Raw genomic sequence first — 51,334 nt, forward strand, 5'->3', positions numbered from 1 at the left:
TTCATCTGCGTTGCCTTAATCACCTTTACATCGACCCCATGTTCCCTCAATATAATTATCTTCCTGATTTTATGTGAGCAAACTGGGTTTCAGAAAAGTTAAGACAGTAGCTTAAGATGACCAGCTCTAGTTGCAGGCTTTCTATCATTATCCTTTGCTAATGTTTTCGGACTGGGGAAGGTAGTATTTTCCCTCCAGGGCCCTCCCAAGAAGGGTCGGGCCCCCAACTACTCATTCCTCCCAGGACAGTCAGCTCCCAGGTGGCCTGAGACTCAGACTCTTTTGTTCCCAACCCTCCGCCTTGAAATGGCTGCTCTCTGGAGCTGCTCAAAGGAGGCACTGGCGGGAAAGGGGAGGGGGACAGAGGACAGCATATCGCTGGGCCTAATCTTTGGGCAACGGAGAACCAGACAACTGACCTTCTGGAGGTCAGGACAAAGGGCAGGGATGGGGTGGCCAGGGCCCAGCTGCGCCTCCTCCTTCCTCCCCTCTGTCAATCCCTGCAGCACCATCATCGATCCACCTTCCCAGCAAGCTCCCAGCTCTCTGCTCAAGCTGGGCCTGACTCGGCTTGAGGCCCCACCTCAGCTGGCACTAGCAAGGGGATTGGGGGATCGATTCCCCAGGCCTGGGAAATAGGACTACTTTGGGGGAGGGGAGTCAGAAGGGACTTATTGCCTCCTTCCACAGGACACAGGGGAGAAAAATCCTTTCGGAGAACCTGGAGGGGTCCTCTGATGGGGCTGGGGGTGGTTCAGAGCCTGGACCACCCAGTTTGGAGCCGGGAGAGACCCAGAAGATTAGAGACTTGGGTAAAGCAGTGGTGCAGGTCTGTAATTACCCCAGAGGAGCAGGGAAGACACCAACTGTGGGATGATGGAGGAAGGGCAGGCGTAAAGGTTCCCGGGCCTCTCCCCACCCCAGCCATCACCGGGGGAGAGAAAGCATAGCCCTTTTAGGGAGCTTCTTGTGACCCTCCTTCAGGTCTCCCCACGTTCCCAGGTGAATTTATTGGAGGTGGGCTTGGGAGAGAATGTAGACTGGAAGCTGCCGCTGAGATCCCCAGAACCGGAGCTCCCAGGCTCCAGGGTGGGATTGGGGGTTCCCATCCCGGCTCCCCCCTACTCCCCTCAGTCCCAGCGGCGGGTGAGTCACCAAAGCGCTCCCTACATAGTCGGCTCACGCTGCGGCGCATACCAACGCGCGGCCGCGGGGGAGGCAGCTGGACGGGCGTTCTCCGGGTGTCGTGGCGTCCCCTCCACCGCAGCCCGCATTAGAGGCGTCCCCAGGCTCGAGGTCCCGCGCCCCAGGACGGGGGCGGGGCGCGCGCGCGGCCGCTCAGTGCTCCGGCGCTGCGGGGGCGGCTCTCCCCGCGTCGCACTTGGTACGCGCCGGCGGGGAGGCCAGGCCCAGCCCGGGCGGTACAATAGGGTTGGGCCGCGGCCGGGACTGGGCCGGCGACTGGCAAGGAGCAGAATCGCGGCCGGAGCCGGCAGACACTGGGCGGCCGGCGAGTCCGAGCCCGCAGGCCACCAGCCGAGTCAGCCTCGACCTTCTCCGGAGCTCCCTCCACCTCCGAATCGTTGCCCGCCGGGCCGGGCCGGGCGTGATGCGCCGCGGGACCCCTATCTTGGCCGCCGGCCGCCGCCGCCGTCGCCGCTGAGACCCCCGAGATACCCCCCCAGCCGTAACGCCGCAGCCATGGAGAGCGGCTCGCGTTCGGAGCCGGGTGCCGGCGCACCCCCAGGTATGCCAGAGGATAGATGGGAGAGGGGCATCTAGGGGCCTCGGGAAGGCCGAGGATGAGGCCGGCCCGCTCAGCGGGGACCCCTCCCTCGCCGCGCCCTCTGACCACTTGGAAGTTTAAAAATAAAGGCTGTGGCGGCGTCGGCGGCTCTGGGCCACAGACGCATCTTCTGACAGCTGCCCCCTCCCCCACCCCGGGCGCTGGGAAGGCCTGAGCGGCGGGGTCCGCCGGGACCCTGCTGTGGAGTTGCTGGTGACCCTTCTGCCCCCGTCCAGTGTCACCTCAGCTTCCCTGCCTCTACCCACCTTCCCAGTCCACCCCAGGCCTTGAAGATCTTCTTCTCCCGAGTGGGGCGTCTGTCCCCCTCCCCATCCCTGATGGGCACGTGTGACCCCTGCCTGGATGTGTGTGTCGGGGGTCCAGATTTTCAGGCCGGAAGCCTTGCATACCGAAGCCTAGGCCCTGGCGCCCCCCACGCCCAGGCCCTGGCCCAGACCTCGCCCCCACCCCATCCCTCCAGCTGCCGCGCAAAGGGCCTGTTGCTGCAGAGGGCTGGCCGGGAGGGGAGGCGAGGGGGAGGTCTCTAGCGGCGGCTGCCAAGTAACCCGCCGGATAAAGGCGAGGGGGAGGGGGAAGCGGCATTGTTTGGGGCGAGGGCGGGAGCTGGGGAGTGGGCTGATTCCCCTGCAGCCTGGCCTACTCTGGAGCCCACCCAGTCCGATTTGGGGAGGAGGGGGCCAGAAGTAAATCTGTCCATCCTGTCGTCCTCCTTTTCAGCCTCTCTGGGTCTGAGGCTTTCCCTGGAGAATGTACGAGGCCGGCACTCCAGGGACCTGCCACATCATTCCTCAGCCTGAGGCCTCAGATACCTACCTTCTTTTGACACACACACACACACACACACACACACACACACACACTCCCCCCCCCCCCCCCTTCAAAGCTCTCCTCTCTCCTCCCCTCACCCCACCAACCACCAGTGCCGGGACTTCTGCAAATCCCATTCGGATCTGGGAGCAGCTGATGAGGGGGTGGGGACAGGTTTCTGGTTGGGCCTGGGGTTGGAGGGAGGGATTTCTCTTTCTCTTTCTTCCTGGAAAGGGAGGGAAGAGCATGATTACTGAGGACCCGAGTTCTGTTCCCACTGACTCAGGGGGGAGGTGGCCCCAACCCCACACCTCCAGAGAGTCCTAGAGCCTAATCCCTGTCACCTCCCTGCCCCCTGGGGTGTAGGCCCAGGATGAAACAGTGTCTATGGGTGCGGAGAGCCCAGGACAAGGTGGAGCCGCTTGGCTGTGGGTGGGCTCCTCCCCATGCCAGTGTGGGTGCTTCAGGGGGACCCTGTGGGTATGGGAGCTGACGGACGCAGAGGGGAGCTTATCAGACTGGTGTAGTTTGGGAGGTTTGGAGGCTGTGCTGGAACAATGGCACTTGGGTCTGTTTTGGCCCTGCTGAGCCTGAGAGGGGACATTCAGGGAGGCCTAGCCTGGGCCCCTTCCATCTGCTTTTTGGCCCTCTGCAGCTGAGGGTCCCTGGCACTGTGTGTACATCGGGGCCCGAATGGAGGTGATTACTGGGCCATAGATGACGGCTGGGGTAGGTGGCTGGTCTACAAGTAGGGCATATAAGTCGGATATTGGGGCTGAATATGAGGGCACGGGTGGAATACTTGAGGGGCCTGGGTGGGTCCTGCATACGGGGTCCTGGATTGGGCGGACTCTTCTATACACAGGGGCCAGAATGGACTTACGTGAGAATCTGGGTCAGATGGTGGCCGTCCCTATACAGAAGTCGAAGGTGACAAGGGGCCCTATGAGTCAAGGGCTTCCTGGGAGTAAAGACAGTATCCCTTGTATGTGCCCTGTGAGAGTGGGGGGCATGGGTCTGAGACGCTGAGCACACATGACAGGATCCTTGCTCTCTTTGAGTTCCCTTTGCATGGAGCGTTAACAGGAGGCCGCATGGAGTCGGGGATGAGTGTGGACTGGAGCAAGTGACTTACCTTCTCCGGCCACAGTTTCTACAAGGAGCATTTTGGGTTAATGTGAGGGTTAGAGATGATGGAGCTACAGGAGTCTGGCACACAGAAGCCCGCAGTACGGTGTTGTCACCATTATTGTGGTCAGGCTCACTGGAACTGGTGCCAGCAGGAAGGTACAAAATGTGGGGGAGGCAGGGGCAGGAATTGGGTGTCAGTTTGCTTAAGAGTGTAGACTCTGGAATCAAACAGTTTCAATCTCCCTTCATAACTTGCACTGTGTGACCTTAGTTAAATTTTCCCATCGATAATATGACAGTAATGTTGGAAATTATACACATAGAGACATAGAGACATTGGGATCATTAAATTAGAGGAACACATAATACACTCAGGAGAGGCCCTGATACATAGTTAATGCTCAATAAAGGCTATTTATTTTTATTGTTATTATTTTTAATTCCTTTAGAGGCCTGAGGAGGTGGTATGGATTAATTAGAACTTCAAGAGGTAGGAGTTCCCTTGTGGCACAATGGGTTAAGGATCCAGCATTGTCTTGCAGTGGCTTGGATCACTGCTGTAGTGTGAGTTTAATCCCTGGCCATGAACTTTCGTGTGCTGCAGGTGCGGCCAAAAAAAATAATAATTAAAAAAAAGAACTTCGAGAGGTGAATGTAGGCCAGAGAGCAAGGGGGAGGTGGGTTCTAGACAAACATGAGCCGAGATGTATCTGGGAACAGAGGGCCCCTTTACTTGGAGTGGCACTGTGGGAGTGGGAGAGAGACCCATGGGATGGGTGCCACTATCCAGCACACCCATACTTATACCCACCTTGTGCCAGCTGGCTGTGCCATCGGCAGAGAAGTGAATCAGAGCTCCTCAGGGAGCTCTGGACCCAGTGGGGAAAGCAGATGTGTCCACTGCTGGGAGGCACAGGTGGCATGGTGATACAGCAGTCAGTGGGCTCTGCCTGGGGAAGACCTCACCCAGGAGGCATTTGAGGTAGACCTGAACGGATGAGGAGATGTTGGTGAGGCTGGCACGATGGGCCATGTCTCTCCATACAGCAGCCAGCCTGGCTGGCAGCTCCCACCGACAGCTTCTGTCCCTTCTTAGGCTGGTGGGCCCAGTAATGAGGCCCTTAATGAGCCCCTAATGTGCAGTCACGCATATGCAAATGAGGAGGAAGGGGCACCAGGCCAGTTCACCACCCCACTCCCAGGGATGGGCATCAGCTGGTGGTGGGCCAGGCTGAGGGAGCAGGGAAAGAACTCAAAGCAGAGCCCAGGCTGGGGTGGTGGCGCCTGAGGGCATAGGGCAGGTCTCAGGTCTGACCAAGGCTGAGAAGGGAGTTTGGTCACAGGCATCTGGGAACCATGTCCTTGGGTCCCCACTGGGCCTTGGGACCAGTGAGGCAGCCAACAAGCCAGGCCCAGATAATGCAGCTTTGTTGGTGGTGGCAGCTCTGCCTGGCACTCCGGGGCACAGCCTTCAGTGTCTCCTCCTTCACCCCTCAGCTGCAGCTCTGCCCCAAGAGGAGGTGAGAGAGCATGGTAGGGTTAAGAGAACCTGGTATTGAGTGCTCTTCACCAGTTGTAAGAGGAGATTTGAGCCAAGCATAGACCCCCCTGGGTGAACCTGCTTATCTCCCACTCCTATTTATTAAGGACCTTCTCTGTGCCAGGCATAGTGCTTAGCATGTCCTGTGCATTGTTTCATTTGATTCTCAAAACTGTCCCATGTAGGGACTAGTATGACCCTGATCTTATAGATGAGGCTCAGAGAGGGACATAACTCAAAGTAAAACACAGCCAGGTAGTGGCAGAGGCAGGATTCCAACCCAGGTCCAGCCTTATGCACCAAAGCCAGCTAGTGACAGAGTCTGGCCCACTCTGCTTGCATGACTAGTCTTCTGTGGACGTCTTGGGCTTAGGGACCCTGTGATCTTTTCTCGGGCCGGCAGAGGTAGAGCCAGCAGAGCCCTGGGTCCCCAGTGCATCCTGAAGGGTTCGTATCTGAGTAAGTCGGACCGGAAGGAGGCCCTGGACTCAAGCAGCGGTGATAATTCAGCCAGTGGGCCGTCCTCAGGCCTTGGCCTAAGGCTGGGCCTCTGATCTCAGCTTCTAGGCCCCAGTGTGGGCAGCCCTGCTGGGGCTGAGGGAGGGCCCAGGCTGCGGGATGGGGTCATTTCCTGCCGCCTAAAATAACAGGAAGTGGGTGCTCCTGATTGGAGGCTGGGAACAATGGCCGCCAGCCGGGCCAGAGTGCTCCTCAGATCTGCAGTCTCAGATGGGATCCCGGCCTTATCACCCACAGAGGCCCATGGCCTCGCCCCCACACCCTGCTGCAGAGGGCCTGTGGCCCAGGTTCAGAGGACCGCTGGAGCACGCAGCCCCTCTCCTAGTTCACTCCCTCTCAGCGCCGGCCCAGCTCTGGTCAGACCCCGAGCGATGCTGCCCACTAAGGGTCCCCTCTGTCCAGCCCCACAACCAGGCATCTCCCAGACTTGTCCTTCCTGCCCACCCCCATCCTCCCAGCCCAGATCTGTCCGGGAGAGGAAGCCCAGGAGGCTGCCCCCTTTGGGTAGCAAAGGGAAGGTACAGACTGTCCCCCTGATTCAGGTCCTGAACCCAGCTTTGCTGCTCACCGGCTGTGTGACTTAAGCAAGTGTCTTAGTCTCTCTGAATCTATTTCCTCATTTGTCAAGTGGGGTAACGATATCTCCCTCACACGATTGTGGCAAAGATGAAAAGGGCTAAAGTGTTAAGGCGTTTAGCTGTGCCTGACCCAGCATTAGCTGTTGCTGCTGTTAACTGGACTTTCTCTGGACCCAGGGAAAGGAGTGCCCAGAGGGGCGGGCCCGAAGTGACCTGGGTGAGGCTGTATAAATACATGGGGACATGGTGTCTCTGAGTGCTGTATGAATCTCTGAGGCTTTGTCTGTGCCCGAGGGGGGGTGGGCCTGGCTCTGTGTGTGTGTGTCTAGATTTCTGAATCCCAGTAAGTCAGCTTCCTGTATGTAACAGGGGAGAGAGGAAAGAATGTGTCTTGTCCCTGGCCATTGTCTCTCTGTCCACATTGTCTGGGTGTCACTGTCTGTCTGCAGTGTGTACTCTGTGTGTGTGTGTGTGTTTGCCCCTGTGTCGGCCTCCCTGTCTCCATTTGTCTGGTCCAGTGCTGCCCCCTAAAGAGCTGCTGCAAGAGCCAGGAGGGCCCTGGCTGGAGGTGCTGACCTCTGCCTCCCCATGCTCCCCCGTCTGTCACCCCCTCTCCTGGGCACTCCCTTTCTCTGCCCCCTGGAGGAGGGCCACTTGCCCCCACCCAGGCTCAGGTGCCCCACTTCTTACCTCCTGGTGGCCAGCCAGGGCAGGAGCCTACCTTCCCTGCATTCCTGCCCTCTGAGCTCAGGACCTGCCTGCCCCACCTGTACCCTTCACCTTCACGGGGGAAACCTCCCTGGGGGCACCACTGAATCACTTCCTTCTTCAGGGAACAGACAGGCGCCGTGGGGAGGGCTGATGTGACACCCACCAGAAACAGTGTGACATAAGGGTTTTGTCATCAGACAGGCTTGGGCCCAATCCTACCTCTGACACTGACGTGAGCAGTTCATTTAACCTGTTGAGTAAGTGTTCTCACCTGGGGAATGGGGCCCTCCACGGCACTTTCCTTTTGGGGCTGTAACAAGAACCAGACGAGATAAGGGAGAGTGCCTGGAGTTCTGTGGGGCTTCAGTAAGTTAGTTTTGTTTCCCTTCCTGGGCTTAGGAGCTGGCAGAGCACACACAAAGCTCTGATACGGTGAAGACATTTGGGGTGAGAGAGGCCAGGCTTTGGAGCAACGTGGGGTTTTACTAGGTTGCCCACAGTGCATCTGTCCATCCATCTACCCATCCATCCAGATATTCATTAAACAGACAGAGTTCCTATTCTTTGCTGGGCAGGTCTTATATAAGGCTTTGGGCTGCAAGAAGGATTAGGACCCAGTGTCTTGGGATTTCCCATCATGGCTCAGCGGAAGTGAATCCAACTAGTATCCATGAGAACATGGGTTTGACCCCTGGCCTCCCTCAGTGGATCAGGGATCCGGTGTTGCCGCGAGCTGTGGTGTAGATCGCAGATGGGGCTCAGATCCCGTGTTGCTGTGGCTGTGGTGTAGGCTGGCAGCTGCAGCTCCAATTTGACCCCTAGCCTGAGAACCTCCATATGCCTCTGGTGCCCCCCCCCCGAAAAAAAGTAAAAGCGAATAAAGACCCAGTCTCTTCTCTCCACCAGCTCTCCACTGCCAGGGGCAAGGGCAGCAGGCAGCCAAAAAAGGCAGACTGAGTTATCAGTGTTGTGAGAGGAGTTGTTGGGGTGGGAGGAGGAAGGGATAAGAGGAGAAGCCTGCCAGCTCCCGGAGGGTGGAGATGAGGAGTAAGCACCCTGAGACATGTGACAGGCCCTCAGAGAGACTTGGCCCTGATCTTTCTGCAGTCCCTCTTGGGGCTTTTGGGAAGATAGGACTTACTGACCTTACAGCTGGCTCCTGCACCTTTGCCCTGCTAATGCTTTTTGTGCCAAGAAATAAATACAAACTATCTGTCTCTTATCCAGTTCTTAACAAATACTTCTGGTAGATTAAAAAACCTCACAATTTGACACGGACAAAAATAAACTAAAATGAAGCAGCTGAAGTCCCCATCGTGACGCAGCGGGGTCGGCAGTGTCTCTGCAGCACCAGAGCCCAGTTTTGATCCCTGGCCTGGTACAGTGGGTTTAAGGATCCAGCATTGCCACAGTTGCAGCGTAGGAGGCTGCAACTGTGGCTCGGCTCTGATCCCTGGCCCAGGAACTCTATATGCTGCTGGGTGGCCAAAAAAGAAAAAAACAGAGTGAGGTGGCTGAAAGATCACATCTGATGATTGAATTGGGGATAACCAGATATTGGTTTAATCATGCCAGATAGATAATTAACCAAAGAAACAATTCGGCATAACATAATTAGTCCGAATAATACTGTCCCAATGACATTTCATCAGGGTTGGCATGATTCTGGGGAAAATATTTGTATTCAGGGTCAGTAGTCCGCCAGCTCAGGAGAAGCATTCCAAACTCATGCTGCTTGCCGCTTGAGTTTTTCTTGTTGAACTGCCGGAGTCAACGCTCATTTATTACTTTTATTAACTTCTACCTGAGTACCTTCGTCCAGGAAGCTGCCAGATGCAGTTGACATGGAGTTGTGTTGCCTCCCTTCAAGGGTTTATCCCTTTGCAATAAATTGCCACACGGATTTACTCTTTATTAGAGTAAAAAAAATCTCCTTCTCTGTGCACCTGCTTTAGGCGAGGGTGGCTTCCTTCTACAGCACTTTATTCTCATTCAGCAGTGACTTGTGACTGTCTCCTTGTACTGGGCACCATGGGAGCTGCTGGCGATGCAGTGGCGAGCAGAGCAGGCGTGGCCCAGCCCTTGTAGGGCTTCCTCAGTCTAGGGCGAGGCTGACAGTAACAAAAGAACCACACAAGGAAGTTTAAAATTGTAACAGTCACAATGCTCCAAACAAGAGGCAAATGAAGCCACGACTATACATAAGGAAGGAATTTATCCTGCTCCAAGAAGGCTTCCCCAAGGAAATGATGCCTAAGCTAAGATCTGAAGGGTAAATGGGAGTTACTAAAGAAAAGAGGGAGAGGAGAGAGCATGTGCAAGGGCCCTGCGGCAGAGGGAGCACTCATGGCTATCAGAATTAAAAGGTCAGTATGGCTGGAGTGTAGACAGCAAGTGGGGAGCAGGGGAGCAGAGGAGTGGCTCCAAGAGGAATAGGGGAGGGAGACAGGGACTGCAGCCTATGCCAGCCACATTTGCATTTGGAAACAATTCCTTTGGCTGCTCTGTAGACCAGTGTGGAAATACATAGAGCACTGCGGCGAGGGGGGGGGGCTTTGCAGTCATCCAGGGAAGAGAGATGCTGATGATATCTGCCAGGGGTTCAGTGGTTTATTCATTCAGCAAATAGCAGTGGAGCACCTATGTGCCAGGCTCTGTTGGCCTCAGACAGAACAGCTAACAAAGTAGACAAAAACTTGTACCCTCATGGAAATTATTTTCCGGCAGTGGGAGACAGTGCTAAAATGGTGCCGATGCTTACAGAGAAAAATAGAGTTGGAAGGAAAAAGAGTACAGTTTGGAAAGAGGAGAGAAACTTCAGCTGCAGTTGGTGGTTTTAAATGGAGGAGGTCAGGGGAGGCTTGACTGAGAAGTGACCTTCAGGTAAAGACCTGGAAGAGGTGAGGAAGTGAGACATGCAGGACCCGGGGGCAGAGAATTCTGGCAGAGGGAACAGCAAGGGCAAAGCCCCGAGTCAGGAGTGTGCCTGGCACAAATAAGGGACAGTGGCCGGAAGAGACAGAGCAGGGGGAGAAGGGGAGGAGGAGAGGAGGCCCAAGACTCAATGGGCCGACGATCAAGGGTCCCAAAGGGCCTTGGAGGTCACTGTGATGCCTTTGGTTTGTCCTCCCCATGAGATGGAACATCTTGGGAGGATTTTGTCAGAGGAGCGACTTGACCTGACTTATCATTATTATTATTATTATTTTTATTTTGGCTTTTTAGGGTCGCATCTGTGACATATGGAAGTTCCCAGGCTAGGGGTGGAATTGGAGCTGTAGCTGCCAGCCTGTGCCACAGCCACAGCAATGCCAGATCCGAGCCACATCTGCAACCTACACCACAGCTCATGGCAATGCCGGGTCCTTAACCCACTGATCAAGGCCTGGGATCGAACCCACATCCTCATGGACACTAGTCAGGTGTGTTACCACTGAGCCACAATGGGAATTCCTGACTTATTCTTGAACAGAATCATTCTGGTGCTGTGGTGAGAAAAGACCAAAGGGGGACAAAGAATGGCAGCAGGAAGTCTTTTTATGAGATGATAGTGGCTGGACCAAGATAGTGGAAGTGGAGATAGGAGGGATTGAATTCAGAATATATTTTGCCAATGGAGCCAAAAAGATTTACTGAGAGATTAGATGGGAGGCATGAGATAAACGATTCTAAAATGACTCCAAGACTTTGGGCCCAAGAAACTGGAAGGACTGGGTTGCCAATGACTGAGATGGGAGAACTGGAGAAGGAGTAGGGTTTGGGGGGGAGAGAGCAGGAGCTCAGTTTTGGAGGGTGAATTTGGGGCATCACTAAGACCTGCAGGGGTGTTAAGTAGGGAGTTGCATGATCGAAACTGGCACTCAAGGGAGAGGCCTGGGCTAGAGATACAAATTTGGTCGTCATCAGCAGAGCAGTGGTATTTAAAGCCGTGAGTCTGGATGAGGTCACCAAGGGAGTATGTGTAGACAGAAAAGAGATGAGGTCTGCCCCTGAGCCCTGGGGCGCTCTGGTGCTAAGACGTTAGGGAATTAAGGAGGGACCAGCAAAGAAGCCTGAGGAGTGACAGCCAGCAAGCTGAAGGAAGACCAGGAGAGTGTGTTGTCTTCAGAGCCAATTGAAGAAAGCGTTCAAGGGGCATTGAGGGAAGGACCGTGTCGAGTGCAGGACGAGGACCAGGAAGTGGCTGCTGACTTAGCACCGTGGAAGTCATTTGTGACCTTGAGAAGAGCAGTGTCATGGAGCAGTGGGGGTGACGTGGACTGATTCTTTCTGGCAGGTGCTGCTTATGGAACTCTTGCCAGGTGCCAGAAACGAGGTACCTACTCACCATAGGTCCCAGCAACTCGGTGAGAAAACTGGGGCTCAGACAGGTTCAGGGCTTGCCCAGGGTCCCTCAGCAGAGCTGACTGACATCCCCCACTCAGGCCTGTCTGACTCTGAAACCTAAGATCTTTCCACCCGGCTGCATCAGAGGCCCAGGTGCAGATCCTTCCAGGCCTCCTCCCTCTGCTTCCTCTCAGGCTTCCTTCACATGGCTAGTTGGGAGCTAGCTGGAGATTCACCGTCTTGCCTGGTGGGTGTGATTTACCTCGGTGTAGACAAACATCCGCCTACCAGTTTTCCTTGCAACACCTGTAGCACGCACAGGTGCTAGGAGAATGGCAGTAAACAGGCCTCACCCTCAGCCTTCAAGCTTTGTGCTCACACTTCTAGGCCTTTTAGTCCCAGACAGTCCTGGGTTCAAATCCTGCCTCTGCCATGTGCTGGTTCTATGACCCTGGGCAGATCACTTAGCGGGGTCAACTTTGATTGTCCCATCTGACCAATGGGGATGAGAATCTCTGCCTCTCGGAGCTCATTTGAAGGTTCAGGGCGCGGACACCGAGGGCCCGGTTTAGCTCTTGTTCCATAGTGAGTATTCTCTAAATGGTTGCCACTAGTTTTCCTGTCCACTGGAACTGGGAAGTAGACTAGCCGTGACCAGGCAGCCTTCTGGACCTGGTATGGGGAGAGCTGGGTGAATTGTCCTGAGCCTAGAGGCTGGCAGAGTGGGAGGGACCACTGGGGACATAGGTTCTTAGCTGGGGCTCCACCTTGGAGCCCCAGGCAACTGGAAGGGAAGGAATGCGGGGGAAATAGTGTGAGCCTCAGACAATTTCATTGTGTAACACAAATTACCTAATACTGCCTTAAACAGAGGCAGGAGGGTGTGAGGGGTAAGAGCATAGGCTCTGGGGACCAACACTGGGTTCGAGTCGAGGCTTCTTCACTTACCAGCTGAGTGACCTCAAGTTACTTTAACCTCTTTTTGCTTTACCTTCCTCCTCTATCTGGAAGAGATATTTATATGCCTCTTTCATAGGTAGTGTAGTAAGGATTACAACTAAGGTGTGTAAAAAAAATTTTTTTGGCTGCACCCACGGCATATACAAATTCCCAGGCCAGGGAATCCGAGCTGTGATCTGTGCCACAGATGTGGCAATGCCAGATCCTTAACCTGCTGTGCCACAGTGGGAACTCCTAATATGTGTAAAATGCTTTCAACATAGGAAGCTCTCAAGAAATATGTACGTGTTAGTGGTAAATGTTGTCACTAACACTCATCATAATCCCATGAAATAGGTGCTATTTGCATTTTATGGAAGAGGAGCTGTGGCACAGAGAAGGTCTGTAACTAGCCCAAGTTCACACAGTGGGGAGGCCAGATATTCAAATAGTCTGCCTTCAGAGCCTATATTCAACTACTGGACACCTGTCTCCTTGAAAAAGGTGCCCAGAGTTCCAAAGCCAACTGCTGGGGCATGTTCTCTCCCTGTATACATGCTGTCACCCATAGGGATGGGGAATTTGTCACCTCCTGAGAGTGTCAGGGTTCCTGTGTGGTGGAGGCACCTGGTGAGAGTAAAAATTGCCTCCTTAGATTGACCTTTCTGTGGACCCTGGCCCTGATCTCTTAGTCCAGGTCAGTGGCTGTGTCCCCAGTGGTCCCCTCAGTGCCCAGAGGGTAGCAGCAGACGGCACCAAGGCTCAGCATGCAGAGGCTTCTCTTTGGCAGCTTCATAAGACCCACAGGAAAAGAGAAGGAAGTGAGGTTTCTGACACATACTCTTTCAGGCGCTTCACTGACATCCTTGCCGGCTTGGGCTCATAGACCCCATTTTACAGAGATGAAAACTGAGGCTTAGAGAGGTTGAACAGCTTGCCCTAAGGTGACCTGCCCTGGAATAGGCCCTCTCGTCCTGTCTTGGGTGGTGAGGTCAGAATCAGGCCTTCATCCGGCTGACTCCAAAGCCTGTCTTTCAGTTGCCCTGTGGTACATTCGTGCTCGCAGTGTGGACATGGATACACCCAATCACGCGCTTCCTTACTCTGCACTCTGGTGGCTTTTACACGAACTCTGAAATAATACTTTTTTTTTTTTTTTAATGATCACACTTGTGGCATATGGAAGTTCCTGGGCCAGGGACTGAATCCAAGCCAAGCTGTGGCAATACAGGATCCTTTCCACTACTCCAGGCCAGGGACTGAACCTGTGGCTTTGCAGCTACCTGAGTCATTGCAGTCAGGTACTTAACCCACTGTGCCAAAATATTAATGTCTAAAAGAAAAAGTCGGGGAGTTCCTGTCATGGCTCAGTGGTTAATGAACCTGACTAGCATCCATGAGAACACAGGTTCAGTGCATCCCGGCCTCGCTCAGTGGGTCAAGGATCAGGCGTTGCTGTGAGCTGTGGTGTAGGTCGCCGACGCGGCTCGGATCCTGCATTGCTGTGGCTCTGGTATAGGCTGGCAGCCACAGCTCCGATTGGACCCTTAGCCTGGGAACCTCCATATGCTGCAAGTGTGGCCCTAAAAAGACAAAAGGCCAAAAAAAAAAAAAAGAGAGAGAGAAAAGTCTGACGGTGGTTGGGAAAGACAAAAGATGAGGAGGGGGGTGTGGCCAGTCGCCTACTCACTGTTGGGGGCACCAGTGCTTATGTCCCTCCCCCTGCCCAGTCCCATGTGCAGTGGCACTGCCTGAGCACCAGGCCTTGGGTTGGGCCCTGCAACCCCAAGGTAAAGCCAAAAGGTGAGGGAGGCAGACATGGAAACCAATCATTACCATTTGGTGCTCTAATAACTACTATAAACTTCTCCTTAGTTTTTCTGATATACCCTGCTCCCTTCTGCCCCTTGGCAAATGCTCCTCGCTTAGCAGAATGCTCTCCTGCTTGGTTTGCCATCTCCAGCACATCCTGGATCTCAGCGTGGAAGCCCCTCAAATACAGGTTGACCATCTCTGCCATGCTACCCAAGACGTGGTACTTAGGCTGTACTATAATTGCCCAGCTACTTGTCTTCTCTGTCCTACTAGAGTGTGGGCTCCACACAGGCAGGGGCTATGGCCAATTTCTCACCATTACATCATTAATACCTGGATCAGGGCCTGGCACATAGTAGGAACTTGATAAACATGTTTGAATTAATGAAAATCAGCTGGGAGTTCCCGTCATGGCTCAGTGGTTAACTAACCGTACTGGCATCCATGAGGATACAGGTTCGATCCCTGGCCTCACTCAGTGGGTTAAGGATCCAGCATTGCCGTGATTTGTGCTATAGGTCACAGACATGGCTTAGCTCCCAAGTTGCTGTGCCTATGGTGTAAACCAGAGGCTACAGCTCGGATTGGACCCCTAGCCTGGGAACCTCCATATGCCACAGGTGCAGCCCTAAAAACAAAAAAAAAGAAGAAGAAAATCAGCTGGACAAGGGAGAGAGCTACCTGTTGAACTGATGGCACAGATGTTCTACTTGACTTTCTTCTCTTGTGTTGGTTTCCCAGCTGTGGCAGCCAGGACCCCGCCAGAGCCAAGACCTTCTCCAGAAGGTGATCCTTCCCCCCCACCACCGCCACCACCGATGTCAGCCCTGGTGCCCGACACTCCCCCAGACACCCCCCCTGCCATGAAGAATGTTGCTAGCCCTAAGCAGCTCCCGCTGGAACCAGAGAGCCCCCCCGGGCTGGTTGGGCCTAAACCAGCCTCCCAGCAAGAAGAGCCCCCTCTCTCAGAAGTGAAGAGCAGGGGACCGACCCCTCCAGCCACAGGCCCACGGGATGCCAGGCCTCCTCGAAGGAGCAGCCAGCCATCGCCAACGGCAGTGCCAGCCTCCGACAGCACCCCCACCAAGCAAGGTATGTGTTGCTGTCCCTAGTCCTGGACCCAGATCCAGCTCTGGATAAGGCCACCAGAGGGAGTCTCCTTGGCCCTGGAGGAGGTGGGAAAAGGCATGGGGATGAGGCATGGGGGGAGGGCCCTGAGTTTGACTCCCCCTTGCAGGGGCAGCCTCCTGACCTAGATCTATCCCTTCTTATTCTCTCTATTAAGATGTAAAGAAGGCAGGGGAGAGACACAAACTGGCAAAGGAGCGGCGGGAAGAACGGGCCAAGTACCTGGGTAAGTGTGTGGGAAGAGCAGCAATGGCATTTTTTTTTTTTTTTTTGTCATCTTTTTGCCTTTTCTAGGGCTGCTCCCAAGGCACATGGAGGTTCCCAGGCTAGGGGTCTAGTCAGAGCTGTAGCTCCCGCCCTACACCACAGCCACAGCAACACGGGATCTGAGCAGAGTCTGCAACCTACACCACAGCTCATGGCAACGCCACATCCTTAACCCACTGAGCAAGACCAGGGATCGAACCTGCAACCCCACGGTTTCTAGTTGGATTCGTTAACCACTGAGCCACGATGGGAACTCCCAAGCAATGGCATCTTTAGCATCAATACCATCAGTATCCTATTGAAACATGAACTCTTCTGGAACATTTAGCATGGGCACTGTGCTAAGAGGAGCACTACATTATCACACTTAACCCTCTCTCTACCCATTTGGGTTTTTGTTGTTGTTGTTGTTGTTGTTCTTTTGCTTTGTTTTGTTTTGTTTTAGGGCTGCACCTGCGGCATATGGAGGTTCCCAGGCTAGGGGTCAAACCGGAGCTACAGCTGCTGGCCTACGCCACAGCCACAGCAACACGGGATCTGAGCCTCGTCTGTGACCTACACTGCAGCTCACAGTGGATCCCCGACCTATTGAGTGGGGCCAGGGATCAAACCCACATCCTCATGGATACTAGTCAGATTCGTTTTCGCTGCACCACAATGGGAACTCCCCCTCTACCCATTTTGAAGATGGGGAAACAGAGGCTCAGAAAGACGAAATCTTTTGCCTGAGCCACACAGCTAGGGGAGGAGCTGATTCAGACTCAGAAGGCTCATCTACCCTGAATCATGGTACTTGGAAATCTGTCCTGGAGGCCCTGAAGTCGGACAGGGACCTGGCGCTCAAGAGTTTGTATACCAAAAAACAACAACAAAAAAAGTTTGTCTCTCCTTGCGCGCCCAGAGACTGTGAAGCCAAAGAGGGAAAAACAGGCCTCCCTTGAAGGAATCCCTCATCCTGAGCCCGAGCCCATCCTCAGGATGCCCTTCAATTTGGAGGGGGCGGAGTCTGAGAGCAGAGGCCCCTCCCCACCAGGCAGGCGGAAGACCCGCCTAGGAGGGAGGAACAGGCCGGGCTCGGGAGGAGACTCCTGCCGGGCTGGGCGCGGCAGGACCCCTCACACCCCCTGGGACTCCTTTCCCTACAGCGGCCAAGAAGGCGGTGTGGCTGGAGAAGGAGGAAAAGGCCAAGGCGCTGCGGGAGAAGCAGCTCCAGGAGCGCCGGCGGCGTCTGGAGGAGCAGCGGCTCAAAGCCGAGCAACGCCGGGCAGCCCTGGAGGAGCGGCAGCGGCAGAAGCTGGAGAAAAACAAGGTGCGCTTGTGCCGCTTTCCGACCAGGCACGTGTGGCTCTGTGTGCGTGTGTGTGCACACTTCTGCACGCTGACTCAGTGGGCATGCACATCTGGGTTCATGTGTGCAGCTGTGTCCTGTGGGGACTGCAGACCGTTTGGTTCTGTATGTGCCTGGGTGGGCACCTGTAACCAAGTGCTGTGAGTGTGTGTGTGCCTGTGAGTAGGTGTGCAGAGATGTGTCTGTGTGAGTGTGCTGAGTGAGCTCCTAGTCAGAGCTAGGACAGCCTTGGCTAGAGCACCATGAAGAAAAAGGAAGAAAAACGCAGCCTGGCCCTGCCTGGGGCCTCGGGCTGAAAGCAAACACAGCCCCAAGATCAGGACCCTCAGTGCCAGTGGCTCAGTGCCAGTGGCATCCCAGGCCGGGAGAGTCCCACCCCCACCCCGTCCTCAGAGAAACAGCTCATACACTCAGGAAATGAGTCAAGAACAGTGAAAAGCTCCCCAAGAACGAGTTGAAAGGGATCTGTTGCAAACTGTCTTTAATCATAGTGAGGACTCCGTAACCTTGGTTACTTGTCGTGAGTCAGGGAAACCTTCTCCCGGATGGGGAGGCACCGTTCCCAGAGAGGGGGGAGTCGTTCTCCCAGGTAGGAAGAGCAGTGCTGAGCCCAGACCTCTCCCCCACCCCTCCCCACCAGGAGCGCTATGAAGCAGCCATCCAGCGGTCAGTGAAAAAGACGTGGGCTGAAATCCGGCAGCAGCGCTGGTCCTGGGCAGGGGCCCTGCACCACAGCTCCCCAGGACGTAAGACCAGTGAGTGGGCTGGAGGGGTTGTGGGGTGGGAGGGGGCGGCTGGGGCCTGAGAGGTAGGGGAAGGGAGCAGCTTCAGTGCTAGGAGCTGACCGCTCCCTGCTGCAGGTATGCCTTGCTTCATGTGACTTTCGTCTTCTGGAATGATCTGTAAACCCAAGCCTGTAAAATCAAGTCCTTCCCAAGGATTTCCACTGTCAAGTCAGAGGTGGACTCTCTTCATTTGGTTTGCTCTTCAAACCTCTCATTGGAGTTCCCTTCGTGGCTCAGCAGAAACAAATCATAACTAGCACCCATAAGGATGCAGTTTTGATCCCTGGCCTCAATCAGTGGTTTAAGTTAAGGATCCGGTGTTGCCGTGAGCTGTGGTATAGGTCGCAGACACTGCTCGGATCTGGCGTTGCTGTTGCTGTGGCGTAGGCCAGTGGCTACAGCTCTGATTTGACAACCCCTAGCCTGGGAACCTCCATCTGCCGCGGGGGCGACCCTAAAAAGCAAGAAAAAAAAAAACTTCTCATTTTATTTATTTTTATTTTTTGCTGCACTCACAGTGTGTAGAAGTTCCTAGGCCAGGGATCAAACCTGCACCACAGCAGTGATCCAAGCCGCTGCAGTGACAACACTGGGTCCTTAACCCACTGAGCCGCAAGGGAACTCCCAAACATCTGTCATTTTCGATTAGCCTTCTTTGCTCATGTCAATTACTATTAGCCGATGACACATAAAAGAGGACTTTAACGCCCTACATACACTGGATATTTAAAGAACCTATCACCTCCTTATTTACCTGTCTTGGAAGGTAGATTTTTGTCTCTGAGCTTTGCTCACATAGGGCCAGCCCAAATTTTGGTCTGACTTTTAACTGGCATGTATGTACTGCTGTGTTTGGATGTCTTTATGTAATGGCAAGAGTCAGTATTTCTCCTTGTGTATCTTTTGGTGTATATGCTCATGGATCTGTGCGTTGTGTGTCTTAACATGTGTTTGCCTTGGTGCGTCTGTGGCCTTGTGTACCTCCGTGAGAACTCCGACGTTAGTCAGAATCCGGTCAGGATCCCTGCTCTGGCATTTGCACTGTGACCTCTGACTTCTCGCTTTCTCACTTTCTTCGTCTGCAAAGTGGGGGGAACAGTGGTACTTGCCTCTGAGGTTGTAGGTAGAGGTTTGGGAGGATCAAGTGAGGTAACGTGCGTAGTGCCCAGCACAGTGCCTGGTACATGGTAAGCATCCAACAAACGCTAGCTCTTACAAATACGATGAAGTTGCTTCAATGTGTTTGTGTCTGTGTGCATCTTTTTCTGTTGGTGTTTTTGTTTCTATATCTGTGCATGTCTGCACACACGTATGCATGTACCTGTCACTCTGTATGCCCGTGCCTGCATGTATATGTATGTCCCTGTGAATATATGGATTTGTGTGAGTTGACTTTGACCGTGGGTTCTTCTGCTTGGGAACGTCTCTGCATTTGTCCCAGTATGTGGGTGTTGCAGCCATAGCGCCTTGGCTGGGCAGTGTCAGCAGGTGCCAACGCGGGGTCGTTGTGGGGGAGGGGTCGCAGCGCCGAGCCCTAGGGAATGACTTCCTGGCCAGGAAGGCTGTAGTTTCTCTAGTTTTACTCCATCTCCTTCCTCTGTTCCTTTTCCATCGGCTCCCCCAACCCAGATTATCTCTGGTTACCTACCTCCCCACCCCCTCCCAGAGCCAAGTCTGCCCCCTCCTCCCCTTCCTAGCCTGCCCACTCCTCCCTCTCCCACCCTACCGGCGGAGCATACTGCATGGAAGGCCTCAGTGCCCCCCCTGGCTCCCGTCCGGCCCGGCCCTAATGCCGTGTCTTTTCCCCTCCAGGTGGGAGCAGGTGCTCCGTGTCGGCAGTAAACCTGCCCAAACACGTGGACTCTATAATCAACAAGCGGCTCTCAAAGTCCTCTGCCACGCTCTGGAACTCCCCCAGTAGAAGTAAGAGAAGGCCCAGCCCTCCTCCCTCCAGAGCTCCTTGTAGCCCCTACCAGGCCTCCTCCAGAGCGCAGCAAGAACCCCAGGTCCCAGGAGCCCTCACAGACCCCAGGTCTCCATCCCTACTCTATCCTTCCCGGGGCCCTGCACCCCTCTGGGGAGCCGGCATTTGGGTCTGGGCCCTGGGAACAGAGGGGTGCCCTGTAGGGAAGGAAAACAGAGACAAAGGGCAGTGTCCCAGCAGGCAGAGAGCCTGTCTGGGGCCTCAAGAGCAGGTGTGCAGGTGGGGAGAGGGGTTGGAGGGTGGGAATGGGCAGGCAGTCTCATCCCCAGTCTTGGCCAGCAGGCCTAGACCAGCCTTAGGCAGGTGGCCTTGCCCCTGAGTACCAGACTAGTCCGGGTGCTGTGTGTGGAGGGGCCCTCTTACTCTGATGCAGCCCTGCCTTCTCTGCCTTTAGGGCCCCCAGTCATGGCCTTGGCTGGTTCCAGAGCTGTGGCTAACCAGGGTGGCACAGCCCCTGCATTCCCACCATGCCCTGGTGCTCACATGTGAAGGGGCCATGGTAGGAGTTATTTATAAGTTTCTCCTGCTTTTATTTGGTTGCTCCGTTGCCTGGCAACCAAATCAGCTGCTGCACCAACCCCACCTGACTGAAGCCTAAAAATAACCCAGCAGCTGAGGGGACAAAGCAGGGTGGCCCAGGGCAGCCACGCCCCCTAGCAGCCTCTCCTGGCATGAGCCGCCCCAAAGCTGGGCTTCTCAGTCAGAGGAGTACAAGGACCCTCACTGTCCCAAACTCCTGGGGGCATGCCTCGCCAGGCCAGCCCTCTGAGAGTAGGAGGAGCAGGGCCCTACAGTGGGCATTGGGTCAGCCACCATGCCTGGGTGGCTCTTATGGATACTCACGGTGCACAGCCCTGTCACCTGGGAAGAGCGGTAGTCCCCTGAAGCCATGCAGGACGTTGCCCTGGGAAGTGTCTTGTTGCCTGGGTCTGCAGCAGCGGTCAGACCCCAGGGTGGAGAAGTGTAGCCCCTGTGCTTGGGGGCGAGTCCTCCTGGGGTAGGCTCCTTGGGCTCGGCGTGGGGATGGTACCTGCCCGGTCCCATGCCTCTGCCTGCCCACTGCAGCCCTGCGGTAACCCCCACTCCCGGGCATTCTCTTTCTAGATCGCAGCCTGCAGCTGAGCGCATGGGAGAGCAGCATCGTGGACCGTCTGATGACGCCCACCCTCTCCTTCCTGGCACGGAGTCGCAGTGCAGTCACACTGCCCCGAAACGGCCGGGACCAGGGTAGGGGCGGCAGCCCTGGGAGAGCCCCCGCGAGGGGCGGGGCAGGGGCCAGCCTGGCGAATGGGCCACGCCCCGACCGCACTCATCCCTCCGCAGCCGTGCCCGTGTGCCCACGCTCAGCCTCCGCCAGCCCCCTGACACCTCTGTGCAGCGCCCCCCGAAGCGGGCACCGCTGCGTCCCTGCGGGGGAGCGAGGGGAGCGCCGCAAGGCCAGCGCCGGGGGCAGTCCCGCCCCAGGCCGCCTGAGGCCAGAGACCTCACTGGTGAGTAGCCACACAAGTGGGGACAGGGAGCCCAGCCCAGGGAGCGTCGGCACCATTGACCTCTGGTCTCCTTCTTCGCTCTCCTTTCCCTGCCTCACCAGGTGCAGAAAAAGGAGAAAAAAGACAAGGAACGAGAAAACGAGAAGGAGAAGAGTGCCCTGGCCCGGGAGCGCAGCCTCAAGAAGCGCCAGTCACTGCCTGCCTCTCCCCGCCTGCGACCTCGCCTTTCTGCCGGCAACGCCGACGTCAGGTGGGTCCAGACAGTTGGATGGGGCCTGATGATGGCCAGGCCAGACAGCCACCTATCCGTCCACTCATAAATATGCCTTGGGCACCACACCTCTAGAATGAAAGCCCCTTGAGGGCAGATTTTTTTTTTTTTTTTAGGGCCATATCTGCAGCATATGGAAATTCCCAGGCTAGGGGTTGAATCAGAGCTGCAGCTGCTGGCCTACATCACAGCCACAGCAACACCAGATCTGAGCTGCATCTTCGATCTACACCAGAGCTTGTGGCAACACCAGGTCCTTAACCCACTGAGCGAGGCCAGGGAACAAACCCGCATCCTCATGGATACTAGGCGGGGTCTTAACCCACTGAGCCACAATGGGAACTCTGGAGTGTTTTGATTACTGAAGTATCCTAACACCTAGAATGGTGTCTGGCATCTGGTAAGCACTCAACATACACCTGCTGGACCACAGTGGGTGGTCCTTCCAAGCACTATTCTGGGTTCTGAGGACACTTCCGTGAGCCAAATCAGGCCTGTACTTACTCATTAATCTTACTGGCTATTGGGGAAACACATTAATCAAAGCATCATACTTGAATATGTGATTATGAACTAGGATATATGCTTTGAAAGGAGATTATATGGTTCTTTGAGAGCATATAAGGTGGGGATGCTGACCTAGCCTGGGGAGGACACTTCCCTGGGGAATTGACATGCTCAGAGTGTGTACATCTGTGTGTGGACACTCTGTGCCCTCAAGGTCTAACTCTTCCCTTTTCTCTCAGTCCCAAATCCAAGGCCCGGCCATCCTCTCCCTCCACATCCTGGCACAGGCCTGCCTCTCCCTGCCTCAGCCCAGGGCCAGGTCATGCTCTGCCCCCAAAACCACCATCCCCCCGAGGCACCACTGCATCACCCAAGGGGCGGGTTCGGAGGAAGGATGAGGCAAAGGAGAGCCCCAGTGTGGTGGGGCCCGAGGATAAGAACCAGAACAAAGGCAAGGCCAGTGACGAGAAGGAGCCTGCAGCCCCAGCCTCACCAGCACCCTCGCCTGTGCCCTCACCCACCCCAGCCCAACCCCAGAAGGAGCAGCCCACAGCGGAGATCCCTGCAGGTGGGCATGGAGAGAGGAGGCCAAAAGGTGGGCAGGGTGGAGAAGCCCACTTTTCCTGTGAGGGGGAGGTGGACAGGGTGTGGGCAGCAGAGATCCCACGCCTGGGATCGCGTGTTGGGAGACAGCAAGAGGAGGCTTCTGCTAGAGAGAAGGACCTCACTACTCAGAGTCCATGGCAGAAGTTGGGTGGGTGGGGCTCCTGCCTTAAAGTTCAGGAGGCACGGAGCATGCCGGGGTGATGGAGATGCTTGTGACTGGTGTGTCTGATTACTGGTCCTGGATCCCACTCCAGATACCGCTGTCTTGACCTCACCCCCAGCCCCTGCTCCCCCGGTGACCCCTAGCAAACCCATGGCTGGCACCACAGACCGCGAAGAGGCCACTCGGCTCCTGGCTGAGAAGCGGCGCCAGGCCCGGGAGCAGCGGGAGCGCGAGGAACAGGAGCGGAGACTGCAGGCGGAAAGGGACAAGTGAGCACGCCCTCGGGACTGAGGGGGCCTTTACAGGGGCTGGAGAAGAAGGTGGGGATCAGCCTGAGTACCCTCTGTCCTCCAGACGATTGCGAGAGGAGCAGCTGGCTCGGGAGGCCGAGGCCCGGGCAGAGCGGGAAGCGGAGGCCCGGAGGCGGGAGGAGCAGGAGGCCCGGGAGAAGGCGCAAGCCGAGCAGGAGGAGCAGGAGCGACTGCAGAAGCAGGTGCCCCACGGGGCGGGGCGCGGGCGCCTCCTGGTGGCGGGTCGGGGGCTGGCCCGGAGAGATCGCAAGCCTCATGCCTAGAGCTCACTCGCGGGTCTTTGGCAGAAAGAGGAGGCCGAAGCTCGATCCCGAGAGGAAGCGGAGCGGCAGCGTCTGGAGCGGGAGAAGCACTTCCAGCGGGAGGAGCAAGAGCGGCAAGAGCGCAAAAAGGTTTGCTGAACTGCAGGCGGCGCAGGGTGGGCGCTGGTGGGCGGGACCACCTTCTGGGTGGGTCCCTGCTTAGTTAGTGGAGTTAAGGTTAGGGCCTCGCCATGGACTTGTAGAGGGCAGAACCAGAAGGGGTTGGGTCGAGGTCTGGTTCCTGGGCCTGGAAAGGGTTGGTGTGAGCTGGAAGACCCTGAGACTTGGGACCGGGGCTGGCTGGTGGGAGATCTAACTGCTGTGGGTCTACACACAGCGCCTGGAGGAGATCATGAAGAGGACTCGAAAGTCAGAAGCTGCTGAAACCAAGGTCAGGATGCCCCTAAGAGCAGTGTTGGGAGTGGAGGTCGGGTGAGGAAAGGAGGTTGGGGGAGGGCGTAGGCGTGGAGGAAGGAGGCCATCAGAGGGGCCTGCTGGGAGGCTGCTCAGGGTCTGGGTTGGGAAGAGAAGAATTTTGCAGCTCATTGGGGTGGGGCCAGATAGCCCCTTGAGCCTGACTGCTCTTCCTCTTTAAAGCAGAAGCAGGACAGAAAGGAGGCCAAGACCAACAATTCCAGCCCAGGTAAAGGCCCGCTTCCCTTGTCTCCCTCCCCTTTGCTCCTCATTCTCTCACCAGCGCCTAACTGATGGCTCTTTCTTCCCAGTGATAGACCCTGTGAAAGCCATGGAGGCTCGACCCTCAGGGCTGCAGAAGGAGGCTGTACAGAAAGAGGAGCTGGTCCCCCAGGAGCCTCAGTGGAGGTACCAGCTCCCAACCCCAGGGGCCCTGAGCAGGGAGGCAGGGTCAACCTGGAGCTGTGGGGGGCCTGTCCTGTCCTGGAAGGTGCCTGAACGTTGGCCCCTGCATCCACAGCCTGCCAAACAAGGAGTCGCCAGGGTCCCTGGTGAACGGCCTGCAGCCTCTCCCAGCGCACCAGGAGAATGGCTTCTCCCCTAAGGGGCCCTCTGGGGACAAGAGTCTGGGCCGAACGCCAGAGGCTCTCCTGCCCTTCCCAGAGGCAGAGGCCTTCCTCAAGAAAGCAGTGGTGCAGCCTCCCCAGGTCACAGGTAGGGCTCCCTGTCTCCTGGACCCACGTCCGTACCTCCCAGCAGCCCTCCCCGGCCTCCTCAGTCCTGTCCTCTCTTCTCCTAGCTCTGCCAGAGGCCCTCTCACACTGGGCTTGGGGCATGGCTTCCCCTGACTCTTTCCCCTCCTGCTTTCTCTCCAGAAGTCCTTTAAGGGGTTGCCTTGGATCCAGGCACAGCTATGAGGGCTCCTCTGCATCATCTGCCAGGATGTCTGGAAGAGAAAGAGACAGAACAAAGCCGGAAGTGGCCTGGGCCCCTGGGGGTTGGGTCCTCTCTGTTATTTTTAATCTGCACCTTATAGACTGATGTCTCTTTGGCTGGAGCCAGACCCTGCCCCTCAGTGCATTCGTGTGCTCACACGCGCGGACACCCGCATACACACACATACACTCACAGCCTCTCTGGCCTCCTCCCATGGGGAAGGGCCACCTGTAGTATTTGCCTTGGTTTGGGCGGGGTACAGTGGATGTGAATACTGTAAATAGCTCGTGCTCAGACTCCTCTGCGTGGAGGGGGCGGGTGCAGGAGGCAGACCCTCCCAAGACTCCCTGGGGAGATCTTCCTCCCTCTATTTAACTGTATCTGAGGGGGAACCCAGGTCTGGGGATGGGGGCACCTTGGGCCACAGGATACTGGTTGCTTTAGGGGTACCCGTGCCCCCTGCCCTCGCCTGGAATCAGTGTTATTGCATCCGATCAAATTTCTCCAGAAATAAAGTGAGAATAATTCTGCCAGTCCTGTCTATCCCTGGGGCTGGTTGGGGACAGTGGCCTCTTGAGTTCCCAGAAGAACTTGAGGAGCCAGGACCTAGGGATAACCATCCATAGCTGGTACCAGCCCTAGACATCCTGCCTGTGCTTTTCCATTTTGTCATTCATTCATGTGTTCATTTAACAGAAATAGTTACATCCGCTCTGTACCAGGCAGGGAGCTCTGTGCTGGGGATCCAGTAGTAAGAAAAAGACACAGTCTCTGTTCTCCTGGAGTTGACAGTCTAGCAGGTGAGCATCATAAGCACTGAGATGCCCCTTCTTCATCCCATACAGAATCCTGATTCTGTTCAGGTGGCTTTCTTCCTCCTGGACCCCACCCTGTGCTTCAGCAGAGGTGGATCCTAAGTCCAGGGGTGAATCATGATTATAATGAACCCAAAATGATGGTCCCATGTCCCTTGCAAGTGATTGGTTTAGGTGTGGGTACATAATATACTTGCAGCCAGCAGATACAAAGAAAGGCTTCCTGGGGTTCCCATCGTAGCTCAGCAGAAATGAATCTGACTAGTATCCATGAGGACGCAGCTTCGATCCCTGGCCTCCCTCAGTGGGTTAAAGATCCAGCATTGCTCTGAGCTGTGGCGTAGGTCAAAGACGAGGCTTGGATCTGGCATTGCTGTGGCTGTGGTGTAGGCCAGTGGCTGCAACTCCAGTTCATCCCCTAGCCTGGGAACCTTCATATGCTGTGGGTGTGGCTCTAAAAAGAAAAGAAAAAAAAAAAAAATCAAAGAAAAACTTCCTGTGGTTTCTCTGAAAGGCTCCTTCACTACTGAAAGAAAAATATCACGTGGGAGCCAGCCTCTAAGATGACCCCAAGTGTCCACCTTGTAGTGCTCACACCCTGTGTAGTCCCTTCCCATGCTGGACCAGGGCGTGGCATGGCTGAGATTACTTCCTAAAAGGTCACTGAAAGCTTCTGATTTGGTTGCTCTCTTGCTCTGGAAGAAGACAGCACAACATTAGGGACAGCCTTCGGAGAGGCCCACATATGGAGAGACTGAAGCCTCCTGCCAACAGCCACGTGAAGAAGCTGGGGAGTGGGTCTTCTGGCTGCAGTTGAGCCTTTGGGTGACTTCAGCCTGAGTCAACAGTTTGACAATAACCTCATGAGAAATCTGCCAGAACCAACCTGCTAAGCCACTCCAGTTAAAATGTCATTTTAGGGAGTTCTCATGGTTCAGCAGTTGCGAACTCGGCTGGTGTCCATGGGGATGTGTGTTCAATCCCTGGCCTCACCCAGTGGGTTGAGGATCCAGCGTTGCCATGATCGTGGATCCCGAGTTGCTGTGGCTGTGGTGTAGGCTGGCAGCTGCAGTTCCAATTCCACCCCTAGCCCAGGAACTTCAATATGCCCCAGGTGTGGTCCTAAAAACCAAAAAAGAGAAGCCATTTTCAACTACTAAGTTTTCTGATAATTTGTTATACAGCGATTGTTAAGACACATCATGAGAAAACCCTGCTCATGTGGTATGAAGTCCAACTGTGATGCCTGGGATTGCTGTATCTCTCCTGCTAGCCTGAGGACAAAGACAACCTCAAGGAGACAGAGCAGCGAGATGGGAGAACTTAGGTCCTTGAGAACATCACTGAATTAACCAACCTTAGAACCAGTGCTACCACTGGACAACTTCCTTGTTGCTTCAGCCAATGGAGTTGGGTTTTCTGTTATTGTGGTCAAAAGCTTCTAACTCATCTAAGGACAGAGATGATAAATATGTAAATGCATTTCTGTGTGAGCTGCAATGAAATGAACTAGATGAAAGGATGGGCAATAACAGGTAGACTTACTCGGAGAACGTGTTCTCTGAAGATGCAGCATTTCAACTTGACCTGAAGGACGAGGAGGAGCCCCATCCTTAGTTGAGAGCTCCCTTGACATCCCTCCCAGGCCCCAGCTCATATTCCCACTGAGGCAGAGGTGCCATTTCCCTGAAGGCAGTACCCTCTGAACAGTGCTGCAGGGAAATGCTTTATCCATTTATTGATTCAATGCCTTGCAGAGCACCAGCTAAGCGCCAGGGCAATACAATGGTAAGCGAAACCAGACTTAGAAGCTGTTGGCGCTTCCTAATGGGGAAGGTGGGTATTAACCAAATAACCACACAAACAAATGTGAAAATGGAAATGTGGTTAAGTGCTATGAAGGCAGAATATCCAATAAGAGCATCTAACAAGGGGACCTTGGCTGGAGTCCGATAAGATATCCCTGAACTGGAGTTCCCATCGTGGCTCAGCGGTTAACGAATCTGACTAGCATCCATGAGGACACAGGTTCAATCCCTGGCCTCCTTCAGTGGGTTAAGGATCCATTGTTGCTGCGAGCTGTGGTGTAGGCCAGCAGCTACAGCTCCAATTCAATCCCTAGCCTGGGATAACTCAATAAGCGTTGCTTAATCTGAGGTCTGATGGATGGTAGGTGTTGACTGGGCAAAGTCAGGAATGGAGAAATGAGAGGGAAGCATTTTCTAGCCAAGGGGGGTGGGGGAGGATGGTAAACAGATCTGAAGAAGTCTGTTTCTACTCATCACTGAGTCCCAAGTGTCTGGTACAATAGATGCTCAATATTTGTTGAATTAAGAAAGATCCATTGATAGAGATTATCATACTAAGTGAAGTCAGACAGCGAAAGATAAATATATGATATCACTTACATATGGAATCTTAAAAAATGAAGTTCCCTTCGTGGCTCAGTGGTTAACGAACCTGATTAGGATCCATGAGGATGCGGGTTCGAGCCCTGGCAGACGAGGGCTTGGATTCTTCATTGCTGTGGTTGTGGTATAGGGCTGTGGCTGTAGCTCTGATTCCACCCCTAGCCTGGAAACTTGCATATGCTGCAGCCCTGAAAAACAAAGCAAAAAAAAAAAAAAAAAAAAAAAAGATACAAATGGACTTATTTACAAAACAGAAAGAAACCAAAAAAAAAAAAAATACAAATGAACTTATTTATAAAACAGAAAACGAACTTGTGGTTACCAAAGGGGAAAGGGGTGGGCAGTGATAAATTAGAAGTTTGGGATAAGCAGATACAAATGACTATATATGAAAGAAATAAACAACAAGGTCCTGAATAGCACAGGGAACTATATTCAATATGTTGTAATACACTATAATGGAAAAGAATCTTAAAAAGGAATATATAGAATCACTTTGCTGTATACCAGAAACTAACACAAGGTTGTAAATCAACTGTGTCTCAATTTCTTTTTTCTTTTTTTTTTTTTTGGCCACACCTGCAGCATGTGGAAGTTTCCCGGTCAGAAGTCCAGTGCACACCACAGTTGTGACTTGTGCCACAGTTGCAGCAATCTTTAACCCGCTCCACAGCAAGGGAACTTCCTATGTTTCAATTCTTATTAAAAAAAAAGGAAAAGGAGTTCCCAACATGGCTTAGCGGAAATGAATCTGACTAGTATCCATAAGGACTCAGGTTCAATCCCTGGCATCGCTCAGTGGGTTAAAGATCTGGTGTGGCTGTGGCTGTGGCATAGCCCAGCGGCTGCAGCTCTGATTCATCCCCTAGCCTGGGAACCTCCATATGCTGTCGGTGTGGCCCTAAAAAGACTAAAGTAAAATTAAAAACAATAAAAAGAAGGAAAAAAAGCCTGTCGAGGAGGTGGAGTTTGGCACAAGGTGAGCCAGACCATGCAAGGCCTTGTAAGGCTGTGTCAGGAGTTCGGGTTTTATTCCAAGTCCATGCATGGGAAGTCACTGAGGGCTATTAAACAGGGTGAGAAGGGTGACATGGTCAGATTGGCGTTTTTATTAGACTACTCTGGCTGTTGGGTAGGAAACCAGTAGGGACTTGAAGGTAAACTGGGAGACCTGTTAAGCAGTGATTGCTAAGATCCAGACAGGAGATTAAGATAGGGACTTAGGCTCAGGAAACAGAGATGGAAAGAAGTGTGGACCAGACCACTCAGGACCAATGGGCCATGCTAAGAGTTTGTTGTTGTTGTTTTGCCTCGTTCACCTAATGCAGAAATTCCCAGGTCAGGGATCAAACCCACGCCACCGCCGTGGCCCAAGCCACAGCAATGACAATGCCAGATCCTGAACCCACTGAGCCGTAAGGGGTCTCCTGAGAGTTTAGTCTTTATTGCAAGAGCACTGGGAAGCTATTGCGAGATTTTAGCAGGTGGGTGACACGGTCAGACTGATTTGAAAAGAATATCAGGAGTTCCCGTTGTGGCTCAGTGGTTAATGAACCCAGCTAGCATCCCTGAGGATGTGGGTTCTATCCCGGGCCGTGTTCAGTGGGTTAAGGATCTGGCGTTGCCCTGAGCTGTGGTGTAGGTGGCAGACGCAGCTCAGATCCTGCATTGCTGTGGCTCCAGCATAGGCCGGTGGCTACAGCTCAGATTCGACCCCTGGTCTGGGAACCTCCATATGCCACTGGTGCAGCCCTAAAAGACAAGAAAAGAAAAAAGAAAAGGAAAAGATTATCAGAGCTACCACCTGGAGAAGGGACTGAGAGGGAAGGAGGAAAGGAGCAAGAGTCAGGTGTCCAGACACCAGCTCCAGTTCTGGTGAAAGATGATGTGCATGCACTTGGTCCAGTGAGCGGTGGAAACTGAGAGGTAGACAGAGGAGGTGCAAAAACGGGGAATGAAAAAGAACGATGTCAAGGATGACTCTAAGTTTTCCGGCTCAAATAACCAGATGGATAAAAGTTCGGGTCACTGAGAGAAAAAACTCTGGAAGAGTCAGCTTGAGGGGGACCCTGGAAATTGCTGGTGGATAACAATTTCTTGGACAGCTCTGGGGCTCAGGAAATGGATCTGAGCCCATAATCTGGGAAGGAGGGGCCGGGAGGAAAGTTCTAGAAGGGTGCAGCTCCAGGAGCCTGAGGTCCACAGCTCTAAAGCAGCGACGGGGGGGGGGGTGCTTTGGAAGAAATGGCCAATCTGCAGAGAGGCTGGTCTCCTGGTCTATTTGCTGGTTTCCTGCCGGAGCTTTAGGAATGTCCGGTCTGTTCCTGAGCAAGACTGAGCAGACTGGAGGCGGGGGCAGGAGCCAGTGCTCTGGAAAGCCCTCCCTTTCTCCAGCTCTGCCCTTTCCCCAGCAGGGCCAGGCAAGAAGGCAGGGCCAGATGCCTTTCCCTCCTGCTCCTCCCTCCAGCCCAGCCGCCACCGCTCTTGAGTTTCAGCGGCCAGCCGTACCCCGCCCCGTCTTTACCCTCTCCAAGGGCATCGGTCTCTTTGGTCCTCCCTCGAAGGAGCCTGGGTCCGGCTACTCCACGAACGGGCCTCTGGCGCCCCCTCGTGGTTACACGAGCGCAATTGGCGAGCTAGTATGTTGACTGGGAGTCGACTTTGCATTGGTGCATAGTTCAGAGCTGCGGGGACCCGAGGCAGGGCTGTGGCCAGGGTCCTGGCTGAGAGGTCAGGAAGTGTGTGTCCAAGCCTGGCCAGTGACTCACTCTGTAACTCTGGGCTATTCCCCTGACCCCTGTGAGCTTAGATTTCCTCACTTGCAAATTAGGGCTAGTGATCTGGGTGAGCATTCTTTGAGCTGACACAAAGAACAAAAGAGTTTTGTTAAATGCAAGACCCCCTCCCTAACTTGAGGGGCCTGGACATCCTGGGGCAGCTTAACAACACCTCCTGTGTACTACCAGCCCTTTCCCCAAACACTCCACTTTGGATTGCCACATTAGACATATGCGGCCAGAACGTTTGTTTTTTTTTTTTTGTTTTGTTTTTGTCTTTTGTCTTTTTTTGTTGTTGCTGTTGTTGTTGTTGTTGTTGTTGTTGCTATTTCTTGGGCCGCTCCCGAGGCATATGGAGGTTCCCAGGCTAGGGGTTGAATCGGAGCTGTAGCCACAGGCCTACGCCAGAGCCACAGCAACGCGGGATCCGAGCCGCGTCTGCAACCTACACCACAGCTCACAGCAACGCCGGATCGTTAACCCACTGAGCAAGGGCAGGGACCGAACCCGCAACCTCATGGTTCCTAGTCGGATTCGTTAACCACTTCACCACGATGGGAACTCCGGCCAGAACGTTTTGATCCATGGGGCCAGGTCCTTATTTTACAGGTGTTCAGGTTAGAAGCAGAAGGGGACATAGAATGCAATCTAAGAGGTTAGTAAAGAACCAGGTGCAGGATGCTGTGGGAATATAAATGAGAAATATTTGATCAGCTCAGGGGTGGCTACCCCTAGGAGATAACACCCTAGAAGCTCCTTTAAATTACTGATTGAGAACTTTATGCCTCCAAAGAACAGCCCCTGGCACTCAGCTTTGGTCCACAAATGCCAGGTGGAATTGGATCCCAGCATTGCTGGCAACAACAAGAATAGAATGATGGATGGGTCTGCAAAGGATTGGAGTTCCCTTTGTGGCTCAGTGGGTTAAGAACCTGACTAGCATATGAGAGGATGCAGGTCCAATCCCTGGCCTTGCTCATTGGGTTAAGGATCTGGTGTTGCCGAAAGCTGCCGACGTAGGTCGAAGATGCTGCTTGGATCTGGCATTGCTGTGGCTGTGTGGACCCATAGCCCAGGAACTTCTACATGCTGCAGGTGTGGCCCTAAAGAGACAAAAAGAAAGAAGGAAAGTAAAAAAGAAGCCTTTAAAAAAAAAAAAGTGGGAGTTCCCGTCGTGGCGCAGTGGTTAACGAATCCGACTAGGAACCATGAGGTTGCGGGTTCGGTCCCTGCGCTTGCTCAGTGGGTTAACGATCCGGCGTTGCCGTGAACTGTGGTGTAGGTTGCGGACGAAGCTTGGATCCCGTGTTGCTGTGGCTCTGGTGTAGGCCGGTGGCTACACCTCTGATTGGACCCCTAGCCTGGGAACCTCCACGTGCCGTGGGAGCGGCCCAAGAAATAGCAAAAAGACAAAAAGAAAAAAAAAAAGTCAAAGAACTTAAGAACCATAATAAATATAACTAAAATTGCCCTGCTTTTTATCACCACTATCCACGGGCAATTTCGAACAACGTCAGTCAGTTACAAACCGCTTCTCTCTGGGAAAAAAAAAAAATTATCGGTCAAAGTTCTAAATAGTTGCCACAGTTAACTGTTGAGTTTTGATAATATGTATGTAAGGTTCAATTTAGCACAAATTTATTACTTTTTTTTGTCTTTTTAGGGCTGCACCTGTGGCATATGGGGGTTCCCTGGGTAGGAGTCAAATCGGAGCTACAGCTGCTGGCCTACATCACACCCATAGCAACGCAGGATCCAAGCTGCGTCTGCAACCTACACCACAGCTCACAGCAGCACGGGATCTTTAACCCACCGAGCTAGGCCAGGGATCGAATCTGTGTCCTCATGGATGCTAGTCAGATTTGTTTCCGCTGAGCCCTAATGGGAACTCCTATTACTTACTTTTTAATAAACATGCATTCTGCCTGGGAGCTTATTAGGAGAGACCCCCTTGAATAATTAGCTTCTTGAGACACAGACTCAGATACACATGTTCATTTTCAAAGTAATTTCAACACTTTTGAATCACTTAAGTTTCCTCTGGGCTCAGTTGGTGCCTCCAACTCTTAAATTCTACATATTCCTGAATTTAAACAGCAGTTTCAGAAAAAGCTATGACAAGTTTCCTGGTGGGTTGGGACTCTGGTGTTATTGCTGCTGTGGTACAGTTTTGATCTCTGGCCAGGAACTTCTGTATGCCATGGGTGCAGCCAAAAAAAGAAAAAAAAAAAAAAAAGAAAAAAGAAAAAAGGAGTTCCCCCTGTGGCTCAGTGGGTTAAGAACCTGACTAGTATCCATGAGGATGAGCATGTGGGTTTGATCCCTGGCCTCCATCAGTGGGTTAAGGATCCGGCGTTGCCCTGAGCTGTGGTGTAGGTCGAAGATGTGGTTCATACCTGGCGTTGCTGTGGCTGTGGCATAGGCTGGCAGCTGTAGCTCCAATTCAACCCCTAGCCTGGGAACTTCTGCACTGAGGGTGAGGCCCTAAAAAGACTAATACTAATAATACTACTACTAATAATAAATGGTGACATTGTAAAGATGAAGAAATAAGTTACTTCAATTCTATCATTCTCTGTGAACATTTGTGCTAATAAAACATATATTATTAAAACCCAACAGTAACTAGAATTTAGTGTTTAAAATTTAAAACAGTGGAGGACTGCAATTATAAAATTTTTCTTTGCAAAGTGCAAATGTTAATTAAAACAAATTTAAAATTTTTAAAAATTAAAACAGGAGTTCCCGTCGTGGCGCAGTGGTTAACAAATCCGACTAGGAACCATGAGGTTGCGGGTTTGGTCCCTGCCCTTGCTCAGTGGGTTAACGATCCGGCGTTGCTGTGAGCTGTGGTGTAGGTTGCAGACGCGGCTCGGATCCAGCGTTGCTGTGGCTTTGGCGCAGGCCGGTGGCTGCAGCTCTGATTCAATCCCTAGCCTGGGTACCTCCATATGCCATGGGAGCGGCCCAAGAAATAGCAAAAAAGACAATAAATAAATAAATAAATAAAAGGAATAAAATGCCTGAGACATTTAAAAAAAAATTAAAACAAATTTAACTATATTTAAAAGCTAAAGTTATTCTTTTTGTTTTTCCAATATTTTACTGTTGTAAGATATACATATCATAAAATGTGCCATTTTCGCCATTTTTAAAGAGTTTAGTTTTGTGGCATTAAGTACTTTCAAATTGTTGCGCAACCATCACCACCACCCATCTCTAGAAATTTCCGTCTTCCCAAACTGAAAATTTGTGCTCATTAAACTCTAATTCCCTATTCCCCCCCTCTACCCAGGCAACCACCATTCTTTCTTTTCTTTTTCTTTCTTTCTTTTTTTTTTTTTTTGGCTGTCCCTGTGGCATCTGGAATTTCTTGGGCCAGGAATCATACCCATGCCACAGCTGGACCTGAGCCACAGCAGTGACAATGCTGGATCCTTAACCTGCTGAGCCACCAGGGAACTCTTCTTTCTTTTTTTTTAATGATAGTCATCCTCAGAATGTGTGAAATGGTATCTCATTGTGGTTTGGATCTGTATTTCCCTAACACTTAGTGATATTGAGCATCATTTTTATGTGTTTACGGGCCATTTGTATATCTTCTTTGGAAAAACATCTATTCAAATATTTTGCATATTTATTCATAGGGTTATTTGCTTTACCATTATTGAGTTTTAGGAGTGTTTTATATAGTCTGGATATTAATTGCTTGTCAGATAAGTGATTTACAACTCTTTTCTCCCATTCTATGGGCTGCCTTTTCAGTCTGCTGATAGTATCTGAGCCACAAAAGCATTTAATTTTGATGAAGTCCTATTATTTCTCTTTTTGTTGCCCATGCTTTTGGTGTCATATCCAAGAAATTATTGTCAAATCCAATATCATAAAGCTTTTTTTTTTTCTTTTTTGGCTGTGCCCACAGCATGAAGAAGTTTCCTGGGCTGGAGAGTAAACCCATACCACAGCAGTGACCTAAGCTGCTGAGTGACTATGTCAGATCCTTAACCCATTGAGCCACAAGGGAACTCATGAAGCTTTTCAAGCCCTATGCTTTTTTTTCCCAAGACCTTTATAGTTTTAGCTCTTAGGTTAGACCTGTGATGCATTTCAAGTTGGCTTTCGTATGGCTATTTATTTATTTATTTACTGTCTTTTTGCCTTTTCTAGGGCTGCATCCGCGGCATGTGAAGGTTCCCAGGCTAGGGGTCTAATAGGAGCTATAGCCGCTGGCCTTCGCCAGAGCCAGAGCAACGTGGGATCCGAGCCGCGTCTGTGACCTACACCACAGCTCAAGGCAATGCCAGATCCTTAACCCACTGAGCAAGGCCAGGGATCGAACCCGCAACCTCATGGTTCCTAGTCAGATTCGTTAGCCACTGAGCCACAACGGGAACTCCTGTATGGCAATTTAAAAAGATTAAAACACTAGCACTTCAGAGAAAGCTTATCTAAGAGCAGGATTCAGACCCTGGGCTTTAGATGCTAGTGTTCCTCAGGGCTAACCATCCGCCCTTCTCACATTTCTTAAGTTGATCTCATCCACTTCTGGTGCTTAAACTACTGTCTAGGTGAGAGGCTGTACGGTGTGGCTAAGAGCATGGATCCTCAGAGTTCCCGTTGTGGCACAGTGGTTAACGAGTCGGACTAGGAACCATGAGGTTGCAGGTTCAATCCCTGGCTTTGCTCAGTGAGCTAAGGATTCGGCGTTGCCATGAGCTGTGGTGTAGGTCGCATATGCAGCTCAGATCCCGCGTTGCTGTGGCTGTGGTGTAGGCTGGTGGCTACAGCTCCGATTCGACCCCTAGCCTGGGAACCTCCATATGCCGTGGGTGGGGCCCTAGAAAAGACCAAAAAAAAAAAAAAAAAAAAAAAGAGCATGGATCCTGGAGCTAGACTTCTGTGGTTTGAATCCTGGCTCCATCTCTTAGTTGGGTAATCTTGGTTTAGATACTTAACTTCCCCCCCCATCTGTAAAATGGCAAGAGTGAGGTCACATACCTCATAGGGTTGTTGTCAGGAATCTAAGTTAATTGTATGTGAGAACATTGGAAGACGTGTCCAGTGCTTGGTCAGTGCCAGATAACTTTTTTTTGTTTGTTTTTTTGGTCATGCCCACAGCATGTGAATGTTCTCAGGCCAAGGATGGAACCTGTGCCACAGCAGCGACCTGGGCCACTGCAGAAACAATGCCAGATCCTTAACCCATTGTGCCACAAGGGAACTCCCAGATAACATTTTTATTGTTAACTTTATGCTGATGACACCCGAACAAACATCTCCAGTCCATCCTCTTTCCTGAGGTTGACAGCTGTGTACATGCTTGCTGGAGGCCTTGGCTTGGACCTCTTGCAGCACCACCAATGCAAGTCCAAACCTGGTCTCAGAAAATATCACCAGAGACCATCATCGGGATCCACCAGTCTCTCAAGCCACATCCCTGGGAAGTCACCCCTCCCACAGCCTCAGCTCTGCAATGTCTCTGACTCTGTCCCCAGGCCCTCATGCTGGCCCAGGCTGCTGTCATTTCTGCCATCCTAGAAAGAGCAGCAAAGTTGTCTCTTCCCACCTAGTCTCTTCAGAACAGCCACAGATCTGCCCACACACTCCCCTGTGTAAGTCTCTCCCAGGCCTCCTCATTGCCCTCAGGATAAAACGCACACTCTGGGAGCTCCTATTGTGGCTCAGCGGTAATGAACCCAACTAGTGTCCATGAGGACGCGGGTTTGATCTCTGGCGCTCTGCAGATTAAGGATCTGGTGTTCCTGTGAGCTGTGGTATAGATCTCAGATGAGGCTCAAATTCTGTGTTGCTCTGGCTGTGGTGTAGGTCGGCAGCTGCAGCTCTGATTCGACCCCTAGCCTCAGAGTTTCCATATGCCATGGGTGTGGCCCTAAAAATATATATATAAAAAAACCCACACCAGGTGACCTCCTGGCAGCTGCTCGCCCTCTTTTTTCACCCCAACTCTCCATATGTCTCAGGGCCTTTGCATGAACGGTTTCCTGGCCTGGGCCTCTCTCCCCTGCCTGCCCTCCCAACACATGGTTGCCTGGTGACTGTTCAATTCTTAAACACCTCTTCTCCCAGGAGATCTTCTTTGACCTCTGAGCTCTGGACCCACCCCAGCACAACAAATACTCTATGGCAATGATTTGTCTATTAAATGCTCCTCTGCCAGAACCTGAGTCCCAAGAGCATGGACACTACAAGTTTTGTTGTCTACCTTGTCCTTTGTGGCCCCCAGTGCCTGGCACACTATCGAGCTGTCTGTGTGCAATAAACATCTGACAGAAAAACGTGAACAAGAGCATGGAAGCTGGAAGAGCTGGGGGAGGGAGGGTAAGCGGCAGGGTGTGTGAGACCTGCAGGTTTTGCCAAGCATCCTGGAAGCTGGATGGGAATCAGGCCCTGAGCGCCTTGTATCCTAATTAGCTGGGAAGCTTGTTCTTTGTCTCATGGCATAGGAAACCATAGCAGTGCTGCAGGTGTGGCCCTAAAAAGACAAAACAAACAAACACACAAAAAACCACAGCAGGCTTTTAAGTTGGGAGTTTACAGGACTGGAGACAGAACACCAGCCGGCCACAGTATGGAGGCAGGTTGGACAGGCTGGAGGCCAGGACGATGATCTGACTGTGGCAACAAGATGTCTCTGGAAGGAAACACAGACAAGTGGGGAAGGGAACTGGGTGGCAAAGAGGCAGGAGCAGAAGCGATATTTCATCCCATGTTCTTTTGTCCCTATGGATTTTTTTTTTTTTTTTTTGGTCTTTTGTCTTTTTAGGGCTGCACCAGCAACATGTGGAGGCTAGGGGTTGAATTGGAGCTGTAGCCACCAGCCTATGCCAGAGTCACAGCAATGTGGGATCTGATCCAAGTCTTCGACCTACACCATAGCTCATGGCAACGCCAGATCCTTAACCTACAGATTGAGGCCAGGGATCAAACCCGCAACCTCATGGTTCCTAATTGGATTTGATTCCTCTGTGCCATGACAGGCACTCCAAAATGTCTTTGTTTTTACCTGAATTCAAATTTACCTGGGCATCCTCTGTTTTATCTGACCTTTGCCCTCCCTCTGACTGCTGGAGGGAGAAAGGACTGCTGGTCCTTTCTCTAATTTTTATTTTATTTATTTTTTTGTTTTTTGGCTGCACCTGCAGCATGTAGAAGTTCGCAGCAGTGACAACAGCAGATGTTTAACCCACTGAGCCACATGGGAACTTCCTCTAATTTTTAGTTCAAATCTTCATTTAAGTGACTTTAGGAGTTCCTGTCCTGGCTCAGTGCAAACAGATCTAACTGGCATCCATGAGGACACAGGTTCGATGCCTGGCATCACTCAGTGGGTTGGGGATCTGGTGTTGCTGTGAGCTGTGGTGTAGGTCACAGACGCGGCTTAGATCCCAAGATGCTGCAGCCGCAGCTCCAATTCAACCCCTAGCCTGGGAGCTTCCCTGTGCCGCAGATGTGGCTCTAAAAAGTTAAAAAAAAAAAAAAAAAAAAACTTTTACTTCACTTTTATTTCATTTTTTAAATTTTATTTATTTTTTATTTTCCCAATATATATTTTTTTCCTACTGCACAGCATGGTGACCCAGTTACCCATACACAAATACATTCTTTTTTCTCACATTAAAAGTCACTCCAATTTGTTTTGAAACTTGCCAGTAGAGTCCTCTGCAGGGTCCCTGGCCTCACATAGTGCCCACCATGGGCTCTGATGGCCCAGCACACAGCAGCCTTGGCCCCAGGAGTCTGCCAGGGGAGGTTAGTGAGGGGCAGGGCAGACAACTCTGGCACCAGGCACTGAGGGCTGAGTCTTTGGCCCTGGGTCCTGGTGATGGGCACTGGTAATCGAGCCTGGATGCTGAGCACTGGGTTCCAAGCAAAGGGTACCATGTCCTGGGTCTGAGCTTTGGGCTCTGGGTCCTAGAAACCAGGACTGGAGCAGAGACCACAAGTGACTTGTCGCTTGGCAGGAGTTCCTGGGCTCAGTAGCAGTGAGCCTGGTGTCACTTACCGCCTTGGGCAGGACCACGAGGGAGGAGCTGCCTAGCTCCCCGTTGTTTTTGTGACAGCTGCTGGACTAGGCTAGAGGAGAAATTTAAGGAGCTGGGGGTGGGGTGGGGAAGAAGGGGTCAGCGGGGAGGGCAAGGCCGCTTGCACAGGCTCACTTCAGCCCCAGGCCCAGGGGACAGCACTTGGAGCTCCAGGCCTCACGGAGGCAGGCAGGAGGGCCCTTGGGGCAAAGGTAAGACGGGTGGTGTGAAGAGTGGTGGGGAACTTTGGGTCCCCTATCTCTGTACCCTCCCCCTCCGTCAACCTCCTGGCCAGGCTCCCAGGCCGAGGCAGCTGGAGTGATTAGTCTAAGCCGAGGGAGTACGAATGCCAAAGGCTTGTCTCATGTCTCAGAACACAAGAATCCAGCCAGGGCAGATGGCATAGCTGAGAGTGAGAAAAAGAGACCAAGAGATAAACAAACAAGGGCATCACCAGAGAGGGACTAGAGAAACAGGACAAGACCCAGAAGAGACTGAATGGCTACACACAGAAACAGGTGTTGCGGGGGGGGGGGGGGGGAAGGGGCCCGTAGCACACAGGCCAGGAGAGATTTTGGTTTTTTTTTTAATCTCTTCCTAGACCTTGCCCTGTCTGAATTTCTCCCCACTGTATCTCCTATCCCAGGGCTTCTCAAGCTCAGCACTACTGGTGTTTGGGGCAGGATCATTCTCTGATGGGGAACTGGGGTGGCTGTCCTGTGCATTGTAGGATGTTTGGTGGCATCCCTGGCCTCTGCCCACCAGATGCCAGTAGCACCCTTCCCCTTAAGTGTGACAACCAAAAATGTCTCTAGACATTGCCAAATGTTTTCTGGGGAGGAAATGCCCCTGACGGATGAGTTTTCCTGCTCCCAAGTAGATCCATGTTCTTGAGAGGCAACTCCTGGTTTCCTGCTCATTCTGATTCTCCTCTCGGGAACCAGTCCTCGTGTATACCTGCCCTCATCCCCAGTGTGGCTTCAGCTGCTTTGACTCTGAAGCCAGGAAAACTGGGAGAACTGCTGAGACTGAGAAGGGGTCTGAAGGTCTGCTGAAGTAGCTGTGAACAGGAGTTCCCGTTGTGGCTCAGGGGTAACAATCCTGACTAGTATCCAAACAGAAGCAGGTTTAAACCCTGGCCTCACTCAGTGGGTTAAGGATCCAGCGTTGCTGCGAGCTATGGTGTAGGTTGCAGACATGGCTCAGACATGGCGTTGCTGTGGCTGTGGCTAAGGCCAGGTGCTCCAGCTCCTGATTTGACTCCTAGTCTGGGAACTTCCGTATGTCGCAAGTAAAATGCTAAAGAAGCAAAAAGAGGAGTTCCTGTCTGGCGCAGCAGAAACGAATCTGACTAGGAACCATGAGGTTTCAGGTTCGATCCCTGGCCTTGCTCAGTGGATTTAGGATCCGGTGTTGCCGAGAGCTGTGGTGTAGGGTGCAGACACAGCTCTAAAAAGCAAAAAAAAAAAAAAAAAAAAAAAAAAAAAAAAAAAAATCCACAAAGCAGCTGTGAACAAAGTCCCTGCCCCCTACCCCCTGCCCTCATGGATTATGGCATTTCTGGTCTTATTCCATCCAGTAGGCATCACAGGGTGTTTGAGGTGCCCTAAGGGGTGCTTAGTGAGTAGCCTTATACTCTTGCCTAGAAGGGAGGAGGGAGAGGGGAGCCCCCAAGTATGTCTGGACTAGGTATTTGTAACAAGTATGCATTTTACCCACAATACTCAGATGTAAGACATGTCATTTATATGTCATTTATTTGTCTGAATCCCATTGTCTGCTCCAAACCCCCTGCCAGCCAAGCTGGTGGGAAATGCAATCCCAAGCATGTTTTGGGAATCCGCTACCCAGTGTTGCACTGGAAAATGTTTACAAATGGCTATGGGAGTGGGCTGAGGTGTTAGGGAGAGATTTGTAGCATTTGCCAATTTCCATGGTGTAAATTCCCCTATCATGGCCAACTTCAAGCTCCCAATTTGATGTCACTGAAGTGGTGAATAATTTCAAGAGCATAGGGAATAGCAAAGGGTAGTAAAATAATTAGGGAGTGGTGCACTTTGACTGTTATTATCCTTTTTTTTGGCTGTGTCACAGCATGTGGAGTTCCCAGGCCAGGGATCAAATCTGAGCTGTAATCTTTTTTTTATCATTATTATTTTATTTTTTGCTTCTTAGGGTTGCACCCCACAGCATATGGAGGTTCCCAGGCTAGGGGTCAAATCAGAGCTACAGCTGCTGGCTTACACCACAGCTCGTGGCAACACCAGATCCTTAACCCACTGATTGAGGCCAGGGATTGAACCCACAACCTCATGGTTCCTAGTCGGATTCGTTTCTGCTGTACCACGATGGGAACTCCCTTGAGCTGTAATCTCGACCTAAGCTACCGCTGCAGCAACACTGGATCCTTAACACACTGTGCTGGGCTGGGGATTGAACCTGTGTCATAGCACTCCCAAGACACCACAGATCCCATCGCACGGCAGCTGGAACTCCTGTTATTACCTTTGAATACACTTCATTTAATTGTAAGATTACACAGTTTAATTTCTTTTTCTTCTTTCTTTTTACGGCTGCACCTGCAACATATGGAAGGAAGTTCCTGGGCTAGGGGTCGAACTGGAGCTGCAGCTGCCAGTCTATACCACAGCCACAGCAACACTGGGATCTGAGCTACATCTGCGACCTACACCACAGCTTGGGGCAATGCTGGATGATTAATCCATTGAGCAAGTCCTCTCGGTACTAATTTGGGTTCTTAACCCTCTGAGCCATGATGGGATCTCTGACATAGTTTAATTTTCTATAACGCCATCACCCCTCTGAAGCACTGTTTAATTTCTATGTTTATGCAGCCTGGAACATTCAGGGGAGGATCATTTGATCTTCAATCAACTTTGATTTATCCTCATGGACCCGCCTGGCTTCACCATCTAGCTGTGTCTCCCAAGCTACCACTCTGCGCACTCAGGCATCCCCTCCCCAGCAAGCAGAAGCTCTGCAGGCCCATCAGAGGTCCTGGGAGATCAGAGTGCGAGTAGTGCAAAGTCTCTATTATTTAGGGAAATACAATGGCAACAGCAGAGCCACCCAGACCCCTGTTCACTTCCTCAGGCTTGGGAAAACCTTCAAGCCTTCTCTGATGGACCCACTTCCTCCTCTCCCAAGCCCGGAACGTGGGAGCCCTTCACTCTGGGATAACCCAGCTTCTTGTCTCCTAGAGCTAGGCCTTGGTAAACAAAAGCCCTATCTGGGGGATGTATTTTGGTGCCTGGCAACCTCGAAGCCTCCCTCCCGACTCCCAAGCGAAAAAGAAGGCAACATCCACAGCGAGAAGAACCAATATGCAAATTATAACCTCCGTGTGTTTCTCTGCTTCATAGTCAGAGCCCTGTGAGGGCAACAACCCACTGAGGCACTGAACTAAAGCAAAGGAAGAATATAGGCCATGAGGGACAGATTCCAGACAGACCGAGACTTCTGGACCTGCCTGGAGGGAACTAGGCACGGGTACCGTGAGGGTAAGTAACCTCCCTTCCGGGCTGCCCTAGCAACCACTTGAAGCTGGTTTGCCGCCCCTGAGCTTACACAGCTTTCTCTGATGGCTCTCTATGAAGAGAGCCTCAGGATGAAGTCAGAAGAATAGCCGAGGACCTCGTAAGTTAGTTGTCCTATTTTACAAATGAGAAAGCTGAGGCCCAGAGAAGCAAAGTCACTTGCCCGAAAAAGCAGTCAAGCCTGGACTCTGAACTCAGATCTGTGCTCTTTTCACTGTGTGAGCCCATTGTTCATCCCCACGTGCCCCTCATTTGCAGCATCCCCCCAACCACAACTTCTAGCCCTCCCCATCTAGGAGCCGGGGAAAGGAGCAAGCATGGGTTTATTGATGATTTGAAAGACAACAGCCCTGGGTTGGTTATTGCTGATCAGACCATGAGAATTTTGTTTTGAATTTAGGGCCACACCTGTGGCACATGGAAATCCCCAGGTTAGGGATCGAATCAGAGCTACAGCTGCTGCCCTGCGCCAGATTCGAGCTATGTCTGTGACCTACACCAAAGCTCAGAGCAACCCCAAATCCTTAACCCACTGAGCAGGGCCAGGGATCAAACCTGCATCCTCATGGATATTAGGTTTGTAAACCTGCACCATAATGGGAACTCTGATAATATTTTAAAGCTTGTATTACTGGTCTTCGTCCTCCCTAAGCAAGATAAAATGTTTTTCAACCTCAGCACTAGTGATATTTTGGGCAGTATGATCCTTTGTTGTCAGGGCCATCCTGTGCATTGCAGGATATGTAGCAGCATCCCTAGCCTCTACTCACCAGGTGTCAGTAGTACCATTCCTCCCAGTCCCCCTCCTCAAGTTGTCACAACCGGAAGTGTCTCCAGTCATTGCATTCACTGGGGGATAACATCCACCCCAGTTGAAGACCATTGAGTTAGACTAAAGATAAAACAGCAGAGGCGTTCCCATTGTGGTACAGCAGAAACGAATCCGACTAGTATCCATGAGGATGCAGGTTTGATGCCTGGCCTCACTCAGTGGGTCCAGAATCTGGCATTGCTGTGGCTATGGCATAGGCTGGCAGCTGTAGCTCCAATTTGACCCCTAGCCTGGGAATTTTCATGTGCAGTGGATAAGCCCCTAAAAAAAAATTTAAAAAAAAGAAAAAAAAGAAAAGAAAAGAAAAGATAAAACAGCAGAAAAAGAAAGAAAAACAGAACCAAAACAAAAATACCCAGCAGCTGTTTCAAAGAAGCCAGCCAGCTCTTAGGAATAAATAAAACATGCCAGGTGGGATTAAGTCCCCTCTTCTGAAGTAGCTTAGAGGAGACAGATCACTGAGGGGTAGGCTCTTGCTTCTGAGGCAAGTGGGGGCTGGGGAGGCAGTTTCTAAGGCCTAAATTCCGGTCAGGAGCCAGGCCTACAGTGATCTTCTGAAGGTGGATTCTGACTTTCCTCGGAATTACTGGCTTTGCTGGCATGCAGCCCTATCAAATCAGAGTCCAAGAAGCGTTGGTGATGTTACTATAGTTATTGCCATCCCCAGAGGGGATCCCCCTACCTGCAGGAGGAACTTGCTCAGAGCCAAGGGTGGAAAAGTGTACCAACTGGCGGTTGGTATATCCTGCTTGTCCATGATACCTATTCTAGGAGACTCTTTTCTTTTTGCAATTGTCTCTACTGAGTCAGTCTTTTGATCTGCCCACACAAGTGGACTGAGGAGAAGTGAAGTGAAGCCTGCCCTCCAGTTTATTCAGAAGTGTGTGTGTGGGAGTTCCCATCATGGCACAGCGGAAATAAATCTGACTAGGAACCATGCGGTTTCGGGTTCCTTCCCTGGCCTTCTTCAGTGGGTTAAGGATTTGGTGTTGCTGTGAGCTGTGATGTAGATTGCAGATGTGGCTTGGATCTGGCGTGGGTGTGGCTGACAGCTGTAGCTCTGATTCGACCCATAGCCTGGAACCTCCATATGCCACGAGTGCGGCCCTAAAAAACAAAACAAAACAAAACAAAAAAGTGTGTGTGTGTGTTTGGATGCGGTGGGGGAGGGGGTATCATCCAGAACAGCCCTTCTAATGGCCGCCGAGGGAGCAAAACATGCCCTTAAATGAACTTTTCATACCTCTGAACCTTCACACTTTTCCTGTGACACCCCTCCGTCCTTCAAGAACCACCTGAAATCCCCCCTCTTTGGGAAGTCTTCCCTGCCCCTCTGAGGCTGTTGGTCCTCAGAGACCCTTGGGAGCAGGGATCATACTACGTCCCACTTTTTTTTCCCCCTTTTTTGGCCGTCCTGCAGCAAATGGAGTTTCTGGGCCAGGGATAAGATCTGAGCCACAGTTGTGACATACTCAGCAGCAGGAATTCCCCATTTGTATTTTTGTATCCCTTTCTATCTCATAAATGGGGCAGGAATTCAATCAAGACCCAAGTCCCTTGCTTCTTGGCCTTTTGGCTAAGATCAATACAGTATCCAGAGAATTCCCTGGTGGCCTAATGGTCAGGATTCAGTGCTTTCACTGCTGCAGCCTGGGGCTCGATCCCCGGTCTGGGAACTGAGATCCCATGTCAAGCCACCACATGCCATGGCCAAAAAAAAAAAAAAAAAAAAAGTGTAGCATAGCATCTGTTCTTATCAGTTTAATATCTGATACAACCTCTATGAAAGGACAATAGATAAAATGGATTTTTGGAGCCGGGAGTAGCAATAGGAGCCTGCTCTGTCCACTCCACATATTGACCTACTGTTGCAGCACCTCCAGGATTGGCACACCCCCTTGGGGACAAAGCTGGCAGTTCCAGAGGCAGGCTCGCTTTAGGTATCTTTTCTTTTTCTCCATGCTGACACCATTTCTGTGCTCTTACCGTCTTTCCTTTTGCTTGCTTCAAGGAAAGAGAGCTTGCTTCACTGAAGTACTTTTTGTGTCAGTTCTTATCTGTAGACTAACTTTTGAACTGACTTCTTTCCTTCTCTCCAAGCTTTCCAGAAGGGTAACTTGTGTCCACCTACCCTGTAGTGACTCTTAAGTTTTGGGCTCTTTCTCCTCTTCTGTCCTGTCCCAGAAAGCACTCCTCTGAACCCGGGACAGACTTTTGAAACTCTGCCTTACAGTCGAGGGCTTTGCTGGGGTACCACAGCAGGAGCAGAGCTCACAGCTTGATGTCCTGGAGGAGAGCACAGAGGCCAGCCTTCCACTCGGCTGCTCTATCTGCCCCCTGTCACACGTCTGCTGATGCTCATGTGTGAAGCCATCAGGACCGATCTCATCACACTCCCTCCTCATCTTTCAGATCCTCCATCTCTTCTCAATATCTCCCAATCTCCTCCCCCCATTAAAAAAAAAAAAAAAAAGACCTGGAGTTCCCGTCGTGGCGCAGCAGAAACGAATCCGACTAGGAACCATGAGGTTGCGGGTTTGATCCCTGGCCTCGCTCAGTGGGCTAAGGATCCAGCGTTGCTGTGAGCTGGGGTGTAGGTCGCAGACGTGGCTTGGATATGGCGTTGCTGTGGCTCTGGCATAGGCTGGCCGCTACAGCTCGGATTAGACCCCTAGCCTGGGAACCTCCATGTGCCGCAGGTGCAGGCCTAAAAAGACAAAAAGACGGAAAAAAAAAAAAAAAAAGACCTGAGTCAATTTATTTTATTTTTATTTTATTTTATGACTGTGCCCACAGCCTATGGAAGTTCTGGGGCCAGGGACTGAATCTGATACTTTTTTTTTTTTTTGTCTTTTGTCTTTTTTGTTGTTGTTTTGTTGTTGTTGCTATTTCTTGGGCCGCTCCCGAGGCATATGGAGGTTCCCAGGCTAGGGGTTGAATCGGAGCTGTAGCCACCGGCCTACCCCAGAGCCACAGCAACGCGGGATCCGAGCTGAGACTGCAACCTACACCACAGCTCACGGCAACGCCGGATCGTTAACCCACTGAGCAAGGGCAGGGACCGAACCCGCAACCTCATGGTTCCTAGTCGGATTCGTTAACCACTGCGCCACGACGGGAACTCCTGAATCTGATACTTTAACCCACCGTGCCAGGTAGGGGATCGAACCCACACCTCTGCAGCAACCTGAGCCACTGCAGTATTAACTTACTGTGCCATGGCAGGAACACCTCAATTTACTATTTTATTTTATTTTATTTTATTTTATGGTTTTTTTTTTGCCCATGCCTGGGGCATGTGGAAGTTTCCGGGCCAGGGATCAAACTCATGCCACAGGAGCAATGGGAGCCACAACAGTGACAACACTGGCTCCTTAACCCACTGAGCCACCACGGAACTCCCATCAATTTATTTTAATTATATTAATTTGTTTTGTTTTGTTTTTGTGTCTTTTAGAGCTGGATTTATGGCATATGGAGGTTCCCAGGTTAGGGGTCCAATCAGAGCTGTAGCTGCTGGCCTACACCACAGCCATAGCAACGTGGGATCCAAGCCATGTCTGCGACTTAACCACAGCTCACAGCAATGCCAGATCCTTAACCCACTGAGGAAGGCCAGGGATTGAACCTACGTCCTCCTGGATGCTAGTCAGATTTGTTTCCGCTGAGCCATGATAGGAACTCCTATTTTATATATATTGAGAGCTTCTGTGCCAGTCTGTGCCAGGGGGATATACAGAGGACACAGGACATAACACAGTCCGGTTCAGTGAAAAAAACCAATAAATGGAAGTGGTACAAATGCTAGTGCTGGGGTGTGAGAGTGATACTTATATAACCTCCCCATACCCCAAACCCTGAGTTCAGACCAGTCCAGTCAAGGCAGAGGAATGGAGAGCCAAATCAGCTTTATTGCTAGTTGCTTATATTTGGACCCAAGCTCAAAAACTTTGCCCTCCCCTGTCCAGACCTTGGGAAGACCCACCCAAGGCAGGACAGACACATCTACCCAATCCTTGAGCCAACCCTGAGAGTGGGATCAGAGACATGGATCTCCAGACTTGCCTCTGGAAATCTGAATGGTGCCCCAGCTGTGTGTCCACCACAGGAAGGGCAAGAGCAGGAGGGCCTGAAAAGCGAGGGCAGCCCCAGTCATATTTGCCTGCTGAAGCTTCCCTCAGCTTCAATGATCCCACGAAACACTGCTCCTCAGGGGGAAGAGCAAGTGAATGAGAAAGTGGGCACTTTCATACATACTGGGAACTTCCTTCTGCTGTGGTTGCAGCTCTAAAAAGACCAAAAAAAAAAAAGAAAAGAAAGAAAGAAAGAAAGAAAAGAAGTTCCCATGTGGCACAGTGGGTTGATGGGTTAAGGAGCTGGTGTTGCTGCAGCTGTGGAGCAGGTTGCAACTGGGGCACAGGTTCGATCCCTTGCCTGGGAACTTCCACATGCCTCAGGTGCAGGCCAAAAAAAAAAAAAAAAAAAAAAAAAAAAAAAACAGAGAAAGAAGAACTGAAGAAATTTCTTACACACTTATTGCTGCCAAGTCTATGGCTCACTCACTGCCAGGCCCTAGGAAGACAAAGAAAAAGGTCATGGGCTCATGGGCACCTTCTAAGAAATAATTCTTTGTAGGAGATACAGGAAGGTAATGGATGATTTCAATACATTGTGATGAATGTGGGGAGACTTGTGCAAGCAGAGTGGGGTGGGGAGGCAGTAATAGCATGTTCATCCACACAAGCGCTCCAGCCAGAGACCTACGGGTCAACTTTAACTTCCCTGCCCTCTCTTTCATCCAAACACCAAGACCCCATAGATCTGATGTCTTAAGTATCTTTTGGGAGTTCCTGTTGTGGCGCAGCAGAAATGAATCTGACTAGCATTCATGAGGATGCAGGTTCAATCCCTGGCCTCCCTTAGCAGGTCAGAGATCCGTCATTGCCATGAGCTGTGGTGTAGTTGCAGACATAGCTCAGATCCTGTGTTGCTGTGGCTGTGGCTTGGTCAGCAGCTGTAGCTCTGGTTTGACCCCTAGGAACTTCCATATGTCATGGGTAGCGGCCCTAAAAAAACAGCAAAAAAAAAAAAGTATCTTTTGAATCCATTTACATTTTTTCATCACACTGAAATCACACTAGATCAAGCCATTGTGTCTTCTCATTTGAACTACTGTGATATAAATTCCTCAATGTCTCTCCACTCTCATTCTGGTCTGCCCTAATCCATTCTCACACAGAATAATCCTTTAAAACAGGAATTTTATTTAATCCTATGAATAAATAAATAGGAAATATATTTAATCTTTTAAAAAAGGAAATCAGAATCCCTCTCCTGCTTAAACTTCTCCATGGCTTCCCATTACTCTCAGAGTAAAATCCAAAACCCTCAACTTGGAATAACAGACTCTGTAGGACCTGGCTCCCTATGGCCTCACTAGGATCACTGTGCTTCAGTACCTATGACACGCCAAAGTCAAGGACGGGCCTAACGATACTTAGAATGTGCTGAGTTCCTTCAGGTCACAGGACTTGCCCCCATGTTTCTCCTTCTGGAATGCTCTTCTCCAATTCTCAACCTGCTCAACTGCAAATCTATGGGTCTGTTCCTCAGGGAAGCCTCCTCTAACCTTCTAGCCTAGGTCAGAACCTTTGGATTCTATGTCCAGAATCAGCACACTTTTTCTGCAAGGGGCAGAGAGTAAATATGTTAGGCTTTTCAAGTCAGAGTGTCACGACTACTCAACTCAGGGTCATAGCAGCCATAGACAATATGTCAACAAATTTGAAGGTGCTGGAGTTCCCGTCATGGCACAGTGGAAATGAACCCGACTAGGAACCGTGAGGTTGCAGGTTCGATCCCTGGCCTTGCTCAGTGGGTCAAGGATCTGGCGTTGCCCTGAGCTGTGGTGTAGGTCGTAGACATGGCTCAGATCTGATGTTGCCACGGCTGTGGTGTAGGCTGGCAGCTGTAGCTCTGATTAGACCCCTAGACTGGAGACCTCCATATGCCACAGGTGCGGCCCTAAGAAGACAAACAAACAAGTTTGTGGATGCTGAACTTTGATTTTCATATATACTTTTCACATGTCTTTTGATTTTTTTTCAACCATTTAAAAATGTAAAAATTTCTGGAGTTCCCTGGCGCAGTGGTTAACGAATCCGACTAGGAACCATGAGGTTGCGGGTTCGGTCCCTGCCCTTGCTCAGTGGGTTAAGGATCCGGCGTTGCCGTGAGCTGTGGTGTAGGTTGCAGACGTGGCTCAGATCCCACGTTGCTGTGGCTCTGGTGTAAGCCGGCAGCTACAGCTCTGATTGAACCCCTAGCCTGGGAACCTCCATATGCCGCTGGAGCAGCCCAAGAAAAAAAAGACAAAAAAAAAAAAAAAGTAAAAATTTCTAGCTTCTGGCCATGCAAAAACAGGAGGTAAGCTAGAACTGGTCCCTAGGTCATAGTTTGCCAGCCCCTGTTCTGTGTTGCCATACACACACACATATATGTACACATGTATGAGTATGTTTATATATATATACATATAAAGCATATACTTTCCTGTGTTGCCCTTATCACAAGTAGTAATTAATTATGCATGTGATAGACTCCTCTTTTTTTTTTTTTTTTTTTTCCTTTTTCGGCCACCCCGAAGCATATGGTGTTCCCAAGCCAGGGATTAGATCTGAGCCAGAGCTGCAGCAATGCCAGATCCTTAACCCTCTGTGCTGGGCTGGGGACTGAAGCTGTGTCCCAGGGCTCCAGAGATGCCACTGATCCCATTGTGCTGCATCGGGAACTCTTCCTTAATGTCTATCTTAATGTTGTCTCCCCAGTTAGAAGTATGCTCTGTGAGGATAAGAACCATATTTATTTTTTTTACCATCTCCTCCTGAGCTTCTAGCACAGGGCCTAACCCATAGTAGTTGCTTAATAAAGGAATGGAGGCGTTCCTGTCATGGCTCAGCTGTAACAAATCTAATTAGGATTCATGAGGATGTGGGTTGAGGATCCTGAGTTGCTGTGGCTGTGGTGTCAGCCAGCAGCTGTAGCTGATTCGACTCCCAGCCTGGGAATTTTCATATGCTGAGCTTTCAGCCCTAAAGAAACCAAAATAAATAAATATAAATAAATGAAATAATAAAGCGTTCTTTTCCTTGAGGAGCTCCAAGCTTAGTGGAGAATATAGATGTGTAAACAATTAACTGCACGATTAATTAGGTAATGCTTATCAGACAAAAGAATTCGGTTTTTTGGCAGGTTTAGTTTGAGATACCAGTGGGAAATCAGAATGTGGTGACTTTCAAACATCTGGACCTGAGTTCATGCTAAGATGTAGATAAGGGAGTAAAATGCACAGAAGAGATGTAAAAATTACCCGAGTGTGCCAGATCACTTAAGCAGAGAGGTCACTCTGGGAGAGAGGCTGGAATTGTGGGGCAAGTTTCTGGGTCAGGGAAGGGGCAGAAGTAGGAGAGAGGTAAGAAGAGTCATTCAGCACAGAAGTGTTTCAGAAACCAAGAGGAATGACTTTTTTCTTTTTTCTTGTCATTTTAGGGCCACACCCTCGGTATATAGAGGTTCCCAGGCTAGTGGTCCAACCATAGGTGTAGCCTCTGGCCTATGCCAGAGCCACAGCAATACAGAATCTGAGCCACGTCTTCGACTTACACTACAGCTCACAGCAACACTGGCTCCTTAACCCACTGAGCGACGACAGGGAGCGAACCCTCATCCTAATGGATGCTGGTCAGGTTCGTTAACCAATGAGCCACGATGGGAACTCCATGAGTATACATTTTTTTATCTACCTATTTTACCACTTTATTCCTAGTATTTTGCACTGGGCATAGCCTATAGTAGGTACTCAGAAAAATCTGTGAATTGAAAATTAAATTGGAGTTCCTGTTGTGGCTCTGCAGGTTAAGAATCCTACTAGTATACATGAGAATGTGGGTTTGGTCCCTGGCCTTGCTCAGTGGGTGAAGGATCTGGCATTGTTGTGAGCTGCAGAGTAGGTTGCAGATGAGACTCATCTTGCATTTCTGTGGTGGTGGTGTAGGTCAGCAGCTGCAGCTCTGATTCAATCCCTAGCCTGGGAAATTCCATACGCTGCAGGTTCGGCCCTATAAAGGAAAAAGAAAAAAAAAAGAAAGAAAGAAAATTAAATTGAATCAGAATCTTTTAAGAAGCACTACACAGCATGCAGCTCACAGTAAGTGCT

The 51,334-nt window shown here is 51.6% G+C and overlaps 1 protein-coding gene across 8 annotated transcripts; it reads left to right on the plus strand.

Moving 5' to 3' along the window:
- MAP7D1 (MAP7 domain containing 1) lies at positions 516–25,218 on the plus strand. 8 transcript variants are annotated; one of them, XM_021095927.1, is made up of 18 exons: positions 516–1,747; positions 14,915–15,265; positions 15,459–15,527; positions 16,714–16,877; positions 17,557–17,662; positions 19,514–19,624; positions 20,790–20,912; positions 21,009–21,175; positions 21,277–21,425; positions 22,193–22,521; positions 22,814–22,991; positions 23,077–23,215; positions 23,321–23,425; positions 23,673–23,726; positions 23,933–23,978; positions 24,061–24,157; positions 24,270–24,463; positions 24,625–25,218. In XM_021095927.1, the coding sequence occupies exons 1-18, from the start codon at positions 1,702–1,704 to the stop codon at positions 24,633–24,635; spliced, it is 2,439 nt and encodes an 812-aa protein (XP_020951586.1). In that variant the 5' UTR covers positions 516–1,701; the 3' UTR covers positions 24,636–25,218. The 8 variants fall into 8 exon arrangements, with proteins under 8 accessions (XP_020951586.1, XP_005665286.1, XP_013854600.1 ...); XM_005665229.3 differs by having other exon boundaries at positions 1,309–1,747; positions 17,557–17,671; positions 23,936–23,978; XM_013999146.2 differs by having other exon boundaries at positions 1,346–1,747; positions 17,557–17,671; positions 20,790–21,175.

Source organism: Sus scrofa, chromosome 6 (assembly GCF_000003025.6).
Source record: "Sus scrofa isolate TJ Tabasco breed Duroc chromosome 6, Sscrofa11.1, whole genome shotgun sequence".
Taxonomy (NCBI): domain Eukaryota; kingdom Metazoa; phylum Chordata; class Mammalia; order Artiodactyla; family Suidae; genus Sus; species Sus scrofa.

Excerpts from the sequence above, each read along its gene's own strand:
- MAP7D1 (XM_021095926.1), top strand. The coding sequence starts at position 11,379 with ATGGAACTCTTGCCAGGTGCCAGAAACGAGGTACCTACTCACCATAGG. Across the intron at positions 17,672-19,513 it reads CTCCCCAGGACGTAAGACCA|GTGGGAGCAGGTGCTCCGTG; the intron begins GTGAGTGGGCTG and ends TTTCCCCTCCAG. Across the intron at positions 19,625-20,789 it reads CTGGAACTCCCCCAGTAGAA|ATCGCAGCCTGCAGCTGAGC; the intron begins GTAAGAGAAGGC and ends TTCTCTTTCTAG.